Raw genomic sequence first — 70904 nt, forward strand, 5'->3', positions numbered from 1 at the left:
CAGGTCAGCTGTTTTAATGTGACAGACGAGAGGATTAAAAGGTGTAGTGTTTATACAAGTCAACTGTCCCCTTTGTTCTCAAACGTTCAGAAACTGACAAACAACTGGTGCATTCCTCTGGCGGACAAGGACATATTGTGTGGTAACTAAATGCATGGGTGTGTTGCCATATAGTGTTTAGTGGTGAGGATCTTGACGGGAATGTCCAAGGACCATAAAAAAGTCCTAGTAGCCATCGCTAATGCAAACTGTGTCAGACATTGGTGTGCAGGTAACAAATGTTCTCAGTAAATGTGCGACGTCTGTTCTCAGATCGATTTTACATTCCAGACACATACGAGGCAAGAGCTATATTTAAAGTATGCTCTCTAGGCTGCACCTTAATTTCACAAGAGAGTGGGGAGTATCCTGGCATCCACTCCCTTCCACGCTCTCTCAGATACTAAACCTTTCTGTGCCTGTGAGCACAAATCCATCGTAGCGTGCAGCGACCCTGGGAATGGGTGTGACGCTACAACTCTACAACCACTATAGCAACCTCGTGTTGCTTTTATTTGGCGGCTTTTAGTATTAACGCCTGACATTTACTCCTCTTACACGTACTTACAGGCTGCATTTCTAAATTATTCCTTTTTTGTTGCGTGATAGAGTTTTATTAATTGCTGATCACTATATTATAGAAATGTCTCTATAGCAAACGTGAAAAGTATACGTGACCTGGAAAAAATGGTCAGTGTGGTCACTTAACTTTTTCCATTCACACAGGAACACAATATGAGGCCTAGGGATCTTCCCCCCATGAGATTTACTACACACCATGGCATGGAGCTGGATGGTGCTGCTCAAGTGGCAGATCTGTTTTTTTTTTAATTTGTGTTATATGTACGTCATTTAGTGGCTGCTGGCCTTAAAGTTCCAGGGCCACTTTTCATCCCCAGTTCAGCTCTTGAGTTATAAAGGAATTTACCTGCATGCTGCTCCAGATTGGGAGTAAAATCGGTCCCAGGGGTTTAGCACACTGGCCCAGGAATTTTGTGACTGATCTTGCTGTGCCATTTTGCCCAAGTGTCCAAGTGCTTCACAGGCATGTTATGAACGGACATTCCCTGGACATTTGCATGGCTGTTCGATGACAGTGTAGTGTCTTTTTTGTATACAATTTAAGCTTTATTTATAGGAACAGGGGTGGTTTTCTACAGATACATTTTGTATGACTTATGTATCACTGCAACTGCCTTTAATGCATATAATAGCTGAATGATGCCTTCATCACATATTCATTTTCACAGGTTGAAAATGTATTTACATTGCACTTTAATATGCATTATTTGTTGATGAGGCGTCCCTTTATGAATATTTTTTTTTTTATACTTATGAAATTGATATTGTGAAAAAACAAACAGGCTAACGCCCATTCTCTACAATTTTCTGTGCTCGCTTTAGCTTCAAGGCTTGATAGCATTTTAGTTGTAAAATCAATCTTTTAACTTGGGTGTACCATATTATGTAATCGGCCACCGTTTGGACAGATATGTGAGCGTGCAGTGTTGCAATCTATGAAAACCTATAGCTTGTATTCACTTTTAAAGTGACCGTTGTACCTTATTGTAGCAGAGAAATGCATAAAAATGGATAAAAAGGTCAATATGGTCATCCTAGTCTTTTAATTCATACAAGAATTTACACTTACTTCCCAATGACACTGGGGGTTTCAGTTCCCTAAGGTGCCCGTTATCAGTGTAACTCGGGGACGCTGAGACCTGTGGCAAAACGCATCTGTAATTAACTGTCTCCAATTTTTCTATCTTCTCTTCACACCACTCTTACTAATGCTCAAAGCTGCTGCTGTTATAGTGAGACAATAAAAACAATGTTGATGGACTGCTGGGCCTGAACTTCGGAGTGGGCCAAAGTGTCGCAGTAGGAGCTTCAGGCCCCTGGCACACCCCCTTGGGCACACAAAGAAACATCCAGATAACTCTGAAATTGACAAATCTACACCTAAGCCTTATGCAAGCCAGTGGTTTCTGTGGCCTACCACCCAGTAGGTGGTGACCACATGCCCCAGATTGCCCGGGAACAGTTCCACAATGGGACCTTAAATCCCGCGTCCCAGGCAGCCTCAATCTGGGACAATCCATTTTCCTGGAATGAGAATGAAGGAGGTCTCTCAACTTCAGAAGCCTCTCCTGATGGGTCCTCCTTCACACTGAGCCTAGTGTAAGCTGCAGCACCAGGTATGTGTTATGTGACTGTGTTTGTCTGTGTAGTGTCTTGTAATAGAGGGGTTCATTCTATGAATCGGCTCATGTCTGGTAATTGAGGGTTTAATTATTTGAAATTACTCATGTCTGATAATGATTGTATGTATTTTATCATATAAATATCTTATTAAATCAACATAGTTCCCAAGGTTTCCTAATAATTCATATTGGCACTCACCAGTTGCCATGTCTCGATTACCTGGCTGTTCAATCATTGGCAGGCCTAGGTTGCTGCTAATTATTTTAAAATCCGTCAATATGCGGCCATTTATGGGACATAGGCTATATTGTTAGTGGGCTTAGTCTTAAGGGATATAGATAGGCCCTATTGGCATTAATTTTAGCAGCCTAACATGTACTGTTATTACTCCTTGCCCGAACCATTTAAAAGCTTCTACTCCCCTTTCTTTGTCTGGCTCCTCACTTTGCTCTTTTCCCCGCTCCTTCACTCCTTCACTGCACCCTTTCCTTTCCTCTCCTTCTTATACTCAACAAAAATGGTTATTTCAAATAGACATTCCATATGATTATGTGAAAACTGTATCATATTTTGAATAACAAAACAAAAAACAACGTTGATGCATAAGTACTGTAAAAGTTTCAATTTAAAAAAACAAATCCCACTTTATATAATACACAATGACAAACTTTTTCATTTGATAACTGAAATTACTTATTTTTTTAACTTTTTTTTACTTTTTTACTTATCACAGTGTTTTGCTAATTATTGCTAATAAGAGTAAACATCGAAAAGAACTGAACTAATTCTGCGGTTAGCAAACAAAATCAAAATTATCGTGCTTATCCAAGGAGAATGAAAATGGAAAAAAAAAAACAATATTAGATTGTAGTTGTAGGCGATCTAGTGGTTTCCCCTTGATGGACTTGTTCTTTTATTTTACCTGTAGCCAGATGAGCTGCTAGGCTTCTTAAAGATCTGGGACAAAATCCCATAACATACTTTAATTGAGTTTTTAAATTACATTTACAAATGGAGATTTATTTGGAGCACATTAGATGCGTATATGGAATTCATAATATTTATAAGAGGAACGTTCAGCACTCCACTACCTGGTATATCTGCACCAGGCTACAGCCCCTCCCTTGGCCTATGCATGGGATTCTGTGACCCACCTGAATGATAACATGACTTACATATCATTTGCAGATAGTACTCATGTGCTTAATTTCCAGCTCAGGACTAAGCCTGGATATGGAGGATGCTCTGGAAGTAGCACGGATAGTTTTCAGTTTGATGGATCTTGGAGAACATGCTAGTTTTCATAGCCATAAGTATACCAAAGAAACACTAAGCATAAAATACATATTTCTACATTTTTGTACTTGAGCTGAGGTCATGGGAATTGTAGTCCGCAAGAACTCAGTTGTCTATTTTTTTATTATTAAAAAAAACAAATAGTATAAAAAATTAGTATTTGTGTGTTATTATCGGAGAGGGGTCGTCGTGCTTTTTTCATGCATGTAAGCTGACAACCACAACTCTACAATACTCTTGCAGCCCTTTAAACTGCATGTTTCTATCGTGCAATCGTCAACATTGTTTCGGTCAAATATACTTATTATCTTTTCTTGAGTTTCAGATATATTTTAGCAGTTAATTAGCCTGACAAGCAAATGGGAAGAGCAATAAAAAAAACATAATGACTAACAAAAAATAATAGGGTTTCAAAGAAGCTTTGGATAATAGGGGAGGAACATTAATGGTATGGCTTTCTTGGTGACACATAGGGACCTTTATAATTAACCCCTATGTCATAGTTGTATGTAACATCCAGGGCTTGGCTTTTGAAAAATACATTTGTAATTGCAGTTGTCATTTAGTCTTAATTATTGTGCTGTGAGTACAAGTGAGTATAACTGGCTGGGCTCAGAATGTAAAACTCGTATGCAGACGCAAAATGGACGTAAACCTAATTAAACTCTTTGATTGGGCTGAGATGTTAATTTTATAGCAAGTGAGCTATTATTTTTTTAATAAGAGGAGGTTATTTCATTGGAATGTAAAATATTACATCGCGATCAATAACAATACTATTAATGGAACAGTCAGTTTAATTTAGACACTTTTTTTTAGAGAAAAGCTTGACCTCTTTCCTACATTCACTGTAGCAAAGCATTTTTTTACATTTTGTATACGGTGACCAGATATTTTCAGGGAACTGTCACCCAATAGAGACTTCTGTCCCCAGTAAATGACATTTCAAGTAGAACCTGGTATTTTTCTTTAAATTCTCAAATTTACCCACCATAGTCAATGCAAATTTTATATACATTTTTCTATCAATACAATATATAAGTATTAGCATTAGCATTCTATGGTTAGTAACTGTTGCAATTTGGTTCCGTAATGTGCAGAACACATTGTTGTAACACATTTACATATCCACATTCTGTCCTGACATTATAAAAGCATAACAAATTACCGGTTTTATGTAAAAAGGCTTCAGTGTGCACAGTGAAGTTACAACCCCGGTATAGTCAATGTGTTCTTGATTGTCATCTCACGGATTTAATCATGCACTATGTACGGCCTGGTCTGCCATTCTTGTAAGAGAAATTCCCTGGGGTTGGCGTTTCCTAATGTATTATGGAATTGTGGATCCAAAAAAATCTCCATGTCTCCCTGCAAACACCAAATGAGTGACTAGATCCCTCAAGTATTTAAATTGCCTCATGTCATTTTGTCATTATAATGTAACAGTTATTTTGTAAGAACAAAGCAAAGGGTTATGTGACATCAAAAGCTCATAGGTTATATTTCAATTAAAAGGGAAGGAAACCACAGTGAATTGGGATGGAATTGTTTAAGGAACAATATAATTAAGTTTATTATTTCTCAAGGAGACCAATCCATGAAAAGGCTTATTTTACCAACAAAAAAAGCAGGAAGACATTTTAATATGAGCAATAAATGCTAACTCGTTAAGGCTTGCTTTTTATAGCCTTTTTAATAGAGTTCCTGCAGCATTTCTCATACATATTAAAAACCATCATGTTTTTTTTATCAGCAAAAATGTTACAAATAAGGCAAAACTCCCATACAGGCCACTAGGTGCAGTCTCAGACTGCTTATACTGCACCTAAATCAAGGATGGATAATATATATATATATAAACAGGCCATCAAGTTGAAGCCCAAGTACCCATATCCAATTGATTGAGATAAAAAAATAATATTATACTTTGTATTCAAATTGTCCTATGCAGGTAAACAATTTCCTAAGCTAAAATGACCCCCTGTTTTTGCTGTGTCTATATACTGTATTTAATCATACACCCCATATTCATCTTCACTCCAAAGACAAGCACAGTTTGAAAAGTATGTTTATTTCAGTTTGTAGAACTATCTCCAGTTTCATGATATCTTCTTTATGAATTGATTCCGAATACTGTATATTGAAGGCAGGCCCAGAACGGCCATCTGGCACACTGGGAAAGTGGCTGGATATGCCCTTCCGCACACTATATCAGAATAGAAACCACCAGGGATGTAAAGTGCCAGGGCTGCCAAGTCATTACCAGTCTGGCCCAGATTGAATGTGTGTCTTATCGATGATAAGAGGCAATATTTCATTCTCAATTTATACACCAATTCCCCCTTTAATTGTTTGGCATTGTACATTGCTGTCTAGTCAACAGATTACCTCCCCAGTGCAACCCTGTTGACTGTACTAGTGAAAAATCCATCCCTATGTGGTCCTTGGTGGTACATAGTAGAAGAAGGTTGTACTCAAGGGTGCAGTAAGATTCATGCCACGGGTGCTCAGGTAACCATGGAACCCGCTGGGCACCACGAACACGTGTTACTTGACCCTGCAGGAGCAGGGTGAAAGCAGCGAGGTTGCTGACACAGAAAGTATGAGCTGAAGAAATATACAGTGCTAGAATGAGTGATTATGTGCATTAGTTAATGGAGCTGGGGAGCCTGTGTATGGTGTTAGAACGAGTGTGCGTGTTACTCTATGGCAGTAGATACTACTTTGTGTTAGTGTACATTGTAATTATGTGTGTGTGTGATATAAGCATAAGTGAGTGTTGCTGTATGGTGTTAGTGTATAATATTTGCATGTTTGAGTATATGCTATTCAAATATCTTTGAGTGTTACTGTAGGATGTTCAGTGTGAGTGTGTGTTTTATTATATAGTATTAAAAAAGAGTGTGTGTTAGTGTTTGCTGTGGGCATGGGTACGTTGGTTTTTGTGTATGGTGTTATCTTTAGGGATTCTTTCAGTTCAGGCATAGTTCCGTCAGATTGGCGCAAGGCAGATGTTGTGCCCACATTTAAAAAGGGATCAAAATCTCAACCGGGCAATTACAGGCCAGTAAGCTTAACATTGGTAGTGGGAAAATCATTTGAAGGGTTGCTAAAGGTATACATTCAAGAACTTATCTTGATCCAGAATCCAATTAGTAGAAGTCAACACGGTAGAGACTCCTCGATCAAAAACAACCTACACAAATCCGTATATATGACTACAAATAGATTTTGTGATACAAGACAGCCAGAGGGTCGAATCTGTTCTTATAAATTACAGAGCATTAAGATTGATATCTAAAGTAGAACTTTCTAGCATCAACTTTTTTCTTCACAACCACATTCTTTACAATTACACACTGTAACAATAAACCAAAGCCCACTGATTCCAAAATACTTACAATATAATTTTTGAATTTCTAAATACTGTATTTCTCTTTTTATTTATATGACGCTAATCACACTGTTTTGTTCTCATGCTAAATTGTAGACTGATGTGTATCTTAAGTGATGAAAAGCTAAGAGTCTGTAGACTATCTCAACATGCATCTACCTGCTGTGCTCAGCACTAATCTTTAGATGCTGAATTTCCAAAGCCTTATATTTTCATGAAGCTTAAAGGCTAAAAATCAGATTTAGGATGAAGAGGTCTTCTTAAGGAGCATTTCCTTAAGGAACAGTCTTTTTTTTACTGAAAATCGACACACAGAATAACAATTTTCACATTCAGAGGATCTGGCAAAGAGAGTGTTGCTTTTAAAGTGTTCTTCAACATGAGGCTACTTTTGTTGTGTATACATGGATTAAGCAAACTATAGAGTAGAGGTGCATAATTTTGCCATAATAGCATGACCATGCAGTCTTATTTTTCTTTCTTTCCTTTGAAAAGCTTAAGATGTACCAAAAATATTTTGTCTCCTTGTGTCCCATTGAGTACATTGTACTACAGACTTCTTGCGGGAGGGGTCATGTCATTGGATTGGTGGTAAATAGGACCTATGATAGAATATGGATATATTGTGAACCAGGGAAATCTAGGACAAGGTTGGAGAAAGTAGAAGAAAAAGAGATAGTGAAGGAAGGCTAGAAGGGGAAGAACATACACTTAGGGAAAAAGTCATGACAGGAGAAAATTTACAGCAAGGAAGTCATCAGTGAGCTTAATCCTACCTGTGCTAGAACCATCCATCATGGTTTTTATTTTAAAAGAGGCATCTAACATCTGCATAAATGCTTCCAGGGCCAGCTCTACCAGTAGGCATGGTAGGCAGAGGCTTAGAGATCAGATCTACTGGGGCCACACAGCAAAGCTTAATGAGGTTTTTCCCAAGGTGGCAATAAATCCTTGCACCTGCCCTGAATGCTACCTAAAAATCTGAAATTATATTTTGTTTGGCACTGCCTATAAAATGTTTGCACAAAGCTCTATGTACTTATTTCAAAGAGCCAGCATGGTTTGCCTTTAACAGTTAAGAAAACAATTAAGCAAATTTATGATATATAAAAAGGTATATAAAATGGTTTGCTAAATGCGCATTCTCTCTCAGTAAATGTGCAAACAGTGTCCAGAACTCGCTGAGGGATCCTCACTGTCATTTTCTTATGTGATAAAAAAAGTTAACTGGATCTTAGGAGCGTTTGATGATGTTGGGTCACAACTTATTTAACAGATAATTTTAGGATCCAATATGATATCACTGGGACTACATATCAAAAGCTAAAGTGTGTGCTTTTGTAAAATCACCATTATTTTCGCATTACTTACATTAAAATTAGAACAAGTTAAGTAAATACTACGACATGCATGTGCTCGGTTATATGAATTCCATGAGAATAATTTTTTTTTAATTCCCCATGATCTGCATGATAAGTTAGCCTCTGTTACTGATTGTTGTTGGTTCAGATGTCCCGATTGTAAAGATTAAAAGAAAGTACATCTCACAAAAATTATGACATTGTTGGCCATAGATCTTGCTTTTCACAAAGTAAAATATCCCCTTATTTTATATAATAAATATCTAAAAAATAATAAAAAAAATAGGCATAACAACCAGTCTATGAGCAATTTTGATTAAAGAATTTAGTTATGCTCAAGGCTAGGAAGGCAACAGTTCCCCTTTGTTTACATATTTAGTGGCAAGAGCCTTATATTCCTTACTGACCTTTTAAGAGAAAAAAAATGTGAACAAGTTAAGCTTTTAAGTAAATTTGATCACAAAAACTTTATTTGGTCTTTACAAATATTGTGTAATTTATATTTGTATGTAATTTTTTTTTAATTTTTTTTATAAGAAATACCAATAAAATATTTAAAAACAAAACAAAAAAAAACCCAAGTTAAGCTGAAAGATTAACTCATCAGGCCAATAATATTGGGTAGACTGATAATATTTACAAGCAAGAAGGATAACACAGTTAAGGATTACTATATAATTACATGAAATGAAAATTATACATCTCAGGACAGTAAATGAAGTTTTTATTATTCCATTTAAATTATGTGTTTCAAAACACAAATTGGGCAAGAATTAAAAAAAAAAAAGAAACTATTAGCAAAATTGTACACCTGTTGTCTGGCGTTCATGGTGCATAGGACTTTGCAAATAAGCCTATCACCATTCAAGCTAGACACCTGCCCCCCCAGTTATGCACATCTGCCCCCGATATGCCTTCCACCCCTATATGCCACTCTGCCTGTCTGATATTCCACTCTGCCATCCTGATATGCCACTCTCTCCCCCATCAAATGCCTTATACCCCTATATGCCACTCTCTGATGCTACCTGGGACTTCCGCCAGCGGAAGTGTTGGGTAGCAGCGGAGGTTGTCTGCACACATCGAGCAGACATTCACTGGCTGCCAGAGGGGAGGATTCAGGTCTCCTGCTGTGCTGAGGGAGATCCTCCTCTCTGGCAGCCAGTGAACGTCTGCTCAATGCGCGTAGACAACCTCAGCTACTTCCGCCAGGGCTACTATGGTGGAGCACCTGACGGTCATGTGACGCCATTGCTCTGTCATAGAAGCCCCGGCAGAAATGACAGCAGCAGCAGAGGTTGTCTGCGCACATCACAGAGGAGGATCCAGGTCCCCTGGAGCACTGCGTGGGATCTGGATCTTAGTCTTGTAGTCAGACCTCTATTTGAGGTCTGATTATAAGATGACCTTGAATATAAGACGAGGGGTATTTTTCAGAGCGTTTGCTCTGAAAAAGACTTTGTTTTATAATCGGGCAAATACCATAATTCCAAACTACCATTAGTAACATGATAACATCCGGAGACTTTGCATGGACATGCAAAGTGTCTAGATAACCTAGAACATTACATGTCTTTTATTTGGGCAGGGTCATTTGAAGAAGGATTTTAATTGGGTGAGGTGCCAATCAGTATTTAATAGGTGAATATACAGTCCATGTTTATATGTTAGGTGTTACCACTCATGTGATGCATGGTTATTAAATAAATCGGCTTATTAAAGTCAACAACCATATAATATATCAAAAGATCCACATCCAGGACAAGATTTTTTTTTATATTCTAACTTGAGTGCCTGCAGCTCAATGGAAAATGAGAAAATGGCTCTTGTTCAGCCAAGGATACACAGAATTCCTTGTCTCTGTACATCCTTTGATGCCTGGAATTCACCATTTGTGATATTATAAATATAACTCCCAGTCCTTTTACATGTTTTATTATACTGTGTATACGCTTCTCCAGTCTTCTGTTCTTTGATGTATTTTCTGGTTTTGCTATGTTCTCAATGTCATTTCTTATTTTAGCTGAGAACAACTATGAACTGGTAGACAGTCTACTTGTTCATGTGCCACTTTCTTCCTCAATGTTATGTGATTAAAAAGTATATGTTTCCATTTAAAGAAGGGATTTCTGAGGTCCCTAAAGTGTATTGAGCAATAAAAGGTATAGCCTTATTGAGCTTATATGACTATTTTCCTTTTTCTTGTACAAAGAACCAGAAATTGTTTTTTTAATTATGAAGTGTCCAATGAATATCTCAAAGCAGGAACACTTGCAACACATGAGTTATGTTTTAAACAAAACTTCAGCGCTTTACTATGTATCCTAGCAAAAATAAACCCAATAACAACTCACTGCTGGCACAACAGGGACTCCAATCTCTGATTAAAGTAGTTTTAGTTAGTATTTACACCATGGTGCTGTATGTGTAATATATATTCAAGTGAATTTAATTCTATTTGCCTTTGTGGATATGCTCCTCCAATGCCTCAAAGCCCATCCAAGTAAATTGTTTTAATTCAGCACTTGTGACCTTGACCCAACCACGAGAGCGTCTTTGATGACCAACTTTATACAAGAAGAACTTTTTTTTTCCATTTTCTTTTTGGCTTAAGGCAGTAAAAACTACTCTTGGACCAAGGGAGTTTTCTAATGTTTTTTTTTCATAATTGATGGAAACATTTTATTTATTTATGACGATTTTACTTTCAGTTTCATTATATCACATTATATAATTTTAATGTTTAGGTACAACTACATGTAATAGTTGCAGATTGAACATAAAAGATTCAGATTGATTTTGTAACCTCTCTATTTATCTAGTTAATATGTGTACTTTGGGCGTGTATATACTATAACTGTCAAGAGTCCTTCTTGTTCGATATTATGTATGAAACCACAATGTAAACCCCTTGATTTAGCCTCCAGGGACAGCCTTTGCTCCTCTACGCCCCACTCATCGGTGCCTGATTGGGGTATAGTTGCAAATACCCTGTGTAGGCTCTCCTATCCCAAAAATCTGGGAGACGGTTTATTTCTGTGTACACTAGCATACTAAGCATATGTTAAAAAAATATGATATATTATATATATTATAGACACATGCACAGGCAATTGCCACCCAACAGGAGGGAGCAAAACAGGAAAATCTCACTTGGTCGAACAGGAGTTAATGAGCCAGCAAGACTTCGGCTCTATATTCTGGGCCACTTCAGTGAGACCAATACAGGTGAATAAACCAGAAACTGAAGGGACAAGCTTAATATTAAATGAATTGATATGAATGACTTGGCCGGTAGCCAAAAATGGGGTGGTTGGTTGCAAAATGGGGTAAACAGAAGGTTTAAGAGAGTAATATATCCCCATACCTATATATATAGAGGAACCGACAGTGAAAGAAAAGTTTGTATTGTTAATATGTTTAAGAGGCAGACCAAGGGATGAGCGGGTATTTATACTATTTATTTATTTATTTATTATGGAGCTCATGAAGAACTTGGCTGCTTGCTAATATAATTGTAGGAATGTTCAAATGAGTGTTGTCTTGTTGCTATCTATGTTCTATGAGATATAATAAAAGAAATAAAGCAAAACAACCACGTACGCAAAAGCAGACAATATTTTGCATTCCCTTCAGCATTTTATTTTAAAGGTGTGCTTAGAAGTGTGGCTAGATAGTAGGGTGTTACCAACGCTTTTTATGTGGCAAATAGAAAAGAAGCCACATCAACTTTAATTTAACTTTATACTGTGGGCAATGTATTTTTTTTCAAATAAATCTGGTAGTAAAAGAAAAAAATTATAGACTTCAACTCATTAAACATAAGTTTATTGCATTATTTTATTTTATGGCTGCTAAAGTACTGGCAGGGCATTCAAGTCAAATTTTATTCTACATTTTTAATATTTAATTTATTTATTTAAGAGCTATCTTATTTATTAGAGAGGAAATATTTTACTTTTACAAATATATCTAATGAACAACGTGGCCATTAAAACAACAAAAAAGGTAGGCTGGTATGCTCTACCAGTTATATATACTTTAATGCATATGATGGCTGAGTGATCCCTTTACATTTTTCTGTGTGGCCGCCTGTGCAAATGCATTGAGGGATTCTGTAGAATCCTTCCTATTCATTTACCTCTAATTTTTGTAATAAGAACCCACTTGTGCATCATCATTATGATTTGTCTTATCTTTTATTTATATAGCGCCAACAATTTATGCAGCTCTTACGATACATACAGTACATTCAAGGGGTATGACATATCTCGAATTGACAGACTAAGACAAATCGATGCATTAGGGTTGGAGAGGGCGGAACCACAAAAGGGTGGAGCCACAAAGAGGGTGGGGCCATCCAATGCTGCTCCTCGGTACAGGTAACAGTGCCTGGAGCTCAGGTAAAGCACTGTGGATACACATTTGCATATTCACTATACCATGGTAGGCCAAACTTCAGATCTTCGAGAGCCGCAAGACACCCACATTTTTTTACAGCCATTATATATAAATATTAAGTATAAATAATACGTGTATGTAATATTATTTATTTATATGTAGTTTATAAAGTTTATAACGCGCATATATAAATACATAATATAAACTGATAATATTTATTAGTTTCAATAATCACAAATATCAAATCTTTCACAGTTTCACTCATTCTCTTATACTATCTCATACTCTCACTCACTCTTACACTCTCATTCACTCACACCCCCCTCATGCTCTCTCTCTCTCTCTTTCTGTCTACCTACTATCTCTGCCAAACAACTTCTGTGTCCCTCTCCTGCAGCTCTGCTTCTTTTTTTGCCTCTTCTTCTTCTGTGTCCTTTCTTTGTCCTCTTCTCTCGGTATCCAAAGCGCTTCCTCAAGTGGCCAGAGCCTCTGTGCATACCGTTTCCCCCATACTGTGGATAACACACAGCAAAGAAAGAGTTACAGACTGCAAAATACTGTTGAGAAGAGAAATCTTGAGAAAAATTATACCCCCCAGATCTCTCTGTTATGGAGCCATAGTCTTACTGCCTTTCTATTTTTCCAACCTAATGTCCCTCTCCTAGGAGCTCAGAATAAGAAGAACAATACAGATGTTAGGCAAATAAAGTCATATGGGTTTGCTCTAAACCACCAACTCCGTAAATATCAACCAATAAAAATAAAAAGGTCTCTTCACCTGGAAACCAATGCCCATGACAATGCTTGAAGTGATGAAGACATAAAATGCCTGGCCCAATATCTATTGCTAACATAAATTAAAGTAATCTAACAATCATCAGTCATGGTCCAACCCACTCCCTCTTTGTCCACTTTAAATGCCTGTTTCTAGAGAGAATTATTATTCCTGGTCTGAAAGCGCATCTCCCTGCTATCATGTAAGCTCACCATGCAAAATGATATCATCATGGTAAAAGGCTTAGCTTACTTTAGAACTTTCCATTGGAGCACTTGTGAAATCACTCATGGCTCTGCCCATATTAAGTGACTTGTCTGAAACCACGTCACACCAAGTATTGGGTGTCTTTGTGACGGCATAATCCTATGGTCACCTTATGCCTGCCCACCTTTTTATTTACAACTTCCTGCAGGCACTGTGTATGCGAAGTTCGCTTACCCTTTGCGTACCTTGTAGAAAAATATATAGCTTCCATACATACATGTCACAGTTTATGACATTAGCAATACCATTAATATGGATTATTTTACACCCCACCACCAAAAGTCATCCCAAAACATTTACTAAAATCGTATTAAATATTTGATGCCTGTGTGAAAATCTCATAATATTTTGGCTCCGGCCCAACTGAAACTAGTCTATGATGCTTTTTTTTTGCATTCATCTCAGCAGAAACATGAAAAAAAATGTGTAATATTCTCCTCTAAGCACTTTTACTGAAAGTTCTCAGAGGATTTATTTGTAAGTTTTTGCAATACCACCTGTATTTTAATTAATGCTAATTATATCCAGCAAAAGAAAGTAATAATTCTTTATTAAGCTGGTTTATCTGCTAACAGCCGACTTTGATACTTTTCCAGCATTGTTTAGAATTCAAACTGGATGTGGGCCAAAACAAATATATCTATGAACCTTTGGCATGACTCTACTAAAGAAATCAGTGTTTCCCAATAAACCTACTGTATATCTCCAAAACTCCGAAAACCTCATTTTTTTTGTTTGGATGGGGATGTCCTGGCAAATTCTGGTCTGTTGCCAGTTATTCCATAAGCTTCGTACAGCTCCACTAGGAAAGTGCCCGGTGACAAGCCAGGCCATCATCTGTCATTTGCATATTTCTTGTAGTCAAATGACTCATACTTATTTTTGTACTTCAAAGGCAGTTATTAGTCTTGATTCAGCTCTGCTTGACCCGCATGTGCAAAACGATGGACCTCTATAATGCAACCATGGATATGCATTATTCAAACAAAATGTCCAGGTAGAAATGAATCATCATCATCATAATATGCCAATTATAGTTAATAAAATGTTACAATTAAACCTAAAATATGTGGGCATTTTCCTATATTTTTTACAAAAAGAATAATAATCCATCCAACTACAAAATATCAATTCATTTCTGGCTAGAAATTTCCAAATAGATTAAAAAATGCACAATGATTGCAGCTGTGTTTGGTGTTTGTACGACTACCTAAATTGCTGTATGTTATATAAGCAGCATAGCAATTGCAATTCACATTTTGATGTTTAGTCCAATAATAACCATCCATGTGGCTGCAGTTTCCATGAGGCTCTGCATACAGTTTGGCTATAATAAGATGGCGTTCTTGAAACTGCCTATGCCTACTCCTATATTATCTTTTGTATTTAATCACCATTGAGTTCCTTTTTTCGTAGCAAACTGCAACACAATAGCTCGTAACTGTTTTTATCAATATTGGATACGCGAAAAAAGGAATATTCATTTACAATCATAAACAAAGCGCAAAAGCTAACAACAAATTATATAAACACAATAACTTTGAGTAATACCAGTCTTTTAATGTTCTGTATGCTTTAAAAGAAAGAAGAACATTTTGGTAAATTTTGTGATTATTTTTGATATTCCAGCATAATCCTAAAATCATCTCATTAAAATTACATTTACATTTTTTTTCCCCTTACATAAGATAAAGTACAGGTATATTAAGTAAGTTAGGATTTAAGTTTATTAAGTTTTGTGATGTAGAAAAAACTATACCTGAAATCCATACTCCGTAACAGTCTTCAACGGACAGTGAAGATCATGGGCTTCTTAGGCAGATCAAAGGAGAAGAGGAACAGCCTAGTGAGGTTTCTGGGTAGCATAACAATTAATACTGTTCCCCTATATTATGGTCAACATTTATGTTTAGAAAAAATTGGATTTTCAACGACCTGTATAGGATGTGTTACGAATTTGTGGTACAAGTCAATTCATGCAAATCAGAAATATATGTATTACTTAATTTCCAAATATTACATAGATTGCTTGCCAATTCCCTGCTTATCAGCAATTCTATGAAGCATATGCTTAGGTTATTTATTAACATAATCATTATGTATACCTGTAAGTAAAAGAATGAACATTAAATAATAGTTTACCCTAATGACCGTGAGAAAGTTTAGTAAAAGAAATGCCTCCAGGACTTTATGAAATAATGTAGCGCATTGGAAACAAACAATAGGATATTTAATTTATAGACAATATTCTGTTAATGTCTTCACATCTAGATTCAATGAGTAGTGCAAGCAAAGCAATATTTCCCATAGGTGTGATCATTATCATATATTGATGGGTGGCTGCCAGTTTTGCCAAACCCACTATTGCAGCAAACTGGTCTTCTGGTCCCATGCAACCAAGCCCATCTCTTAAAGGATAAAAAGGGTGTCTTGTCTTCCTCCCTGTTCACAGGGCCACAGACTCCTTCGACTTTTCTGTTCCTGTGGAAATTTTCCCTATTTCTTTTCATACTCTGTTTTAACATACCATCATGTCTTACAGAAGAGGTGGTGGTGGTGGTGGAGGTAAAGGTGGAGGCAAAGGCTTCAGTACGTGCTCAGTTGGTGGATTTGGTGCAGGAAGAATGAGTGGCTTCTCTAGATCTGGAGGCAGCTTTGGATCACGAAGTCTAACCCACCTTGGTGGAAGTAAAAGAATTTCCATTAGCGCATCCAGCGTCCGTGCTGGGGGAGGCTATAGTGGTGGTGGAGGAGGAGGAGGAGGGGGAGGATTTGGTGGTGGTATAGGAGGAGGATATCATGGTGGTATAGGAGGAGGAGGATTTGGTGGTGGTATAGGAGGAGGAGGATTTGGTGGTGGTATAGGAGGAGGAGGATTTGGTGGTGGTATAGGAGGAGGAATTCTTGGTGGTGGTATAGGAGGAGGAGGATTTGGTGGTGGTATAGGAGGAGGATTTGGTGGTGGTGGCGGAGGGGCAATTGGTGTTGGGGGAGGTGGATTTGGTGGGCAAGGAGGTGACCCAGGCTTCCCTGTTTGCCCACCTGGTGGAATCCAAGAGGTCACCATCAACCAAAGCCTTTTGCAGCCATTGAATGTTGATATAGACCCAAATATCTCAAAAATAAAAACTGAAGAAAGAGAACAGATCAAATCACTTAACAACAAATTTGCTTCCTTCATTGACAAGGTAAGAGTGTAATGTATGAATGATAATGTATTTGGCTACTTTAGAGATGATAAAACATTTTATGTATATTTTGTATAGGAACATTAGAAATGACAATCTCTCAGTTAATCTAATCTTTTAACATTCTATAGGATTGTTATTGTACAATATAAGCATGGTAATGTTCACTGGGTCTGTTACACTTCTGGCTTTTACAAGTGTTCTTTTTGTAAGCGTTTGAGCCATTTGTTAATTTGTTCTTTTAGGTTAGATTCCTAGAGCAGCAGAACCAAGTCCTAGAAACAAAATGGCGCCTTTTGCAAGAACAGGGTCAAAAGAGTGTCACAAAAACACCAGGCCTAGATCAACTTTTTGAAGCCTTCATAAGTAGTCTGAGGAGACGACTGGATAATTTAACAAGTGAGAGGGGCCGTCTGGATGGCGAACTGACCACTATGCAAGAGCTTGTTGAAGACTACAAGAAAAAGTATGTCTTTGGTTTTCTCTGAATATATGACCTTATGAAAAAAGCATGAATGTGGAAACATAGAAAATGCGTAGGGTCGTAAAGATAGTACTCCATCAGTTTGTGACCGGAATGTAACTGTCTAACTGTACTTTTCTGCATAGATATGAAGATGAAATTAACAAGCGGACTGAAGCAGAAAATGATTTTGTGGTTCTTAAGAAGGTGAGATGATTTTCTTTAATTAATTAATGCTAAAGGAAATGTTGCAGTGCAAATGTTGTGAGCATACTTATTGTTCCCATCAAGTGGTACAGTAACCTTGCTGATGAATGAATATTCCATTGGTGCTATAGGATGTGGATGGTGCCTACATGAAAAAGGTGGAGCTGGACGCTAAGGTGGATGCTTTGATGGAGGAAATCAACTTCCTAAGACTTCTCTATGAACAGGTTAGAATTATTCCTCCCTATTGCACTATGGTGAAAGAGAATATTTGTGAAATTGTAAGCATGAATAATTTTTAAAAGAACAAGGATCAACACTCACTTGAGCAGGTTCTGATAAATGTACCTTAACTTTTTGGACTGTTTGCAGGAACTCTCGCAGACACAACAACAAGTTTCTGACACTTCAGTGATTCTGTCTATGGACAATAACCGTGATTTCAACATTAAGGATATCATTGATGAAATTAAAAACCAGTACGAGCAAATAGCAGCCAGAAGTAAGGCAGAAGCAGAGGCAGTGTATGATGACAAGGTAAGACTAGTTATTACCCCTGTTATCGTAACAAAAGTCCAAACAGGCCACACCTTTCAGCTTAATTATAGTTGTAAGTATACATTGCTAATCATGTTGAAACAAAAGCCCTTATGCAATATTCAATAAAAGTTATAGATAGGGTCATTACGAGGACCTTGCTTTTTACATGAGGTTCATTTTTTGTGATAAGACCGAATTAAGTTTCCTTAATTTCTTGAAATTAAATTTTTTTAAGGAGTCATAATGTGAAACACTGTAGAGGGTCGTTAAGTCTCCCTTCTTTAATGTCAATGCTAAGCTGTTTATGAATTCTGAATGCAGCCACATGGGACCACATCCTGTGCAGAACTATATTCATTGTTCACTTTCATTTTTCTTTACTAGTACAAACAACTGCAGACGGTGGCTGGACAGCATGGTGAAAATCTAAAGAGCACCAAAAGCGTGATTGCTGATTTGAATCGCAGGATCCAGAGGTTTAAGGCTGAAATTGAGAATGTCAAGAAACAGGTAAGCAAATATGCAAGCACAGTCCACAGATTCTTCCGTGTCAAGTTAATTTGAAAATAAACAAACAAAAAATACTTTTTAAATGTAAAATAATATAAAAGAACAGTTTTGAGCAATGTTGATTATAAATTCATTTATAAGTAAGTAATCATATTCTTCTCAATGCAAGATTACAAGTCTTCAAGCAGCCATTGCTGAGGCAGAAGAACGCGGAGAGCTTGCATTGAAAGATGCCCGGGAGAAATTGACTGAGCTAGAAGAAGCTCTAAAGAAGGCCAAGGAAGACCTGGCCCGCCAGTTAAAGGAATACCAGGACCTACTGAATCTTAAATTGGCTTTGGATATTGAAATTGCCACCTACAGAACTCTACTGGAAGGAGAAGAAGACAGGTTAGTGCTGCAAAAATACAATCCTTTTTAAAGCATTATTTTGAGATAATTCTCTTACTGGTATTACATTTTATAAAAATGGTGATTAAAAAAAGAGACAGACCACCTAACCCCCTATGCATTAGCAATGTTCCAAGATACACCAAATTATATATTTTTTAATTATATGAAACTGCTGTACCACCATAGATCTGTGTGCTAAGTGAGTTAATTCAAGGAAGGAAACAAAAACAGTCCTCTCACTGCATTAACTATGCTATTATAGTAGCCCTAGCTTGGTTTAGGTCTTGAATATCTAAAACCTGCTGCAGAATGAGGTCTGGACAAGATGCAATGTGGTTAGTCACATGTGGCAATATCATTTCCCTTTTAGTTTTACTAATGCCTCTTTCTTTTATCCTGCTTGCATTGACGCCATTCACATTATGTGATTTAGCATAATAGTTATATATAATGTTTACTACTCTGCTTTATTACAGAATATCTGGACAAATTGTCAACAATGTCAGCATCTGTAAGTTCACAAATATACAATTACTGCAAACTGTTACTGTAGATTATGTTGCAAAAGCTAACAATCTTTGTTTTTCATTTTAGCTGTGGTCAGTGGTGGTTCTTCAAGTGTAGGATATGCCTCTGGTGGTGGTGGAGGAGGAGGAGGAGGAGGAGGAGGCTATGGCTCTGGAGGAGGAGGTGGAGGATACAGCTCCGGAGGCGGAGGGTATTCAACCGGAGGAGGATATAGTTCCGGAGGAGGTGGAGGAGGAGGATATAGCTCTGGAGGAGGTGGAGGAGGAGGATATAGCTCTGGAGGAGGAGGATATAGCTCTGGAGGAGGAGGATATAGCTCTGGAGGAGGAGGATATAGCTCTGGCGGAGGTGGAGGAGGATATAGTTCTGGAGGAGGTGGAGGAGGATATAGCTCTGGAGGTTCACAGGTTGGCTATGGAGGTCGAAGCTCAGTGGCAGTTGCACAAACAGTATCCAAAACAAAAAAATCCTACTAAAACCAGCATTAGCCTTCACAGGCAAACTTCACTATGCCCCTGCCATTCAGCCCATTACTGAAGCTTGTCTAGTACATTTAATATCATACTGGTTCATTCTCTATCCTTAGATCACGGGGATACCCTTGATTAGAATTATGTACTGCCATGCTTCACAGGAAGACCTTGTCACTGAATTTCCCTAGCTACATCTGGGAAACACGATACATATTCAGCAATAACACAGTGAAATATAAAAAGCAAAGTCAAATTATAGATCAAATGTATTGATAGAACATCTATTTTAAACTCTTCATTGTACCTATGAATGAAACTAGATATCCATGCACTATGTATGAATGAAACTAGCTACAAATGTGGGGAATATGGACTACGTGGTCATACATCAGGGACTTGAAGTTATGTCTTGTAGACAAAAACAACAAATGCTAGCTGGAGTTTCCCTAATTATGACTGCTTAGTGTGTGTCTCTCTGTGTCTATGTAGCACTCAAGACTTCTAAGATGGGTTAATGTCATCATTCCTATTATTTTTGCTTGTCTTTTTTTCTGAATGTATTGGAGGGAATGGATCCTGGGTGTTTTGTATATAAAATTCTCTTAATGCATTGCTGGGTCTTCCAACTCCAGGCTAAAACTTCTTGACTTTTCTGTGAATCTTCAATAAACAGCATGTGGATCTCAATTGGTGTTAAGAAATTAATTTTAGAATAACATTTTGATATTTGTGTTTAATGTCACGTTAGTACAAATTTGACAATTTTAAGTTCTCAAAATTGGTATTAAAACCATGCTATCTTTATTTTTTTGTTTTACATCTGACCTTTAAACGGGTACCCTGCTAGTAGGAGTTATTCTTGTATAAAACTGACCACATTTTATGTGTGATGAATATCTACCGCAAAATAATAGTTCAAAACAGTAAAACTCATATTAGAAAAAGAAAAACATACAAACAAAAGTATTCTAGATTTGAGGGTTAATAAATTCATTCTGTGGGACGATGAAGTGTAATATGGACCCATGAAAGACAAATGGCTGCTGGGATTATAGGACTTGCTATATCGGACTATATACCCAAAAGTACACCCCTCCTAATTATTAAATTCACATGTTTAAACCACATGGATTGCTAACAGGTATAAAAAAATCAAGCACACAGGCAGCTATATCCATAAACACTGTCATTAGAATGGGTCATACTGAAGATCTTAGTGACTTGAAATGTGACACTGTCATAGGATGCCACCTTTGACACAAGTCAGTTCATGAAATTTCTGCCCTGCTACATTTGCCCATGTCCACTGTTACTGCTGTTATTGTGAAGTGGAAGCTTCCAGGAGTAAGAACAGCTCAGCCATTAGGTGATAGACCATGCACACTCACAGAGTGGGGCTGCTGAGTGGTGAAATGCGTGGCACAACACAATGGAAACATGCTTTGTGGAGTGACCGAATATCAGTTTGGTGGATGCCAGGAGAACGCTACCTAGCATAATGCGTAGTGCCCACGGTAATGTTTGATGGAGAAGGGATAATGGTCTGGTGCTGGTTTTCAGGTTTTTGACCCCTTAGTTCCAGTTAAGGGTAATCTATCAGTCTATCCATCTATCTATCCTTATGATAAAACAATATTTACACAATATAACTAATTTCAGATTTTGAAATGTGTACTAATCCCATCTGTATCCACATATGTGAGGAATATAGAAGCTGTTGGCCTCCTCTGTCATATATAAATTAAATACATGTGACACATAGAAAGAAAAAAGCCCCATTTACTTCAGTCAGTTTTTTTATTTAAAAGAAAATTACCAACAAAATACAAAATTGGTCTATGAATAAACCAATGTAAACAATGGCCTTGTACATTTGTATAAGTTAAACCTACAGTTATATACATAAATCTACAATTTTTAAACAAACAGCAACCGCACACCCATGGATCCGCCCAGGGAATGGGTGCTGAAGACCCACAGCATCTTCACAAAACACCTTTAACTCAAACAAATAAAATAAATATTGAGCATTGTTGTGATTTCTAATCATTGGGGTTAATATACTGTACGTCACCATGACTGGATTAAGGTCATCATTGGCCTAGTGCTGAGGATTTTCGTGGACCTTTTTATAGAAATAAGTATAATAGAATAAAAAGAATCTTAACTCCTCGGCATCCACGTGTACTGGATAAAGATGACATCAGTTCCAGGCAGTAGTACATCAGTACACTAAAATAAAAGTCAGCATACATGGGACCCTGAAGCAACTTTTTAGTGTAATTAATCCTTTTTAATAAGGTATGCAGACTGTGGCCCATGGAACAGCATAGCTAAGTGAAAGGGGCCTTGACTGGGTGAGGAGGTGGGCTTAGGATAATGGGCATACCTGGGAACTTCTCGGCTCCGGCTACTCGGAGCCTTCCCTTACAGGACTCGGCCAGGACTGCACACTGACGTCTGGGAAAAAGGAAAAAATGGGGGGGGGGGAGCAGGACAGGTCAAGACCCCGCTCCCGTGACCTGGAGGATTCGGGTATTGACCTGTAGAACCAGAGGAGCAGCGCTCACCCGGCAATCTCCGGGTCAAACCCGGAGAGTTCCCAGGTATGATAATGGGGTTAAGGGACATTAGGTAGGGGACTTTGGGAGGTCCTGTATAAATAGTAAGGCAGTTGTTCTTACCTGAATCTTCCCTCCCTGTCAGGGGGATGATTGGAAAACAATGGGGAATACATGAACTGTATTACTTTTGGTGGCAATTCTGGAAATGACTTTGTTGTGTTAATAATTTGTGGTGGTTTTTGTCACGACCACGAACACCAAGGCACTCACCGCACACCAAGGGAGACCCTTAGTGACAGGGAGTGGAGACTGGGATGATTCCAACAGTGAGGAGGCCAGATGCAGGTGGATAAATTAAGGGCCGAGTTGGAGTGCAAGCTGCAGGAGCCCCGACAGCAGGAACCAGAAGGCAAATGAAGCAGAGCCGGGTTAACTCAAGCAACGTACTCAGGATAGCCGGGTCGGTAACAGAGCGGGTAATCAGACGAGCCAAGTCGGTAAAAGAGCGGGTAATCAGACTAGCCAAGTCGGTAACAGAGCGGGTAATCAGACGAGCCAATTCGGAAAAAGAGCGGGTAGTCAGACAAGCCAAAAAACTGGAAACCAGGATAGGCAGGAGAAGGTACAGAATCGCTAGGCAAAGAATCGTCAGGCAGGCAGAGGTCAAAAACTATAGTAACGAGCAGACGCAATAACTCTGGATACATAGACCACAACAGGGTACAGATTAAAGCATTTCCCGGGTTTTTAAATCTGGCGCCCTTACAAGCTCCACCCCCTGGACTGCATCATCGCAGTTCTGGGCAGTCTCCCAGAACTCCGCCTCTGGACCCGTCCAGCCATGCCCCCATCAATACAGACAGGAGGAACGCCGCTGGACCGGGAGCACGTAAGTACAGAATACTGGGGATCAATGCTCCGTCGGGCATCATGATGCCGGATGGCAGCAATGTCTCCCGACACCGCCTTGAAACCACAATGATCGGGGACCCGACCTCCCGCATCGAGGGAGACACCCGTCACCCCCGGTACCGGCCGCTCGCGAGCGGTCCTCTGCCCGTGAGCATCCGGCACCGAGGGAGAGACCGCGACAAAATTGGATTTTCAACGACCTGTATAGGATGTGTTACGAATTTGTGGTACAAGTCAATTCATGCAAATCAGAAATATATTTATTACTTAATTTCCAAATATTACATAGATTGCTTGCCAATTCCCTGCTTATCAGCAATTCTATGAAGCATATGCTTAGGTTATTTATTAACATAATCATTATGTATACCTGTAAGTAAAAGAATGAACATTAAATAATAGTTTACCCTAATGACCGTGAGAAAGTTTAGTAAAAGAAATGCCTCCAGAACTTATAACTTACATTATGAAATAATGTAGCGCATTGGAAACAAACAATGGGATATTTAATTTATAGACAATATTCTGTTAATGTCTTCACATCTAGATTCAATGAGTAGTGCAAGCAAAGCAATATTTCCCATAGGTGTGATCATTATCATATATTGATGGGTGGCTGCCAGTTTTGCCAAACCCACTATTGCAGCAAACACCCATGCAACCAAGCCCATCTCTTAAAGGATAAAAAGGGTGTCTTGTCTTCCTCCCTGTTCACAGGGCCACAGACTCCTTCGACTTTTCTGTTCCTGTGGAAATTTTCCCTATTTCCTTTCATACTCTGTTTTAACATACCATCATGTCTTACAGAAGAGGTGGTGGTGGAGGTAAAGGTGGAGGCAAAGGCTTCAGTACGTGCTCAGTTGGTGGATTTGGTGCAGGAAGAATGAGTGGCTTCTCTAGATCTGGAGGCAGCTTTGGATCACGAAGTCTAACCCACCTTGGTGGAAGTAAAAGAATTTCCATTAGCGCATCAAGCGTCCGTGCTGGGGGAGGCTATAGTGGTGGTGGAGGAGGAGGGGGAGGATTTGGTGGTGGTATAGGAGGAGGAGGATTTGGTGGTGGTATAGGAGGAGGAGGAGGATTTGGTGGTGGTATAGGAGGAGGAGGATTTGGTGGTGGTATAGGAGGAGGAGGATTTGGTGGTGGTATAGGAGGAGGAGGATTTGGTGGTGGTATAGGAGGAGGAGGATTTGGTGGTGGTGGCGGAGGGGGAATTGGTGTTGGGGGAGGTGGATTTGGTGGGCAAGGAGGTGACCCTGGCTTCCCTGTTTGCCCACCTGGTGGAATCCAAGAGGTCACCATCAACCAAAGCCTTTTGCAGCCATTGAATGTTGATATAGACCCAAATATCTCAAAAATAAAAATTGAAGAAAGAGAACAGATCAAATCGCTTAACAACAAATTTGCTTCCTTCATTGACAAGGTAAGAGTGTAATGTATGAATGATAATGTATTTGGCTACTTTAGATATGATGAAACATTTTTCATTTAGAGAATGTATATTTTGTATAGGAACATTAGAAATGACAATCTCTTAGTTAATCTAATCCTTTAACATTCTATAGGATTGTTATTGTACAATATAAGCATGGTAATGTTCACTGGGTCTGTTACACTTCTGGCTTTTACAAGTGTTCTTTTTGTAAGCGTTTAAGTCATTTGTTAATTTGTTCCTTTAGGTTAGATTCCTAGAGCAGCAGAACCAAGTCCTAGAAACAAAATGGCGCCTTTTGCAAGAACAGGGTCAAAAGGGTGTCACAAAGAGACCAGGCCTAGAACAACTTTTTGAAGCCTTCATAAGTAGTCTGAGGAGACGACTGGATAATTTAACAAGTGAGAGGGGCCGTCTGGATGGCGAACTGACCACTATGCAAGAGCTTGTTGAAGACTACAAGAAAAAGTATGTCTTTGGTTTTCTCTGAATATATGACCTTATGAAAAAAGCATGAATGTGGAAACATAGAAAATGCATAGGGTCATAAAGATAGTACTCCATCAGTTTGTGACCGGAATGTAACTGTATAACGGTACTTTTCTGCATAGATATGAAGATGAAATTAACAAGCGGACTGAAGCAGAAAATGATTTTGTGGTTCTTAAGAAGGTGAGATGATTTTCTTTAATTAATTAATGCTAAAGGAAATGTTGCAGTGCAAATGTTGTGAGCATACTTATTGTTCCCATCAAGTGGTACAGTAACCTTGCTGATGAATGAATATTCCATTGGTGCTATAGGATGTGGATGGTGCCTACATGAAAAAGGTGGAGCTGGACGCTAAGGTGGATGCTTTGATGGAGGAAATCAACTTCCTAAGACTTCTCTATGAACAGGTTAGAATTATTCCTCCCTATTGCACTATGGTGAAAGAGAATATTTGTGAAATTGTAAGCATGAATAATTTTTAAAAGAACAAGGATCAACACTCACTTGAGCAGGTTCTGATAAATGTACCTTAACTTTTTGGAAAAAATATCTATTCATTTTGTGATATTGTGGACTGTTTGCAGGAACTCTCGCAGACGCAACAACAAGTTTCTGACACTTCAGTGATTCTGTCTATGGACAATAACCGTGATTTCAACATTAAGGATATCATTGATGAAATTAAAAATCAGTATGAGCAAATAGCAGCCAGAAGTAAGGCAGAAGCAGAGGCAGTGTATGATGACAAGGTAAGACTAGTTATTACCCCTGTTATCGTAACAAAAGTCCAAACAGGCCACACCTTTCAGCTTAATTATAGTTGTAAGTATACATTGCTAATCATGTTGAAACAAAAGCCCTTATGCAATATTCAATAAAAGTTATAGATAGGGTCATTACGAGGACCTTGCTTTTTACATGAGGTTCATTTTTTGTGATAAGACCGAATTAAGTTTCCCTTTCTTGAAATTAAAAATTTTTAAGGAGTCATAATGTGAAACACTGTAGAGGGTCGTTAAGTCTCCCTTCTTTAATGTCAATGCTAAGCTGTTTATGAATTCTGAATGCAGCCACATGGGACCACATCCTGTGCAGAACTATATTTATTATTCACTTTCATTTTTCTTTACTAGTACAAACAACTGCAGACGGTGGCTGGACAGCATGGTGAAAATCTAAAGAGCACCAAAAGCGTGATTGCTGATTTGAATCGCAGGATCCAGAGGTTTAAGGCTGAAATTGAGAATGTCAAGAAACAGGTAAGCAAATATGCAAGCACAGTCCACAGATTCTTCCGTGTCAAGTTAATTTGAAAATAAACAAACAAAAAAATGACTGTTAAATGTAATATGATATAAAAGAACAGTCTTGAGCAATGTTGATTATAAATTCATTTATAAGTAAGTAATCATATTCTTCTCAATGCAAGATTGCAAGTCTTCAAGCAGCCATTGCTGAGGCAGAAAAACGCGGAGAGCTTGCATTGAAAGATGCCCGGGAGAAATTGACTGAGCTAGAAGAAGCTCTAAAGAAGGCCAAGGAAGACCTGGCCCGCCAGTTAAAGGAATACCAGGACCTACTGAATCTTAAATTGGCTTTGGATATTGAAATTGCCACCTACAGAACTCTACTGGAAGGAGAAGAAGACAGGTTAGTGCTGCAAAAATACAATCCTTTTTAAAGCATTATTTTGAGATAATTCTGTTACTGGTATTCCATTTTATAAAAATGGTGATTAAAAAAAGAGACAGACCACCTAACCCCCTATGCATTAGCAATGTTCCAAGATACACCAAATTATATATTTTTTAATTATATGAAACTGCTGTACCACCATAGATCTGTGTGCTAAGTGAGTTAATTCAAGGAAGGAAACAAAAACAGTCCTCTCACTGCATTAACTATGCTATTATAGTAGCCCTAGCTTGGTTTAGGTCTTGAATATCTAAAACCCGCTGCAGAATGAGGTCTGGACAAGATGCAATGTGGTTAGTCACATGTGGCATTATCATTTCCCTTTTAGTTTTACTAATGCCTCTTTCTTTTATCCTGCTTGCATTGACGCCATTCACATTATGTGATTTAGCATAATAGTTATATATAATGTTTACTACTCTGCTTTATTACAGAATATCTGGACAAATTGTCAACAATGTCAGCATCTGTAAGTTCACAAATATACAATTACTGCAAACTGTTACTGTAGATTATGTTGCAAAAGCTAACAATCTTTGTTTTTCATTTTAGCTGTGGTCAGTGGTGGTTCTTCAAGTGTAGGATATGCCTCTGGTGGTGGTGGAGGAGGAGGAGGAGGAGGAGGAGGAGGAGGAGGCTATGGCTCTGGAGGAGGAGGTGGAGGATACAGCTCCGGAGGCGGAGGGTATTCAACCGGAGGAGGATATAGTTCCGGAGGAGGATATAGTTCCGGAGGAGGTGGAGGAGGAGGATATAGCTCTGGAGGAGGTGGAGGAGGAGGATATAGCTCTGGAGGAGGAGGATATAGCTCTGGAGGAGGAGGATATAGCTCTGGCGGAGGTGGAGGAGGATATAGTTCTGGAGGAGGTGGAGGAGGATATAGCTCTGGAGGTTCACAGGTTGGCTATGGAGGTCGAAGCTCAGTGGCAGTTTCACAAACAGTATCCAAAACAAAAAAATCCTACTAAAACCAGCATTAGCCTTCACAGGCAAACCTCACTATGCTCCTGCCATTCAGCCCATTACTGAAGCTTGTCTAGTACATTTAATATCATACTGGTTCATTCTCTATCCTTAGATCACGGGGATACCCTTGATTAGAATTATGTACTGCCATGCTTCACAGGAAGACCTTGTCACTGAATTTCCCTAGCTACATCTGGGAAACACGATACATATTCAGCAATAACACAGTGAAATATAAAAAGCAAAGACAAATTATAGATCAAATGTATTGATAGAACATCTATTTTAAACTCTTCATTGTACCTATGAATGAAACTAGATATCCATGCACTATGTATGAATGAAACTAGCTACAAATGTGGGGAATATGGACTACGTGGTCATACATCAGGGACTTGAAGTTATGTCTTGTAGACAAAAACAACAAATGCTAGCTGGAGTTTCCCTAATTATGACTGCTTAGTGTGTGTCTCTCTGTGTCTATGTAGCACTCAAGACTTCTAAGATGGGTTAATGTCATCATTCCTATTATTTTTGCTTGTCTTTTTTTCTGAATGTATTGGAGGGGATGGATCCTGGGTGTTTTGTATATAAAATTCTCTTAATGCATTGCTGGGTCTTCCAACTCCAGGCTAAAACTTCTTGACTTTTCTGTGAATCTTCAATAAACAGCATGTGGATCTCAATTGGTGTTAAGAAATTAATTTTAGAATAACATTTTGATATTTGTGTTTAATGTCATGTTAGTACAAATTTGACAATTTTAAATTCTCAAAATTGGTATTAAAACCATGCTATCTTTATTTTTTTGTTTTACATCTGACCTTTAAACGGGTACCCTGCTAGTAGGAGTTATTCTTGTATAAAACTGACCACATTTTATGTGTGATGAATATCTACCGCAAAATAATAGTTCAAAACAGTAAAACTCATATTAGAAAAAGAAAAACATACAAACAAAAGTATTCTAGATTTGAGGGTTAATAAATTCATTCTGTGGGACAATGAAGTGTAATATGGACCCATGAAAGACAAATGGCTGCTGGGATTATAGGACTTGCTATATCGGACTATATACCCAAAAGAACACCCCTCCTAATTATTAAATTCACATGTTTAAACCACATGGATTGCTAACAGGTATAAAAAAATCAAGCACACAGGCAGCTATATCCATAAACACTGTCATTAGAATGGGTCATACTGAAGATCTTAGTGACTTGAAATGTGACACTGTCATAGGATGCCACCTTTGACACAAGTCAGTTTATTTCTGCCCTGCTACATTTGCCCATGTCCACTGTTACTGCTGTTATTGTGAAGTGGAAGCTTCCAGGAGTAAGAACAGCTCAGCCATTAGGTGATAGACCATGCACACTCACAGAGTGGGGCTGCTGAGTGGTGAAATGCGTGGCACAACACAATGGAAACATGCTTTGTGGAGTGACCGAATATCAGTTTGGTGGATGCCAGGAGAACGCTACCTAGCAGAATGCTTAGTGCCTATGGTAATGTTTGATGGAGAAGGGATAATGGTCTGGTTCTGGTTTCAGGTTTTTGACCCCTTAGTTCCAGTTAAGGGTAATCTATCAGTCTATCCATCTATCTATCCTTATGATAAAACAATATTTACACAATATAACTAATTTCAGATTTTGAAATGTGTACTAATCCCATCTGTATCCACATATGTGAGGAATATCGAAGCTGTTGGCCTCCTCTGTCATATATAAATTAAATACATGTGACACATAGAAAGAAAAAAGCCCCATTTACTTCAGTCAGTTTTTTTATTTAAAAGAAAATTACCAACAAAATACAAAATTGGTCTATGAATAAACCAATGTAAACAATGGCCTTGTACATTTGTATAAGTTAAACCTACAGTTATATACATAAATCTACAATTTTTAAACAAACAGCAACCGCACACCCATGGATCCGCCCAGGGAATGGGTGCTGAAGACCCACAGCATCTTCACAAAACACCTTTAACTCAAACAAATAAAATAAATATTGAGCATTGGGGTTAATATACTGTTCGTCCAGCCATGCCCCCATCAATACAGACAGGAGGAACGCCGCTGGACCGGGAGCACGTAAGTACAGAATACTGGGGATCAATGCTCCGTCGGGCATCATGATGCCGGACGGCAGCAATGTCTCCAGACACCGCCTTGAAACCACAATGCCGCGATCGGGCATATATACCGTATTTGCTCGATTATAAGACGAGGTTTTTTTCAGACCAAATGCTCTGAAAAATACCCCTCGTCTTCTAATCGGGGTCGTCTTATAATCAGACCTCAAATAGAGGTCTGACTATGAGACTAAGATCCAGATCCCCAGCACCGCTGCAGGGGACCTGGATCCTTCTGTCTCCCTCCCAGTTAACACTCCCCCACCCCACACACACTTACCGGTGCTTCTAATTTCCTGCTGTATACCGGGGCATCGGGTTGACGTCCACACGATCCGCGTAGACAACTTACGCTGCAGCCGGAAGGAGTTGTGGCTAGCAGCAGGGGTTGTCTGCGTCCATCGCGCAGACCTTCACCGGCTGTCAGAGATCAGAGTTCCCCGCACCGGTCCGGCACCTTTTAACCCCCTTAACGCCACTCTGCCTCCTGAAATCCTTTATACCTCTCTATATGTCACTCTGCCCCATAATATGCCTTTTAACCCCCTAAATGCCAGAGTGGCATATAGGGGTATAAGGCATTTCTGGAGGCAGAGTGGCACATAGGGGGTTAAAAGGCATATCATGGGGCACAGTGGCATATAGAGAGTTAAAAGGCATATCATGGGCCACAGTGCCATATTGGAGTGGCAAGCCTGGGGGCAGATGTGCGTAACTGGGGGGCAGGTTGGAAAATACAAGGAAATAAAAACAAAAAAATATTTTTCTCAATCATAGCTCTTATTAAAAAATGTAATAGTTTACATGAATTAACATTTACTGGTAAAACTTTTTTCCTATAGGGTCGTCTTATATTCAGGCTTTTTCATTTTTTTCCTAAATTAATATTCAGATTTTGGGGGGTCGTCTTATAAGCAAGCAAATATGGTATATATAAATATATATATATATATATATATATATGTATTTATATATATATATATATATATATATATATATATATTAAAGGTCATTTAGCATTATTTTGTAATAAAGGTCACGTTACAAGCAGAATTATTACATTGTTTTAATAATTCTGTTTTGTAAGATTTCTTTATTACAAAAGAAAGCTTTAGGATGACTATGACTGTGAAACCACTTACAATTCAAATAGGGCCCTGACTGTCATGGTGATCTGGATCCATTAACAGTCTGGTTTAAAGAGCACTGATGACTGACGCCACCATACTCCTGGGCACCTCAAGCCCATGTTAGAGCTATCTTCCAATCATGGCACACAATCCCCGGAGGCGGATAATCTCTATGTTCAGGCAAGCCATGAGGGGTGAGGGAATGATGCCGGCAAAGGCAGGCAGTCCACTGATGCTAATGACTGGTATGGTGCCCGACATCTGCGGCTTCAAAGACTCAGGGCTAAAGCATACTTTAGCCCCAGAGTCTCCATTCGGGTCTATGGTGTTTAAATTCTGGGCTTTAGTCCCAATAGCCCTCCCAGTGATGCCACTGCCAAGTACCTTTAGACACAAAATACTACAGACACCGCATATGCTTCATTTGTGGGACATAAGCAAAATAGGAGAAGAATGTCAAGCCATGAGTGTTGGAGTAGAGATGGAGTAAGACTGAGACTTAAGGTGTAGGTATGTGTCTTGTCAGGTGTAAATTGCCATTTTGACCCTTAACCTCGATTATCACCTGGAGTAGTTATGAAAACAGCTCCTGGTTAACATGTATCTGAAGTGTTCTTTCAATTTCACTGCAATAATTGAAAAAAAAAAAAACACCCCACATGGGTAAAAATGGGGCCACTCCTAAATACTGGTAAAGGCAACTCTCATAACACTTTCATAGTACAGCAGAGAGTGGGCTAACCATTTTATTTCACGATAGATTGGCCATGGAGGAAGACCATACAAAAGAAGTTTCCCTAATGATATTCTTATTGATCAAAGGGAGGATACAAGGGATGGAGGTTGTCTTGTGTGATATTTATGCCCCGATGACAACCAAGCATTTCTTTCCTTGTCGGTAGCATCTAAGCTATTTAGATGGAAGCAGGTCAAGCTAATTCTCATAGGTAGAGCTTTCTTTATGAAGTCAGTCATTCGGTCCAAAAAATCCTGGTGGCTGGATGTGGAATTGCAATTAAAACAGATAAAAACACTTCATGTAGTAGCCTAAAAAGTTGCTGCCGTACCATTCTTACCAAAGCTCTCATGATTTTGTGAGTTTTTAAATTGAGGGGACACATGATTAAATACAGTCCTAGGTAGAGTATATTTCCAATGATAATTGGAGATCCAAACTATCGCGAAGTCAAAACTAGGAGAAGTGCGAGTCAATTGTTGCTCTATATTAATGAATCTAGAACACCCATTCCATCCTATCAATTTCTAGAAGGTGTGGAAATCAGTAGGACAATCCACAATATCCATCCCATTGATTTTCAAGAAGATTCATGCATAATAGTGGTCTAATTTAATGTATTATGCTAAAGGTAATACCTTTATTGGCAAACTGAAATATAATAGATTGAAAGCAGATAAAACAGGACTGAAAAAGAGACCTAGATAGTCTCTCATTTCATGGCTCATGTGGTATAATTCCATATGTATTAAATGTACTGATTTGAAGCTTTTTAATTTTGTATTTATTCACAAAAAAATCTAAAGCATGTACTCAGGTGTTTCCCTAGAAAATATATGTCCTAAATCACTATATTAATATGCTGGCACAACATCAGGTAGAGTTGTGAATGACATAAAGATTAAAAATATGCCTGGTTTGCACATTGATTATTAATGAGATTAAATACAATTTAGCCTGGGGATCTTTTTGTAATATCTACACCAACTTAACAGATAGAAAGATTTCATAACATTTCAAGTAAAGTCATATTTCATATCATATGTGAGGTGTGTCTCAATTTATCAATCCACTAAACAGATAAAACGCATGTGCTGCCAGGCATGCCAAAGTTGCCAAGCCCAATGATTACAGTAAATTGATCGTTTGATTCCTAAGGCAGCCAAACCCACTTACAAAAATTATATATAAGGTGCAGCAGCTGTTTCTTCTATCAGAGGGGCTTAAACTCATCCCTCTGGTTATTGCTTCTTTATGTTAGCCTATAAACTAGATTTGTTTCTCTTAACTTTGCAAAGATGAGTAGGAGTCAGCAGACATTTGCCACCAAGTCGGTGTCAGGAGGCAGGAGCTTCACCTCCTCCTCAGTTGCAGGTGGAGGTGCTGGTGGTGGAGGAGGAAGAGTCAGTTTTAGTTCAGCAAGTGTATCAAGGGGTGGTGGAGGCTATGGACGTTCTGTAGGTGGTGGCTTTGGCTCTAGAAGCCTCATTAACCTTGGAGGGACAAAAAGAATTTCAATTAGTACAGGCAGTGTTCGTGGAGGAGGTGGAGGTTTTGGTAGTGGCTATGGTGGAGGATTTGGTGGTGGAGTAGGAGGAGGTGGATTTGGTGGTGGAGTAGGAGGAGGTGGATTTGGTGGTGGAGGATTTGGTGGAGGTGGTGGATATGGTGGAGGAGCTGGAGGTGGTGGATTTGGTGGAGGAGCAGGAGGAGGTGGAGGTGGAAGAGGAGGAGGATTTGGTGGCATTGGATTTCCTGATATGCCTGGGTTTCCTGGACCAGGTGGCCCTGCGTTCCCTGTGTGCCCACCAGGTGGAATTCAACAAGTAACTATTAATCAAAGCCTTCTAGCACCACTAAACTTGGAAATTGATCCAACTATTCAAAAAGTGAGAACAGAAGAAAGAGAACAGATCAAGACACTCAACAATAAATTTGCTTCTTTTATTGACAAGGTGAATATACTAGCTTAACATTTTCAGTATATGTTTATAATATTACAAATAGATTTTTCTGTAGGTTCAATAGCATTATTGACTTTACTGTTATGTTATATGGCTTCTAGGTTAGATTTTTGGAGCAGCAAAATCAGGTTTTAAAGACAAAATGGAGCTTCTTGCAGGAGCAAGATCAAAAAGGTATCTCAAAGAAAAGCAACTTAGAACCTCTTTTTGAGGCTTATATTAGCAATCTAAGGAGGACCTTGGATGGACTTAACAATGACAAAGGCCGCTTGGATTCAGAGCTAAGGAACATGCAAGATCTAGTCGAGGATTTCAAAAACAAGTATGTTCAAATGACCATTATTCCCATTAGGAGACATATGCCCACATAATGAGCATCTTAGCTACTGTTTATAATTAACCTCGTTAAACCTTAAAAAAATCTATGGAAAAAGATGAAACATATATTATGTAGGTTGTGTGGACTCCTAGATAATGCTTATATGAATGAATGTATGAGAGATTAATAAACAGACTATGAATGTGGAGTAAGGGTAAAGCAATACACTGTGCAGTATTGTAGCATGTTGGTTGTAGTAGTCCAATACTACAGGAACTAGAAATGCTGAATGCATTTGTCCAATGCATTCCTCTTTCAGTTTTTGTCTCGGCAGCCATAGTTGACTCTTCTCTTCACAGTGCACCTGTGCAATCATTTATGGTGTTATTGAAGGAATTCACTAGTTTGATGTAACCGTTACATTTCATTTCCCACTAATAGGTACGAGGATGAGATTAACAAACGCACAACTGCAGAAAATGAATTTGTGGTACTTAAAAAGGTAAGTAGATTTAAAGGAACAGTGGATGTAAATATTGGTTGAGATCAGATGTCTGCACTTACAAATGAATATGTTGATTCTTGCTTCATAAGAGATCACCGTTAGCTTGCAATGCAAATACTCAGGAGCATTGTAGAACGCAGTTATATCTCCAGAGTTTCTGTCCTATGGAAGGATATGGTAGAATTATGTGGTATAATCATTTTAACTAATTTCTGATGTAGTCTGTATTGTTTATAATTGCAACAAAAGTTAGGTAAGATGTTGATGCAGATTTTTGCAACATATTTTTAATAAAATATTATTGCTTGATACTTGTATAACCAGTTATTAAATAGGGATGTTGGTCCTCCTGGATGTGTGGTTTCAACATCCAAACTTTACTAGGATAAAATAATCTAAGCTAAAAATAAGCATTTTAATATGGTACATATTTGGAAATTAATTTATGTCTTATATATGAAGCGTTTTCATGATCATGAAATATTTTGCCACTTTTTTTGAATACATTATAAAAAATACTTTGTTTCATTCAGTCTTTTAGTTAGGCCTTCTAGAATTATTAGCTAATTACCTTGAATCTAACCTTCCAAACATGGTCACATTCCATTAACACTGTTTGACTCTAGGATGTGGATGCTGCCTATATGATCAAAGTAGAGCTGGAGTGTAAAGTTGATAGCCTGAATGATGAAATCAGCTTTTTGAGGACACTCTTTGAAGCGGTAAGATTATCCTGCATAATTAATAGGTGGTGCTGGTTTTATGTTTAATATAAAGAAGGCAAAGAAAACACTGAAAACAGACATTTATATATTCCAAAACTATATGATTATAGTTTTTGAAAGATTTTTTTTAACCTGCAGCTCTTGCGGTTAAGGACCCACTCAGGCCTTGGGGGCTCCCAAGGCTTCTAGGTGCAAAAGTGGGTACACTGAAAGTGGCTCTCATCTGTTGTTAATGGCATCTCTAATATTATATTAGTGTTCATACAACAGGTGTTTGTTGGCATTCCAGAGGCTCATATTTTGAGAAAAATTTTGCTTACACTCTAAGATAAGTCCATATAAATGAGCAGTATTTGTATATGTTCAATGGAAGATACATTCAATTAAATAAAAAATTAGATACATACAGGAGTGGGGCTCAACACAGCTTGCAGCGGGGCCACAGGATTTTATGTTATGTCAGTGACAAAACAAAGAGAATAAAATGGAAGTCTAATATTTGATTAATAGCAATCTATTGAGTTATAATATAACATAAATACTTTATATCCTACCAGTTTAGGTAGTATCAAATGTCCTTAACCCTTTTAAGATTTTCATAAATGAATGTCTTCACCTTAACTCCACAAATAAAAATTATATGATTGTCAACTGTGACAACCTAATTGTGATTATTTTTATAGGAATTGAGTAATGTTCATGGACAGCTTTCCGATACTTCTGTTATTCTATCAATGGACAACAACAGGGCATTGGATCTTGATGGCCTCATAGCTGAGGTGAAAGCTCAATATGAAGAAATTGCAAACAGAAGCAGAGCAGAGGCAGAAGCTGCTTATGCAATAAAGGTAAATGTTCTAATGGGAGCTCTCTGACAAAATATCCTAATGAAGTTGTTAACAGAATTTATGGTAACCTTCAGTATGTAATTCAATTAACTCATTCAAAAGCCTCACAAAAATGTGATTAAAAAAGAGGTCCAATGGCCAAAAATCTCGTCAAACTTTAGCAGTATGTCGTACACAATTTCAAAGTCAACTATGTGCGGTATGTCAATTTGATTAGGTTACTGTGGCATTCCAGGTTTGTGTTTGACCTAATGCCATCATGGCAACGGCAGACATAATATCATTAGCAGACTAAAGCATGAACGTTCTTCAGCACCAACTCTCTTTGAATGAGATATTAAGTAACCCAATCCCAGTTCTTCCCGCCTGAAGTAATTGACGAAATATGAATGGCCCGGCAACTATTATGATAATGAGCTAAACTCATTATATAAAGAGTTTGTGGGTGAGGTTTAAGGGAGTTGTGATTTCCACAGAATTTACTATGCAATATGATGGGCTAACCCTGGCAATTTTCCACTGCAAGAAAAGATGAGTTGGCCTTGCGATAATGCATAAATAAATCTGTGAGATTTCCTTTAAGAAGTCTCACTGATTTAACTATTCATTAAGCAAGATCACTCAAATATTCTTACAGAAAACCTGACGATTTAATCCAATAGTCCAATGCCGCACCAAAATAAACAATAGATTAAGTGGGACAAAAATGTCCTTATGCAAAATCAATTTTTTTTCCCCTCCAAATTAAATACAATCAGTATAAATAATAATATTTTGAATTTATCATTTAGTACCAACAGTTACAAGCAACTGCAGGTCAACATGGTGACAGCCTAAAAACCAGCAAGAGTGAGATTGCTGAGCTAAACCGGAGGATCCAGCGGCTGAAGGCTGAAATTGAGAGTTTGAAGAAGCAGGTAATTACTTAAAAACTAGGCCCATATATCTATAATATATAGGAAAGGCATAGATACAAAACTGGTTGGGACAAAGGGATAAAATGGATGTGAAGTGGATGTGTGCCAGCAAAATGGAGTAAGCGTGGCTACTCATGGCATTTGGTAGTTGGCCTTGTGGGATAACCAGTCCTGCATCATTCATATTTATTCATAATTATAACTAGATAATGACTAGCTCCTGAGAGGATCCATGACATTGCATGTATATTAAAATGTCTCTTACCGCCTAACATAATTGCAAAAACTCCATGCACACTTATCTAATTAAATGAAAAGCGATTTCTTTATTAATCTATTTCACCCATTCCAGTGTTTCAAAAGATCTTTTGTTCAGGTATCAAAATATCACACAAAGGAGCAGGCCATATTCCTCTTTGAGGGGGGGCCTTCTTACCCTATGTTTCTGCCCACATTGTTATCTGAGACACTGCTTTTTACTGTTCTTTTTTTAATACAACTTATGATTACCAGATGTTCTGACTTAAATGCACACGTATCAAAACAAGGCATAAAAAGTGTAAAATCAATATAAATTATGACTTTTGGTTTTGTGTGTGATCAAATACTGCCATGGATGCTTTTATAATTATCCTTGAAATTTAATTTTATAGACATTTGTGTACTTGAAATAATATTTCACACTAAGCAACACCAAGCTCAACTTGGTTCTTTGAGAAAAAAACAGTAGGATCCCTAAAACTACCAGCACAGGATGGTAACATTTTGTTTTCCTTTTTCAAGTGCGCCAATCTTCAGGATTCGATCAAAGAAGCTGAGGACCGTGGAGAACTTGCTCTAAAAGATGCCCAGAAAAAGCTTGATGAATTAAACGCTGCCCTACAAAAGGCCAAAGAAGATATGGCACAGCAGCTGCGGGAATACCATGAGCTTATGAATGTGAAACTGGCCCTGGATGTTGAAATTGCAACATACAGAGCCCTGCTGGAAGGAGAAGAGTTCAGGTTGGTTCTGATCAAGGCAAAAGCATCTACATTTCAGTGGGCATGTACACACAGTATTCAGTTTATAGCACAAGTATTGGTCCCTCATACTCTTTTAATCTTTTAATGCTTCCTGATTTCCACTTCATATTTTCTATTACCTGGAGCCACACCAGAGTCATTCTCCAACAGTGAAGCCACTTATCTTAACACCCTTTTCATGTCTACTTTTTCCAACCTTTCATATTCTACTTCCTCATCTTTGCCATAAGCATGGCTAATTGGTAATAAAGTATTTTCTGACCATGTAACAGTACGTATTATATTGTCAGTTTTTATTGTATTTTTTTTTAACTTAATATTACATCTTGTTGTCTTTGATTACAGGATGTCAGGAGAGATCACAAACCCTGTTAGCATCTGTAAGTACATTGGCTAATTTATATTTTAATAGGGTGGGTAAATACACTAGTTCATTGACCTTTCGTTGAATTACTATACAACACATTTGTTAATTGCAGCGGTGGTCAGCGGTTCTACTTCATACACTTCTGGAGGAGGAGGAGGAGGAGGATTTGGAGCTGGAGGTGGTGGATTTGGAGCTGGAGGTGGTGGGTTTGGAGCTGGAGGTGGTGGATTTGGAGCTGGAGGAGGCGGATTTGGAGCTGGAGGAGGTGGATTTGGAGGAGGAGCTGGTTTTGGTGCAGGGGGAGGAGGAGGATATGGAGCAGGAGGTGGCAGTGGATATGGATCAGGTGGAGGAGGTTATTCCAGTGGAATTTCTAGTGGTGGGGGAGGTGGTTATTCCAGTGGAATTTCTGGTGGTGGAGGAGGTGGTTACAGTGTCGGAGGGGGTGGAGGCTTCAGTTCAGGAAGCAGGCAAGGTTTGACCATTGTCTCAAAAACATCATCTTCATCATCAAGCAAAAAGGCCTATTAAGACGTAAGGTTTTACATTGAGAAACCCCTTATATCTGCTAAGTCTAGGATAAAGTCACCACATCTTGCATAAAACCCTAAAAATCTAAATGGGGAGGACGCATAAATGGATGCATTGCTGTTTCAAAGTTATGTTGTGGCAGTATAAAACAAAACAAAAAAATCTCAATTGTCTTATTTACAGTTCCCATTGGTTCTAGAATAGTACTCTGGTTTGTGTAAAATCTAAGGCACCATGTATTTACAGGAACCATAGCATGTAACTGAATAGCTATCTCACAATACTTAGATGCATGTATACGCATGCACTTACATGTCTGTATAGGACCCTAGACATCTGTATCTGCTTCTTAGGAAATACAATCATAATCTAGAATTTTGTATATATTAAAAGCAAGATAAGCACAGAACACTGGATACTCAGTGTCTAGCCTGCCATGATTCCCTTACTCCACATCACATGTTCCTATAGTTCATCTACGGTTCTTTGTGGTCTGTTGCATGTATATGTACAGATTTCTACATCATTTGAGATAGGAAATAGATATTCTGCTAAAAGGGTTTACATTTCCATGCCGTTTTACACAAAATACAAAGGAAGACCAATTGTTATGTCTACTTCTCTTGCACGAGGAACTATACAGTTGTCAGGGCTGTAACTTCCATGGGGTAAGATGGGCTGCTGCCCCAGGCTCTACAAAATGAGGGGTGTGCTAAACCCACCTGGGTTCGCCCCTCCACTTCCTGCAGTGGGTATGACATAAGATCCTGAGCAATGGCTCTGTCACTTTTGTTCGGAATGTGTTTTTACTCCAATTTTCTCACAATACTTGCAGACTTTGTGCTGTTCAAATGATTTGAAATATTCCAAGTATTTTGTCTTGTTACTTAATTGTTTTGTGAAAGAATTTTAAGTATTAAGGTTTGCATGAGAACATATTTATGAGAGGCAAAAAAAAAATACACTTTGGTATGCATATAACGAATAGAAATTACTGTGTGCATTACAATTCTTCCAATTTCATTATATCTTATTTTGTGAGACTGATTTATCTGAATGAGTGAGTGAATATTTTAGGAAGTGGAACACATAGGAGCTGTAAAAAAGACCTATTGAGATTTTTCATGATTTATTCTTGGTTTATTTATGTGAGGTTAACACTGATACCAAATAAAAGAACACTAGAATAAGTTGAACAAAATCACAAGGAGACTCTAGTTGTAACGCCTTTGAAACAATAGATCTGCACATTTCTCCATTCATGTAGGGGGAAGAAAGCTATATTTTCATATATCATTCCCATTTGAACATTACAGCAAGGGGTTTCTTAATAAACAATGGCCTTCACTTTACGATTCACAATCTGCAACTGCAAATATGATTTCATATTGTATATTGAACAGTACAATGCTTCGCAATTTCTTTTATTCATTCAAAGCAAACTTAATTCTCTCTTTGTGATGTCAGTTTCTGTCTGTACTGTCTACCTAATAAACCGCATATAAAATAACCCATTTTGTTGTCATATCTCTTTCTAATGGGGAAGCTTATTTAGAGTAATTTAACCATTATAGTTTGCAGTGCTTTATTTTTTATACTGAACATCTTTATGTAGTTTAGTTTTCATTTTCACTAGGTTCTTTCTAAGAACATAATGAATTTGGTATCTTGTTCTTTTGTCTTTAACATTCAAATATTTATTATGATTAGGTATTAAACAACACTAGAAAACTCATGACTGAATTGTCCATTGTTTCCTGTTAAAAATGATTTTTTTTTAAATGATTGTATTCTTTATTACCATGTAAATACAGAATAATTCCAATGTATATGTCATAGGAAAAGTAGGTTGTCTCGTCTCTGATGTTAGTCCTCCACAGGGCCCTAGGCAAGGTACCAATCTGGGCACCAAAATACTGTACTACTGTACATTCTTGTTGTATCTGATTGTATCCTGTTGCTGCCCTACGAGAAGTTATCGGTTACCACAGCACAAAGTGGCCGCAGCTGGCAAAAAGCAGTACATATGCTTATATACTCTTCAACAAATGCGACATGGATGGGGCATGAATTTAATCCTTGAGCAAGTTTAAGGAGGGCTTCTAACATAAAGTTTTGGAGAAAGAGATTTTCAGCTTCACCATCTATTGAAAAGTGCTACTAAGCTTAACTTTTTCAGGAAGCCATACCTAACTCATAGATGATGTTGGGGGCACCTTAAAAGTCACCTCACTGATTTAATTAAGCCACAGCCTATCTGAAGGGCTGGACTGGCAATAATAGGATGCCCCCCTCACTTTTCGCCCAGCATGACAGATCAGGTGAGTGTACGGGACTGTCGACCAGTGGCCCAGAGGACATTTGCCAGTCCAGGTCTGCTAACTGTCCCTCAAGCCCAAAAGACAGATACGGACACTAACTCAGTCCAGACAGACTTAAGACGCTTAAAGACTTGTCTTCTAGTCAAGTCTCCATAGGGCAGGTGTAAAAAGCAGGAATAGCCACTTCTTCATGTAAGTGAACAACTGTATATATTGCAATGTCTCCTCTCTGCATTTCATCGTTGTAATGTTGATCTAGTCTCAGTCATTGAGATCTGATGAAGTGTGTTTTAGATTTGAGACACTAAAAATAAGTCATATTCTGGTTAGGAAACAACACAAAAATAAACAGTGCAGTTTGCTATTTCAAAGAAAACAAAGGCATATGTTTTTGGAACATAATAAATCTGAAAGCCCTCAAGCAAAATGCATTTTACCCCTTAAGTATGTATGTATACAGGTTTAACAGAACAAATTGCTTCAAGCTATGGCAGAAGCATGAATGTAAATTGATCTTCTACAAAAAGTAGCCAAGCCCAGTGTTCTGTAAAGATAAAAGCGTAACTGTAGTATCCAGAGTGCAGTGGTTTCTCCATTGAACTCTTCTTCAGCTCTTCTCTTTTTTTAAGAATCACCTGTTCCCAAAATGAGCCGAAGCCAATCAGTTTATGGGGTCTCTAGTGTTAGATCTGGCAAAGGGTTTAGTGCATCCTCCTTAGGACAAAGCAACAGGATCAGCAAAAGCTCAGCCTCTGTATCTCAGAGTCAATGGGGTGGTGCAGGTGCCAGTTTTGGGAGCAGAAGCCTCTTTCAGTTGGGTAATGCAGCTGGGGGTCAAAGGATATCATCTGCTAGTGGAAGCAGACTCAGACAGGGCTCATCCTTAGCATTTGGTGGGTCTGGTGGTGCTGGAAGCTTTTCTGGTTCCGGGGCTTCTTTTCCATCTGCAGGCATCATAAATGTGACCGTTAACCAAAACCTCCTGGCACCAGTGAAAAATCTGGAAATAGATCCAAACATTTCTGTCGTAAAAAAGGAAGAAAGAGAGAAAATCAAGACTCTGAACAACAAATTTGCATCTTTCATTGACAAGGTACATGACTACACAAAATCATATTATATAATCTGTTTAGTTATTTATCACTAATATAGTATTATATGGTTTTGTTTGTGCTAGGCATCTATTCAATTTCTTTATGTTCATAATGTTACTGGTTTCTTATACATTGTTAGGTTAGGTTCCTTGAGCAGCAAAATAAAGTGCTAGAGACCAAATGGAGCCTCTTGCAGCAACAAGGAGGTCAAGGAGCTCCTAAAAGTGACATTGATGGCATTTTTAATGCATATATAAATAGTCTGAGAAGCCAGTTGGACAACATAAACAATAACAAGGGTCGCCTCAATGGAGAACTGCAAAACATGCAGGACCGAGTGGAGGACTTAAAAAACAGGTATGTCTATTACAAATAACATTTGTTAGGATAGGGCGTGATGATCTATGACAATGAAGACTAGCAATTAAAGTTTATCTGGAAATAATTATCAATGTTTAGTTTTGTTAAGGTTTTCAGGGATTACTTATGTGAGCACTTGCATTTATTTCATTAGCTCACCCTGGATCTCATGTTAATTCTAATTCTGATACTAATTAACCTGTGCTGTTTGGAGATGAATGAAAACATTCATCAAGCAGATGAAAAACCTTGAAAATGAGCTCTGCTGCAGTTGTACATCTGACTTGCACACACAAAAAAAGAAAACATATGCACAGACTGTAGGTGTGTATCAGTCCAAAGGTAAGTACACACTGTATATGTTTGAAAACAGGTACTTCGTTTAATGTCATCCAGAATCAAGTGTGCTACATATGACATTACGTCTAGGTTAATAGCAGTGAGTGTCAATTGGGGACATCAGAGACAGGGCAAATACAAAGCTACAAAACAAACTACAAGAAAATATAGAAAAATATCTCCCTCCATTCTCTTAACTCAGTAACATACTCTGACACACACTCATACCAACACCTCTACCCACACACGCCAAAATCATATACGAACACACAGATTCACGTTAACACCATACACTAACATACACACACTCTAACACAATATGCTGACACATACAGTTGAACAGTTATTATAGTTTGTTTTATATAGCGCAATCATACTCCTCAGCACTACATAATGGGTAAACAGGATATAACAAGTAGTGCATTCCTCTTACCTAGCACAGAGCCCTGTCTTCAGTGCAGCTCACACTCTCTGTGTGAGATGCCATGCTGCTGCCACCCTACTACTATGTTACGTGGCTCCACCAGGCACCTTAGTTACCAGGGACCTGGGTGACATGCACATGCAACACCTATCTTAGTGCCCCTATTTCGCTATATCTCTAGCTGTGCAGGGGAGGACTCTTCAAGCCCCCTCTAACAATACAAGATAGAGGCGCATGTAAAACAACTTTGTTCTTGGATTATTTGTCTACGAGATTCCTCATGTTTGACTATATCACCTATGTCCTTACTATAAGTATGTAAGCATTTTTTTTGTCCGTAGTTAAGGATGCAAATGTGGTTTCAGCAATTTAAAATATGCTATTCATTTTGCATTTAAAAACTTTTGTTGACAGAAGGAAACTGTAAAAAATCATTTAACAAAGCTTTCTTGGAAATACATTTTTAGAAAACAATTTGAACCTTGTTTTGGGTTTTGAAGGTAGTTCAGATAATACCCTTCTTGGCCCAATGATGTTAGAACCTTCAGTTGAAAGTAATACCTGTTATTACAAAATTATATAGAGTCATAGACATAACAGCTTGCGGCGCCATATTACATCACATGAATCAGTCATTCTTGGGTCTATTCACCAAAGGGAGATTTGATAGGAGAGTTTTGCTTTCAATTCCCTCACTGCATTATACATTATGAAGGGCCAGCTCTAGTTAGCTTCTGCGGCAAGAAATGCTTAGCTGATCCTTTATTATCTATAGTTAAATTATTAAAATTGCCGTACCCATTATACTAGGGGTGTGCAATGTCCAGCTCGTGCGAGCTGTATAAGGCCCGCAACATCATTTGGTATGGTCCTGCCAAGGCAACCTTAGGCGGCCGCACGACCACCAGAGCTGCCTTTAATGAATGGCAAAAGAAGCAGCAATCGCAGTCCTGGGGGTTGCAACTGAGATCGTGTCCGCAGGGGCCTGCTGCTCACCTGTGAGTTGCTCACACACTATGCAAGCAATGTCTCTTGTACCACCATGGGGATGCGGATCCCCATGCTGGGTTCCTGCTTCCACTGGGCGGTAAAAGAAAAGTTGTGCGAGCAGGGAAGCACGGATAAATCTGCAGTTCAGGTAATGGGGTGGAGGTGGGTGTATGAATTACTATGTGTGATTGAGTGAATGAATGAGTATATGAATGAGGGGATATTTGTGAATGAGTATATGTGAATGAATATCTGTGGATGAGAGAATGAATGAGTATCTGCAAATAAATCAATTATTTGTGAATAAGTGAATGTGTGTGATAGCATGAATGTGTAAGTAGGGGAGAAGCATGGCACAGGGAGGCTGTTTGAGGCAAAGATGCCACATGGAGACTGTTTGAGGCAAAGATGAGTTCAGCATTTTAGTTAAGTATGCGTAAAACTGTGTTTTACAACCCCAACTTAGCATAATGTATATATAAATAGCAAGTGTGTTTATAAATTAAATTGTGTTAAAAAGATGTGCAAAATGGATGATGCTTCTTTTAAATGTCATACTGAGTTACAAAAATTGTTATTAATTGGTCAAAGTTCCAAAAGTCCCATGCCTCTAACCGCATCCTTTTATGCGTTTTTGAATATTAGGAGGTATGGAATATAGAAATCCTAAAGCAGACATGCAACCCACAAAAGCTTTACATGAATCAATATAGCATACATTATGTTGTGGCTTTCAGTCTGGCCACTGTCATAATAATTCGCCGTGGCCTTATGTTTGCACTCATGTAGCACTCCTTTAATTCCTGATTGAACCACTAAGTATAGGAAACAAAGGCAAAAAAAGTATCACTCATTAAGTTTGTGTAAGAAAACCCTTACATTTTTGTTTGAGAAGCATGTTTTAATTGACATCTAAAACCACCGTCATGTATGTCTAAGACCATGATAATATACTGGTTTTGTGAATATGTGCATAAAATGTTTCATGTTTTAACCTGGTATAACTTACTTGTGTCTAAAAAGGTATGAGGATGAAATCAACGCACGCGCAGGAGCGGAGAATGAGTTTGTTTTACTTAAAAAGGTAAAGCCCTTATATTGCAAAGTCAATAACAAAAATTATAACAAAAATAAAGAATAAGAATGAGAAAATACTGTTATTACATAACAGTATTTTCTCATTCTTATTCTTTATTTTTGTTATAATAAAGAATAAGAATGAGAAAATACTGTTATTACATAACAGTATTTTCTCATTCTTATTCTTTATTATAACAAAAATAAAGAATAAGAATGAGAAAATACTGTTATGTAATAAAACCAAAGTAAATAAACAAACTGTGAAAGATCACAGTCATTTATTATAGATATGTATGCTGGGAGTTCTCCTTTTCTTCTGGAGTAATATATAACCACATGGGCTAGAAATAAGATGTTAATATGTTTGTTATGGAACATTTCTTTAGGATGTGGATGCTGCTTATTTAGCCAAGGTGGAGCTAGAAGCAAAAATGAATGCGTTAATTGAGGAGATCAACTTCTTGAGAGCTCTCTACGAAACGGTAAACATTATTCTTCCTGGGTAATGTAAAGCAGGAACATTGAGAAACAATATCAAACCACATACAACAATGTACTTGCACACACTCCTGTAATAAAAAAAATGATCCATGTAATAATCGCTAAATGATATTTCAAGGGCATTTAAAGTAGTATGGATCAAATGTAAAGAATTAAATAATTATTTCCAGACACTATTAAGAGGTCATCAGGAAAAAAACAACAGATCAAGATGATTTCTTAACGCTTATAGTGGTTACTGATTCAGAGCTATCCCGTTAGTTAAAGTTGCAATGTTGTATTTTCAGGAACTTGGAGAGATTAAAGACCAGATATCAGACACATCAGTCATTCTCTCAATGGACAACAACAGATCTTTGGACCTTAATGACATTGTCGCTGAAGTTAAGGCACAGTATGAAGAACTTGCAAATAGGAGCAGAGCGGAGGCAGAAGAAGCATATCAAAACAAGGTACCAAAGCCATTTAGACCAGTTACACAAGGGCATGACATTGTTTATCCACCAATTTGTCTCTGATCCTAAAAATTGAGCCATTCCATATGAATATTAGGTCTGCCTAATGTTGACCAAGAATTTGCTCACCAGCAGCAATGGTTTTTGCTACAGAACGGTTAATATTTCTACTTATATTTATGAAAATCCTATTTAAGTTGTTAAATGTTAACATATTTAACACATTTGATCTGCTTTTTTACCAACAGTACAAGCAGTTGCAAGCCGCAGCAGGCCAACATGGAGATGACCTAAAAAACGTAAAAAATGAAGTTTCCCAGCTTAATCGATCTATTCAAAGACTAAAGGCTGAAATCGATAATGTGAAAAAACAGGTAAAGTTCTTAGACCATGGATTTCTGTAGCTGATCTTGCTGATATTAGAGGATTTTCCAATTTGTTTGTCAACGTATCTTATAGCATTCTTTAGCTTTTTAATTCTATATAGCTCATCTATCCGGTTATACATATGTATAGTTAGTTATAGTTACATAGGTAGGGGTTAGTGACCCAAAAATCATTATCTAGGATTTGGTAGCTTTTCCAGCCTCTAAACTACAGTTCCCATGATCCTCTGCTAACAATTTTATATATTAAATACTTTATTACAAATTACAATGGCAGAGTTAAAATACCGGTAAACGAATTACAAAAATGAAAGTAACATATGCCACCGTATTGTATCTGCATATTAAATAAAAATAAACAAAACATTGCCAAGAGAAGTCATAGAGGGGAGTCAAATAAATAAATAGAAAGTAGTCAACTTTGTAGTTGATTTGTACAAGGTATTTGTATTTTGTATTTGTATTTAGCTTATTTAGCCAATTATCCCAGGTACTATACTTCCTCCTTTGATTACCTTGTGATCAACCTTGATTTCTCCATTCTTATTTGAAATATATGTTGACCATAAGTTGTAGATCAACCACAGCTGAAAAGCTACATCTGGGCTTTCTGTTGGTAGCTAAGCTTGGAGGCACATGATATTAAGTTTTGTAATTATTTCATCAGATTGCTGCACTGCAGGCATCGATTGCTGAGGCTGAGCAGCGTGGGGAGTTTGCTTTAAAAGATGCTCATAATAAGCTAACAGAGCTGGAAGCTGCCCTACAGAAGGCCAAGCAGGACATGGCTCGCCAACTGAGAGAATACCAGGAGCTGATGAACGTGAAACTGGCTCTGGATATTGAGATCGCCACCTACAGGAAACTCCTGGAAGGAGAGGAGAGCAGGTATGTGGCTTGGCTTCACTTGAAAATTACAAAAGTAATGCATGGCAAACATTACGTATGAGTATGAATTAAATTAGCATTAATAATTGGTCTGTAGTTCTTATTTCTAAAGATTATATGTATACAACCAGATGAATTCAAGCCACCAGATTTATCTGTAGTTCAAATGTTTAAAAAGTTATAGTATTGACTTTTTTATTTCTGTACTTAGAATAAAGAAATAATAAATATTCCACACATTTTAATCAGGACTGGCCCTACCACATAGACAAACTAAGCAGTTTCTTAGGTTGCTGCGTTGTTAAGGGTCATTACCATGAGGTTCCCCCTATGTTACTATGTAAGCAAACATGTGCGTAGAGGAGGGGCTTCCAGAAACATATTTCGTTTTAGGAGCCAGAAACTAGAGAGGTAGTCCTAATTATAATATCTTTAAAACTTTTTTTGGGGTTCCTCTGGCCAAATCAGTGACTAAATATTATTTCATTGCACAGTTGTTATTGTAGAATGAATCTATGACTTCCAATGTATTAAACTACCTAGTTTAACATACAACAGAAATAAATCAATTTAATCAACATCTCTACGTGTGTTTTTGGATACAAAATAATTAGCCAAAATACTTGATTAGATCGTCTCTTGACAAATGTAATGAACTATTGTTTTATTTTTCTTAACAGAATAACTGGGGAGATTACAAATACTGTGAATGTTGGTAAGTATCCCAACGATGTGAACATGTTATGAAGTCGAAGAGTTTTAGTTATTCTAAAAACTGAGCTATGAAGTATACATATATATATAGACTTGTGGTTGTGGGAAGGAACCTTCTTGAACTGACACTACTGAAAAGGGATTCAGCACTCAACTCTATTTTCTGTTATGCTTTATAGATGTGGCAGTACTCAGTAAAAAAATGTATCATTTTGTTCTATATAATAGCAATTAAAAAATGCTTTGGGTGCTAAGTAGTAGAGAACTAAGAAATAACAGTGAATATTTCATCTACAGCTGTAAGTAGCAGTGCCTCTGGATCTGCATTTGGTGCTGGTGCAGGCTACACTTCTGGAGGCTACACTTCTGGAGGCTACACTTCTGGAGGCTACACTTCTGGAGGCAGCATCTCATCTACTAATGCTAGTTCTTCCAACGCTCAAAGAAAGCGGGCTGCCGTGAAAATAATCTCTACCACCGAAAGCCTACAAAGCTATCGGAACTAAATCCACAGTCCAAGAGCTGTAATGCCCCTTTCTACCAATTCCTCAAATAAAAAGGAATTTTATTGTTCCACACTGCTTCAACATTATTAGAGTGAATTTCTGGGTCGAATCACAATACTTGAGTTCTGATACTAACTAGTGATCGTCTACTATAGTTCTGAAATAACCACCCTTAACATATTTGAATACAACATAATTTTGCTATGAATTAAATAGATAGTTCACATTCTTCTGTGTGCTTTTTCTGTTTGTTAATGGTAACAAGTGAATGTGACTCTCGATGTTAATGGTAAAGCTGAATCATCCATTTCCAAATGCACACCTAGAGTTCTACCCAGAGCAGGCCCTAGGATTCAGGTTTTCCTAGTTCCTTGCATGAATTTTGTCTTTGTGTGACAGATTACATGGCTATAGTGGAGAAATAGTTCATTTCTAGTATCTTAATCACAGACTGAGAGAGGCACAACGTACACTTGGGACTAGTTAGCCAATAAAGTGTATGGCCAGGTGGTTAGTCAGAGAGATATTGTGTGGCGTAAAAGGAGGTTCGTGAACTGAGCAACAGAGAACAGGAATTCCAAATGGCTGACACTGGGTTGTATATCTTGCTTCTCAAGTGACTGGATTAGCTGGGTACCAATGAGTAGTTAAAAATATAGGTGGGCAAAGTGTATAGCCCAGCCAAGCATAGCTAGCTATACAATTATGAGATTGTTCTTTTCGCTTATTTTTGTATATTGTAAAACAGTCATGCCCTTGTCTAGAACCCTCAAAATACTTACCAGAGGCACAGAAACCTCATACACTAGTACACCCTTCTGCATGAATTTGCTATTAGAGAAACAACCTTATGGCACATTCCTAATTTGTGTATATGCTAGGTCCATCCTGCATTCTCCCTAAAATAGTGAGAACCGCATAATAACCCACTGTGGGCGCTATGAAACGCACCTTGCCTATACTCACCGTTAACCTGAAACATACAGTATCTCACAAAAGTGAGTACACCCCTCACATTTTTGTAAATCTTTTATGATGTTTTTTCATGTCACAACACTGAAGAAATGACACTCTGCTACAATGTAAAGTAGTGAGTGCACAGCTTGTATAACAGTGTAAATTTGCTGTTCCTACACACAGCCATTAATGCAACAAAAGTGAGTACAACCCTAAGTAGTGGCACCTCATGGCAAATGTGTCATGACAAGTGTGTCTTGCCTACAGTCAAGCATGGTGGTGGGAGTGTCATGGTCTGGGCCTGCATGATTGCTGCCGGCACTGGGGAGATACAGTTCATTGAGGGAACCATGAATGCCAACGTGTACTGTGATATACTGAAGCAGAGCATGATCCCCGCCCTTTGGAGACTGGGCCACAGGGCAGTATTCCAACATGATAACGACCCCAAACACACCTCCAAGACGACCACTGCCTTGCTAAAGAAGCTGAGGGTAAAGGTGATGCACTGGCCAAGCATTCCATTGAAGAGAGGGACATCAAGGTGAGAAAGAGGTACCAAGACATCTTAGTTCAAACGATGAATTGTCCCTCCTAAAGTGGGACATTTGGGAGATATGCTTCAAAGGATTCAGAGTGTTGTAGCGCTTACCTGTCTAAGTACTGTGACAAACCCTGTAGCACAAGGTCCATAAATGCCACAGTTAGGGGTCTTAAGCACAGTCCTCCATGGCAATCAGAGTTAGGAACACCAGCTTGTAGCAAAAACAGTACTTTACTTTTAACTGCTCAAACCCCAAAACCAAATCACAAAAAGAAAAACCTAGCTCCCGGTTCGAGCCCTCTCTAACTAAACTATGCTGGGCCAGACTGACCAGTCTAATCACCCACTAACTTGACCTCCCAGCCAGACCCAGCTAAGCCAGGCTCTGGAAAACCTACCCTAGACAGTACACAAAGGCTCCAGGTAGGTAATGCCTCACTTGGCTCAGGGATGGGCCTCTCCTTGCCCTGGTCCTCTTCCCCCAACAGTCTCTCTGATTATCAGGTTTTTTTTAATGCCCAGCACCTGTGCCTGATGCCGGCCCCATAGGAATCCCGGACCGGATCCTGCAGACTTCTAGCCTCCTGGAAAAGCCAGCATGGATTTTCCACAGAATGGGGGAACGGAGCATTGCCCCACCCTGCTCTTCAATTGCTCCACCTCAGGGACCCATATTTTTGATCTGGATAACACCTGTACCAAAATGTCAAACTAAGCATCTCCCTGGGGTTTACAGTGTCACAGTACATATGATCTGCCATCTGTGACATTATTTAACCCGTTAGGTCATGTCATGTTTGATCATGTAAAACATAGTCAAAGAGACACATCTGGAAAGTTTCAGTGCTTCTAGGTAATAAATGCAAATAACCAGCTTATTAGATGTATGCCCAACAGCTACGGGAAGACAATAGATACTGCCTAATTAGCTAAAAACAAAATGCATAAAGGACAAATAAAAATATAGAAACAATAGTTAAAAAACTTAAGTGAAGGTTCAAGAATACCCATACCTGGTTGACTGGAACTTTCTATATGGGTTTGCTCATAACCATCTCCCTGGGCAAACCAACATTTCGGTTGCCTTGCTTATGAAGAACGGAGAAGTATTAAGTAAAGTCAAGCTGGCTCAAACTCCTACTCCAATACAGTACTTTTGCCAGTATGAATCAGGTCTGTACATGTAATAAGGTCCAGGGCAAGGTACCCAGCAGGGCTCTCAACCCATAGCATCATATCACCACTCTCCAACAGCATTGGGGCACTGGACGCAAAGGAGGGAGTGTAATAAGAGGTCTATGCAAGCATGTGCTTAAACTTCTAGCAAGCTATGGTGTTTGTTGGAGCCCTAAGGTTAGTCTGGGCCACAAGAAACTGCCTTTTTTGCCTTATGTTTAGGACAACCTTGACATTGGTACAAGTAAGGACTTTTAAACAACGGATGGCTCATTCGCCTCTACCTTAAACTAAAGTATTAGAAATTGTAAGACCCTTTTCAATTTGATTTTCTTCAAACGTGTGAAAATTAAGAAGAAAAAGTAAAATAAAAAACAAAAACATGTAAGTGTTTTGATAACATAGCATCACTCATAACAACCAAAAACTAAAAAAAACATATTTTTTCTGATTGGTAGTAAGTAATAAATCAGTCTATGATTATATTATATATTTTACATCCCATGTTACAGATTATTTATGTATCTTGTTTAAATTGCTACGAACAAGCTGAACATTTACCTTACAGGCATGCCAAACGCATTAGAAATAAAAAAATGTTTCCAGGAAGCTTTAATTTGCATTAACAAAGGACATAGATCTATAATTATTATTGAGTAATCCCTGTAATGTATTATGTAATGAACAGTCCTGCCACGCTTATCATGATATTGCTTTGAAAACAAGAAACCATGTATTTTTCCTCATACCCGGGCCCCACAATGTAACCCTGTTTATTACAGTATTTTTAACCCAACCTGTTGAAGTAGGGGAACCTGTTGTAATAAGGCATGGAATGGCTAAACTAGAATTGGCCTACTTTTGGACCTCAGCATAAAAATACTGAGAGAAAACCATTTGAAATAAAGATCATTAACTATTTCCACACTAAGGGCACTGAATTAAACACAGACATAGGATTCCTGGCACCTTCCCAGAACGTCATATGCCATTTCTTTGATTGTATTCTCTTATGCAGTTATGCATTCTCTTCGTTTAACAGGCATCACTTTATTTATTTGTCTAAAGATAGATGTATGAGTTTTTTGTTTTTAACAATACCATTATCATTGTCACTACCCCTCCAAATTCTTTTCACACTGGCTAAACTAATTTTTGTTACACGTTCACTTATTAACGCTTATGAGCACTTTTGCTTAACATTTATACTACTGGATTAACACTGCTATCCCAAGCTACAGAATTTAAAAGCAAATATTTGGGAAATTCTTCATAATATGACTATACTGAATAAGTGCACCAAAAACTAAGCCAAAATATAGATTAGCAAAGCAATGGTTAATCTTTAGACAATCCACAGTATCCACAGGCAAGATGCTGAATACAAGATTTACTGTGAATTTGAAGCACAGTTAAAATTCCAAGTTAAGGAGAACAAGAAAGAACCTGTTACAAAACACCTATGGTGTCTATGGACAAAATAACTCTTGGAACACAACCTATGGGAGTACTTGGGAGCATACTTTGGAACTCTCCAGGTTTGACCCGGAGATCTCTGGGTGAAGCACTGCTTCACCAGGTCAACACACAAAATCTCCAGGTCGCGGGAGCGGGGTCTTGACACGCCCCACGCTCCCCGCCCATTTCCCCTTTAAATGGGGGTGTTTCCCATGATGTCAGCAGGAACGCCCACTGACATCAGCAGGACCGCCCACCAACATCAGCAGTACCTCCCGCTGATGTCAGTGGGCAGTCCTTGCCGCATACCGCAAGAAGTTCCCAGGTATGCTTGGGAGTTCTCCCTGGAAATGCACCCTAACTGAAAATAAAATGTTAGACAAATGGGCCAAAAATTATTCAGACACATATACAGTGTGTATAAAAAAATTGTTGCAGTATTTTTCAAATTGTTATAACCTTGAAAATATTTCAGTCTCTATAAAGTCATCTATCTTTATTCCTCCTTAGTGTGTTTTGTTAGCAAGTTTTTTCACAATAGTACTAGTGATACTGGTGCAAAGTATAAAAAGTGGTCTTATCACCATCACAGCCAACAGAGTGGTCCGACCTAGTTCTAGTTTACACAGTGCTTCAACTTTACACAGTGGTTAAATAATGTCTAATCAATAAGCTGTAAAGAAATATTTCTTTCTGCTATTAATGCTTTTTCTTGTATAGCATAGGATAATAATATTTCCAACTTTTTTGTGCACCTTAAAATATTCTGCAATAACATAAGGCCTTTTCTATTGCATATATAGGTACTTTAATATACATACTTTACATGTAAGAAAAACAAAAAGTGCACTTACCCAGAGCTGCACAGAACTACAGGCAACTTAAAAAAGGGCTGTACTATAATAAAATTAGCAAGACGTAAATTGACCTAGAACTCCCTTAAACTCTACATGACTTATAGATGTGTGATTGACAGAGCAATGAGATGATTTGACTGACAGGCATGCATGCTCATACGGCCAACTCTACCGAAAGACTGGATGAACACCACATCAGTATTAGAGCTTAACCTTATAGCAAGTTGATGGCAACTTGGCCGAATTTTACACATGTCCAACTTGACAGCACATGACTAATTTATGATGTGACTGACATCTTGGACTTTAGTGACTTGAACTGCTTATTGGCATTAACCATCATTAGCACACATCCATTTAGCTACCTTTAAGCCCAATCAAAACAATGAACAATTGTGTTACTTACTAACCACTAACAATGTATACATAATACTAAGCTAACCATAGTGAAAATGTATGTTTAAGGACGGTCCATTACTCACATTCAGTTCATATGCAAAGATTTATAGCCCTTGTTACTATGTCATTCTGGCATGAATGTGCCTTAGTTTTATGGTTCCCCTTTCTCCCTGTGCCCTGTAGAGCTGAAAACATTCTACAGGTAATACACCTCCTTTTATACACCTCCTTTTTTGACGTCCAAAAAATAATGGTCATGCATTAAGGGCACAATATTAAAATCTTGGGCATGGGGCAAAATGTCTTGTTAAATCTGAAACATGACATTATCACCGTCAACATCTGTCCATGTAGCCCTGAGAGTGTGAGACTGGTTTTCTTATATTTTTTTTTCCATCTACTGGCTTTCAAAAAGCTGTCTTTGCATCCTAAAAGCCTTGAAGCAATGTCATTCTTTGAATTTCAGTTTAGTGGGAGTTTAGGGGGAAAAAAAATATGTGGGCTTCCAGGCATGTCAGGTTAATGAATTATGTAAACTGATCTCCTCACACCAATGCAGACCAAGCACAGAGTATATAAAAGAGGGACGTTTAACTTGATCCTCAGAGGGGATCTGTCTCCTTCAGTCCACATTACTTTTCTTTCATTTTTTAACTTCAACGCAAAATGAGTCAGTTTAAACAATTTTCAAAGTCTGGAGGCTTTAGCTCATTCTCTGTATCAAGAGGCAGTGGTGGAGGTTCTGCAGGGTCTGTTGGAGGTGGCTTTGGTAGCAGAAGTCTTTATAACCTAGGTGGTAGGAAGACCATTTCTATCAGTACTTCAAATGCACAAAGTGGATTTGGAGGTGGAGATGGAGGTTTTGGCATAGGATTTGGTAGTGGTGGTGGTGGTGGTGGTGCAGGTGGTGGTTTTATTGGAGGTAGAGGAGCAGGTGGATATGGATCACTTGGAGGTCAAGGTTTTCCTGGAGGCCCTGGTATCCAAGAAGTACAAGTTAATGTTGGTCTTTTGACACCACTGAATTTGGAATTTGACAAAGATATTCAAAAAGTTAGAGTGGAGGAACGAGAACAGATCAAAACCCTAAACAATAAGTTTGCATCCTTCATTGATAAGGTAAGGTTCTTATTTATCACAATATAGAATGCTTGTTAAAATTAAACATCTTATATACATCTTACATACCCAGTGTTTACTGCTATAAAATTATGAACAATAGTAGAGTATGTTCTGTGTTAGGCATGATGGCTTTGAACATGGGTAAAACAATGTGTACAATATGAGCAACCATCCATGCTCAAATTATTCTTGTGTGCGTTTTAAAAAGCCATATGGAATTTTTCATTCATTAAACTTTTTTTGTGTTAGGTTCGTTTTCTTGAGCAACAAAACAAAGTATTGGAGACAAAATGGAATCTTTTGCAAGAACAAGGAGGACAACTGAAAGGGTCACGTAAAGGCAGCATCGAACCTCTCTTTGATGCCTATATCACTAGCCTAAAGAGGCAGTTGGATGCTTTGCACAATGACAAGTTTAGACTTGATGGGGAGCTAAGGAATATGCAAGACTTGGTTGATGATTTTAAGAACAAGTGAGTTTTTTTAGTTTTTTTTATTTGTGTTTATTTTTATTATAATGCACCATAGATTAGCTACAAACTATTAATGCCTTATTTATTCTTTATCTAGGTATGAAGATGAAATTAATAAGAGAACATCAGCAGAAAACGAATTTGTTGTTATCAAAAAGGTAAGACCTAGTCTTAAAATGTGATTATGTATTTGCCCCATTTTGAGTAATTCTGATGAAATACATAAAATCAGTTGAAAAATGTTGCCAGAGAAGGGCCACTTTTTTTCTATTAATTAAAATGATTTAAGTCTAGCAGCTGTGGTCCGATGACTTCTGTCCCTCGTGATTTAGTAAGGAAGCAGGGGGATCTGTGGCACCATACTCCTTCCTGGTAGCATGATTTGTGGAAGCTCAGACCTCTAGTTAAACAATAGCTGGGCCCTCAAGGTACACATGGAGCAGTGAAAGTAGATCAAGAGTGTCATCTAAATCACTCTGCTACCTAGCATCCCATTTAAGACACTTGAACAAAGACTTTCCCTTACAGCTAAACACTGAAGGAGAAATTAGTATGAACGTAAACTGGCTAGGATTCCCCAATTTTTTTGGATGAACTAATTTAGTCACCAATCTGGTTACTTGAAGAAAAACATAAATGTCTCAAACAAACTATATAAGAGTGAGGTAGCTTTGAGGATAATTGACTGCTTTAATATGGCTCTTGTTTCACTTAATGCAGTCGATGTTCTAACATGTATAATGTTTTTCTCACTTCATTGAGTGTGTTATTAAGAGAATACATTTTGGAGATGATGTAATTCCACAATTGCTTTAATATGCATTAGTGGGACTATTGCAGTAGTTTGTAGTGCTTTAATTATTGCAGTAGTTTGTAGTGCTTTAATTATTCAATATTAACCTCGATGGAGAAAATATCTCCATGCTTTCCATTTATTTATTTAAGTTAACTTAGATAGAGTGCACATTAAACAATAATATGTGGTGGGACATAAAATAAAAAGTACAAGGTGTTGTAGTGTACTAAACAATGGAGTGCTATGTCAGCAGTAGATATATGTCCATCCATGCCATGGTGCTGATAAATGTTTATGTTATTTAGGATGTTGATGCTGCCTACATGGGTAAAGTGGAACTGGAGGCCAAGGTTGATGCCTTAACTGATGAGATCAACTTCCTGAGGACCTTCTACGAAGCAGTAATGCATATATTATTTTGTTTGTTACTTAAACAGTGGAAACATTTATGCACTATAGATTAGTTAATAAGCTAAAATATATCTGGAAGACCCACAAACTGACCTGTTATATGTGTTTGTTAGGAGTTACAACAGTTACAAGCACAGATCTCTGATACCTCAGTCGTCCTTTCAATGGACAATAACCGAGCTCTAGACTTGGATGGCATCATTGCTGAAGTGAAGGCTCAGTATGAGGATATTGCTAAGAGGAGCCGGGCAGAGGCTGAAGCTGTTTACCAAGTCAAGGTAATCTATGTTAATAACATGGGAGTTATTTACTTACAATTATACACTATGTTAATGACATTAAGACAACTTAGTTAACAGTTTAAACTGGGTTAAGGACCTTGAGAGTTATGTAAGAAGACACGGTTTTTAGATTACTTATAAAGTTAAGGTTGACAATATTTGTGATTCTATGGCTTTTCACCTACTTAAAGGGTTTAAGACCAATAACAATGAAGCTTCCTACAAAGGTGAAGTTTGTTTATGATAATGATCATATAAAAGGCTATAAGCATAAAAAGACTTGATCATGTCTGTTCCTGATGTTAATGGCAAAGCTATGTCAGAGATGCCCAGGTTGTCTCCCAAAGTCAAGTAAGACTATGTCAAAAACACTAATCACGTTAAAGCATGTTAATAGAGCATACCAACTGAAGAATAAACTCACCAAGTCACGTGAAGGCTTGTTAATGATGCTAGGTCAGTAAAATGTAACAAATGAAAGTAAGTTATGACAAGATCTCTTGATGAGACTTTAATACAACTTACTACCCAAATCTGATTATTTGATAGCAAAATATTAACAGGATTGATAGACAAAAGAAAATTGAAAAGTGATATATCATTTAGTTAATGTGCTGTCTATATTAATAATGTGTTTTTCTACAGGTTAAGGAATTGCAAGCATCTGCAGGAGAACAAGGGGATGTTTTGCGTAACACCAAGAATGAGATATCCGAGCTGAACCGCAGACTCCAGAGACTGAGAGCTGAAATTGAAAATGTGAAAAAACAGGTAAGAATTATTGAAAAATTTTAATCAAGGTTCAGTGGTAGAATATTGCAAACAAGAACGTGAAAATATTATATAGCACAATTACATAAGTTTAATTTTATACATCTGAAAAATATGTAATTTATGAACCATACACTGTATATTATTTACTTGTAATAGAAAAACCCTTGACATTTTTCGGCTCATTATTTTATTCTTATCCTATGTTCTTCTCAGAATGCCAAATTGCAGACAGCTATTGCTGAAGCAGAAGACCGCGGGGATCTCGTCCTGAAGGATGCCCACACAAAGCTCTCTGAGCTGGAAGCTGCTCTGCAGAAGGCCAAGCAAGAAATGGCTCGCCAACTGAGAGAATACCAGGAGCTGATGAACGTGAAACTGGCTCTGGATGTTGAAATCGCCACCTACAGAAAACTGCTGGAAGGAGAAGAGACAAGGTACTTTACTCGTTTATATTTAAAAGCCATGCGGAATTCAATGTGGAAAAGAGACAAATTATAATAACATTGATGTTACAAAAGCTCTGTCTGTCCTACATTTTTTTCTCTAAATCATGTGTAAGTTGCCTTGCTAAAATGTTAAAGAAGAAATTCCTTATTTTGTTCTGTATTATTGTTTCAGGCTGGCCTCAGACAACAATGTCAGCATTTGTAAGTATTCCTCTTATACCGTAGTTTCCATCCATGTCGTCTATGTATTGGTCATCTGTACAGCACACTGCGAATAGCTTTTAAATATATAATGCACAGTGTTAAAATTAAGACCAGTGTAAATAGGCCTATCACAAAGACCATAGTGTATCTTAAAACAGAAATATTGTTTGAAACAGAAATATTCAGCAACATAAACGTAATACCAAGTGTAAGAGCCTAATATTGTACGTCCAGTGATAAGTAGAATATTTGATGGTAAATAGATAAATGGTATGAGCGCAACATTTTTTTCCCTACAGCTGTGATCAGTGGAAAATACTCTCAAGGAGCCGGTGGCAGCAGCGGTGGAGCCGGTTTTAGCATTGGTGGTGGATTTGCAAGTGGAGGAAGCGGAGGAAGTTCCAGTGCTATATTTACTTCAGCGAGTGGCGGTGGAGGATTCACCTCTGCTAGCCGCAGCGGTGGCAGCTCCGCTGTGAGGTTTTCATCCAGCCAGTCAAGCTATAGAAGTTAAATTTTAGTAGCAAGGCAGCACTGCTATCTGCAAAATATCTCAACGTGTATGGCGTAAAAATACAGAGCCTTGAAATTATGATATTCTTCTGACCCCATCCTTGCATTCTCTAAAACTCAGCCCTTATTTTGAATTTGCTGTATAACCCCTTAATGACAAAGCCCTTACATGTATGGGCTCAAAATGCATTGTTTTCAATGGGTTTAGGGGCCGCCCATTGTCCTTAAGGGGTTAATGAACATCTTAACAGGAACAGAACCTCAGAGCACTAAGGGATGCAAGTGATGGATTAAAATCGGTCAAAAGAACAGTTACATGAGATATCCAATTTTTGTCCTAATTGCCTCACTTACTGGTTTTCCAACTAAATAAAGAGTAACACCATGATAAATGAAATTTGTTTTATCTTGACTATACTATCTTGATGAATTAATTCATTCCATTTCTCGCTGTATGGTGCCTATATCATGGATTAAAAAGAACCACATTGTCTGCTCCATTATACATTTGATAATCTCTCTCTTCCCTTCATTAAAATCCTAATTCTTAATAGGTATTTGTTTTACTGCTGTCAGATAGAAGCTAGATCATATGTTTTGGAGGTGATATTATTATCAATTTTGCATAATGGTGTATGAAGAAGTGAGTTATAGATATTAACATCAGTGACGTTCATCACATCTTGGCCGAGATACTATTACCAGAAATACATGTAGCCCCAAAATAGAGTTCAGTTATTTGATTGCTATAGCATAGTGGAAATGCTCCACATTAGTCTTTATAGGAGCTGCCTAACTCCAGTCCTCGAGGGCCACAAAGAAGCCCAGAATTCTGTATATTCTTGCCCTAAACCAAGCAGTTTAATAGTTGTTAACTCAAATGGCTGTGCTCAAGCTAGGTTATCCAAAATGTTGGCCCGTTTTATTTCTTACGATTTTGATCTCTTGCTGGTAAAACATCTGCAGATTAATCTAGAATTAATGGCAGATAGAAACCATTCGGCACATCTAGTCTGCCCTTTTCTTCTGATTTAGGCACTCATTCAGTCATTGCTCTTGTCTTAGGTTCAGAATAGCCATATTGCCTCTTTGATGAATGTTCAAATCCCCTCTCCGTATTAGCCTCTACCACTTCTGTTGGGAGCCTGCTCTACTTATCTGTCACCCTCTAAGTAAAGTAATACTTCCTTGTGTTACTTTATATTTGCTCTGTATTAATTTTTCTCTCATTGTGAAATCTATATAAATGATTACAGAACTTAGTTGCTGGGTCCAAAAGTAACTGCATTAGCCCATCAAGTGACTCATAGCATGGTGCAATATTTGTCTGTACATTTCTCACATGGCCCTGAAGCCAAGTATTATAATAACATGGGATGCATATCTTTCTTATTATAAGTTATCCATTAATTGAACGAGTAGCATGTCATATCGGAGGTAAAAAATATAACTGGATCTAGCATTTGTAATTCTCGTTATATTTTAAAGTTATTTGTATGACCTAGATCATACCTGCATTAATTTAGCAGACTGATCTTCCAGTGGCTGTTTAACATATATCCATACCTGGGAACTTCTGGGGGAGACAAGATGCCACTTCCCTGCCCAGAGAAAGAAGAAACTGACATGGAGATAGGGTAAACAGAACTTTATCTGGGTCAAACTTGGAAGTTCCAACGTCTATATCTATCCACTTAGAACCACGGGTGGGCTGGACCGGGGGATGGGATGGGGCAATTGCCTTGGGGCTGGTCCAAAATTGTTCACAAATGGCCAGGGAGATAGGAATGTTATGTGACTGTGTGGTAAAAGGAATGGCTGCTCAAACAGAAAAAAACTGTGCTAGCGCGTATATGTTACTGAGGGAGGGGCTGATGGGGCCAGTTGGCTTTACCAGCCCTCCCCTGCCTAAAAAAGTAAAATTGATTATGTCCCAGTTTTTTTTTTTTTAAAAAAAGATGAAAATCACTGACAACAAACATATGCATCATTTAAACCAACAATCTCCCCCACTGTGAGATCAACACCACCATATTATACCATATTACAAGATGAACGACAGCATTGTTTACATTATCTCTATGCTTTGTTGGTTAAACACTGGTAACAGGTTCACTCTGCAGCTGGAAGTTTATGAATTCCTCAAGCATACTATCTCTTCTAGCTTGAACAAATATTATACTTAGCTGGGTGTGACTTTTTGAATGCTCTGTACTAATCCCTGTAGGCGCTATCACTGCATAAACTGGCTATTTCTCTTCACTGAGTATTTAATGGCACATAAGGGAGATCTGAGATCCAAATTCAAATTTCATTTTTTATTTATTTGTATTTTATGTAAAAATATCAAACCTCACAAACACTGTGAGTGTGGTTAATGGTATGGCTAGTATCGCGCCAGGAGTTAAAGGTTCGTAAGAGCGACTCTATGGGTCGCCGGCAGGGAGCTCATCTAGCATCAACCAATAAAGAGCAGCTGCCCTTCATTGGTTGATGCCAGAGGAGGTCCCTGCCTGCAACCAATAGACTCACTCTTATGGACCAATAACTCTTGGAGCCGGGAGACCAGGGTTCTTCCCAGGCCAAGGTTCGGCATCAGGAGTTAAAGGTCCACAAGAGAGACTCTATTGGTTGCTGGCAGGGAGTTCCTCTGGCATCAACCAATGAAGGGCAGTTGCTCAGAGCGGTTGTCTGAGTCTAAGCAACTTGGTCTCGGAGAAACAGGGATTTGAGTCCTCCTGGCAAAGGGCAAGGCAATGTGCACCTTGGAGCAAGTTGGCCTGGGGAGACCAATGGCTGGCATCAACCAACAGAGAGCAGCTGCCCTTCATTGGTTGATGCCAGAGGAGTCCCCTGCCAGTGGCCAATAGAGTCGCTCTTATGGACCTTTAACTCTGGGAGCTGGTAGATCAATGGTCTCCCCAGGCCAAGTTTCACTATCAGGAGTAAAAGGTCCATAAGAGTTACTCTATTGGTCGCTGCCAGGGGGCTCGTCTGGCATCAACCAATGAAGGGCCGCTGCCCAAAAAACAGATGAATATTTGTACAATACAAAGATTTTTTCCATGACGAACAGGAAGACTTGGCCGGCGCCAAGTTCTCTGCCAGCCACCTCTGTGTCCCTGTCTCCATGCCACACAGCTCTGCTTCTTCTCTTGTATCTACTTGTTCTTCTTTCTTCATCTGAAGTTCTTTGTGCCTTCTTTTTTCACCCGCTTTTTCATGGACATGGCCTCCCAGTGAACTTCCATAAAAGCAGAGCCTCTGGGAAACACCCTCTCCACTGTTCCTCTAATCAGGGGAGAGGGTGTGCCCTGAAGCTCCGCTATTCTGTGGAAGTCTACCGGGAGGCCAGAATAATGAAGACAGAATTTTGTACCTCTTTTTCTCTGCAAATATATCTGCATTACAGTATTCTGGTTTCTCTGTCCACATCTGCAAAAGGGCAGAGCCATGGGGACAGCTTCTCACCCCTTCCGCAAATCCGGGGAGAGGGTGTGCCCAGAGGCTGAAGTTCACTCGGAGGCCATGTCCACAGATAAGCGGACAAAGAAAGAAGACACAAAGAGCAGCTGTCAAAGAAAGAAGACAGAAGAAAGAAGACAGAAGCAGAGGAAGATACAAGAGAAGAAGTGGAGCTGCGTAGCAATGAAACAGAGACAGAGAAGATAGGGAGAGTGTGAGAGAACATGAATAAGAGAATGAGAAGCATAAGTGAGAGTGAAAGAACCAACGAAATTGAAACAAAATTCACTCCTCTTTTCTTTGTTTTCATTTGTTAAATTGGGGGTCCCTCCTTGTTTTTGAGGTTTGTACGAATCGGCAAATGCACAAGGCTACTGAAAAGCGACCTCACTGAGTGGCCTCTATTTGTTACGGTAGCCTGTACAGTGCTATGTAGCCAGTGGCTATGCTTTGAAAGATTATCCATCAGCTAAAGCTGGGGGCCCCTAGGTATATGCCTGCTGTGCCTAATTGATAATCTACCACATGCTTTTTCAACCAAGTAGTTTAGCTGAATATAATGTGTATTTTATCTGTTAACATAGATGAATGATGAATACAGAATATTTTTTTAAGCTATTTTTATTTAACTCAATCGAGGGAAGAAAACACCACCAATGTCGAAGCAATGCTTAGTCAGTTTCTGCATGGATTGCGTGATTTATTCTCAGATTAGCTGCCAGCATGACCACAAGAAGGTACACCATGTATCCTTAATCTAATTTTACAAAATAACATTACATTTAAAATGTCAAGTGATAATTAATAGCTACATAATTTTGTATTATGTATAAGATCAGGTAACCTCCTATACATATAGCAGGCATAAGTGAGGAATAAACAGTATTTCATTTCTAATAAAACCTGTCATAGTTTGGTTTGAACAAAACCTCAGAATGGCGGTCTGCCCAGTAATCAAAGTTATCAATGTAATAGACTTGCTTAGATTAAGCTGGTGACAATCTCTTTTTGAGAAGTATGTTTTTCTCTAGTGTCATCTTCCATATATTGAATACTGAGACCTAGCAAGTATGAGTGCAGAGGGGCAATCGTCTTCTGTAAGTATTGCTTTGTTGACTGTTGCCACCATTGAATGTTTCTGAATAGTCATCTCTCCTATTACTGTCCGGTGCATGTAATTGTATAGATGGTGTATAGATGTGTTTTGTCACTAATGTAAAATTGGATTGAATTATTTTCTAGAGCATTATTTTTTCTCTGGTAATGCCTAATTAATAAGAATGTGTGAACAAATATGCCTTTGGGTGATTCTTGGCCAAACCCATTGTTTGCTAATTGATACGTTGCCCAAAAATGGGAAAATACTTGTCAAAATACAGTTCATGACTAATATGTCTAAGAACAAAAATATGCAAAAACTGCAAAAATGAACTAGAAACCGTATACAGAAATATTTGTATATATATATAAAAAGTGTTTTTATCCAGTTACAATGCTTCTTTCGCAAACATAACTGAATAAAAAGACTACATTTCAACACTTACTTATTTTAACTCTCTAGGTACTACTGAAGGCATAGAAACACTTATTGTTTACATGTTAGCTGTGTATTTGATTTAGGTCTATACCCTACTTTTTATATTTGATTGTTTTAAGCCGGTTTTAGCCAAGGATTCATCTGCATTTCTGCACTCTATTTGAGTTTTAAAAACCGTTTTTAGGACTTGGTGATGGTGTGCCAGCATTCCGATGATTGCAGGGTGTTCTGATTGTATCTATGTTTGTGCTTTAGCCATATATTTCCTCTTGGATGAAAAGAAATAAAATCAATGAATATCCCAGTAATATATTTCACCTTACAATTCATGTACACTACTGTGCAAACGTTTTAGGAAGGTGTAATGCTGTAAACTGAGAAGGGTTTTTTATTTCTAAAATAGACATGTTTATAGTTTATGTTTATCATTTAACAAACTGCAAAGTGAGTGAGCTGAAGAAAAATCGAAATAAAATCAGGCCTTCTGGGGTCAAGGGCATTCCCGCTAACATCGTTGGAACCACCCCCTTTTAAAGGGAAAATGGGCAGGGAGTGGGGCTTGTCAAGACTCCACTCCCACGACCAAGAGCATTCAGGTTTTGACCTGAAGAACCGGATAAGCGGTGCTTCTACCTGTGTTTTCTGGATAAAAACCCAGAGAGTTCCCAGTATGGCCATCACTTCTGGAACTTCTTCTTTACGCTGAAGGTAGTTCTTATTTCTTTGGCTGTGTGTTTGGGGTCATTAACATTCTGCAGAATAAATCTGGAGCTAATCAGATGCCTCTCTGGTGGTATTGCATGATAGATAAGTATCTGCCTGTACTTCCTTTCATGCATAACGTTGTCCGTTATCATCTACATATATTTGATACATTTACCCAGGGCCAGCCCAAGACATAGTGCCACCTGGGGCGAAGTTTGAAATCCCCCCCCCCCGCCGATGCCACTGCTCATTATCTACCCTTCCTCTCCCTACCTTCTCATTATCTACCCTATCTCCCCCCCTTTGTACTTCACTTACCTTCCAGCAGTCCTGCGGTGAGAATCTCCCTGCTCTGCTCGCTGCTTCACTGCTGAGCGTCGGAAATTACGTCATATTCTGGCGATCAGCATTACAAGCTGGTACTGAGGCTGAGCTAGAGGGCTCGCAGAGGAGAGAGAGGGGCGCAGAGCAGGTACTGAAAACTTGATAAGTGAAAACCACTCGGCGCCCCTCTCTCTCCTCCGCTTTAAAAAAAAAAAAACAACGCTTGGGGCAGCAAAGTGCCGCCTCTTCAAAAGTACCGCCTGGGGCAATTGCCCCACTCTGCTCCATGGATGGGCCGACCCTGCATTTACCTAGAGGGATCGTGCTTTTAAGTAAAATATTATGTTTTGTAGCAAAACTACAAAAAATTGCCTGGTCTCTCGGGGGGGGGGGGATGTTCCTGACATCCTGGCACTCAAAAGGTAAAAAGTGACATTTTTCATAGAAACAATTAATAAGGTTGAGGTGATTTGAATTGGCAATGCTTCATAGTAACAAAAGATTGTTTGACGGGTTAAATACACACAAAGGATAGCATTTGGCTTTCGAGTATAACAGTACAATCATAGAGACCAGACTTAGCAACATTCCATACAGCTTCAAGAAAAAAATAACATCTTAACCACAATATAGGGAGGTGATGTTATGAGCCTTAGTCATGACACTACCTACAATTTCATACATGTATCTGCAGTGAAGTTTAACCTGACAAATGATGAACAAATGCACCCAACCCAGGGTGGGGGTCTAACTATTGTGAAAAAACATTCCCCAAAAAAACACAGAATTCGGCATGTTTTTTTTTTCTTATTCATATCAATATTAATTATCTATATATATTTTTTGTTTTAATAAACTAGATCAGCGTTAGTAGTACACACTTTATCCACTACTCAGAATGCATGTGCTTATTATGTGTAAATAGAAAGATATAGTTTAGATTCAATGTGTGAATTAGTAATTCTTTATATTGAAATGCTTTGATTACCTTAATAATTCTGTTTTACATGTAAAGATACAGATATCTTCATATATCTGTCTATTTTATTATTGTATCTACTGTTTATTTAAATTATATAACAAATAATATATAAAATAAAAAAGCAAAATGTGACTGTAAATGAAAAACAAGCCACTTTAAGAATAGCAACTTAATTTGTCAAACAGCAACTGAATGAGCCAAGGATTACAAAAGTCAGACAATAAAGAAGCAAAAAGTCTTAAGAAAGAACAGGCAGAAGGGTTTTTTTTTTTGCATAGAATGTGAGCACTTTCAGCGTGTTATACTTCAGACATTATAGGTGTGAGTTAATCAGATGAGCTCAATGTTTAGATTGCTGGCAGGCATGCCAAACCCATTATTGATGTAAGCTGATACATACACATGCCTGCGACCAAGCCCATACACGGAGAGAGATAAAAAGGAGACTTTCATCATTGAAAAATCCACTCTGCCTTTCTGTTACACATCCTCAGCATCAAATCTTTACACATTCTAGGGGATCATGTCGGTGTCTCGTCAAACAACATACTCCATTGGAACCAAAAAAGGTTTCAGTGCTGCCTCAGCTGTCCCATCAGGTGCTAACCGCTCGGGCTTTAGCACCCTCTCTGTCAGCCGCTCTGGTGGTGGAGCAGCAGGTGCTGGTCGTTCTAGCTATGGTGGCTTTGGAAGCAGAAGTCTCCAAAATCTAGGAGGAAGCAAAAGAATTTCCATCAGTTCTCAGTCTCGTCATGGATACGGTTCTGGGTATGGTGCTGGTAGTGGAGCTGGCTTTGGTGGAGGACTGGGTTCTGGATTTGGTGGTGGCCAAGGATTTGGCGGTGGCCTTGGGTTTCCAGTGTGCCCTCCTGGAGGAATCCAAGAAGTTACTATTAACCAGAGCCTTTTAGCTCCTCTGAATTTGGAAATTGACCCAAACATTCAAAGAGTTCGCACAGAAGAAAGGGAACAAATTAAGACCCTTAACAACAAATTCGCCTCCTTTATTGATAAGGTAAGATAATCAATTTTTATGTTAAATTATACATTTTGAGTGTTTTGTATATACATGTTTAAAGGTTCCCTTGCTTTGATGAGGAGATTTTAGCATTTAGATCTCACACAATACACCCTCTGCAGACCACTGTGTTCATGAACAAAATTAATTTTTCTTTTTGGTTGCCCCACAGGTCCGATTTTTAGAGCAACAGAACAAAGTACTTGAAACCAAATGGAGCCTCTTACAAGAGCAAGGTGTTAAGACAATTAAAAGTAACATTGAACCCCTCTTCGAAACCTATATTAATAACTTGAGAAGGCAACTAGACAGCTTGGGAAATGACAAAGCCCGTTTGGAAGCAGAACTAAGACAAATGCAGGATGTTGTTGAAGATTTCAAGGTCAAGTAAGTGAATTAGATGCCTAAGCATTATACAGTAAATGCATTTTATTACCGTTAAACTAAGAAGTAACAATAGTATAGAGCTCCCTCTGTGATAAATACAGAAAGAGAATTTATGCAATTTGTGTTTTTTTATTCCTTTTGCTTCGCAGGACAGACAGACAGAGAAAAAACTTTACATTTTGGAAATGATCCAAAATGTATTTTTTTTTTATTGAATGAGTATATGGTATCATTCCTTTACCATGATTTATAAAAATTATACCCCTTCTTTAATCAATTTCTGTTAACTATAAGCGTACAGCAATAATACATAGTAATGTTTGATAAATTGCACTTGCTTCAAACTTAAAAGTCAAGGGCATATTGGCTATTTCATTGCATTTTGTTGAAAGCTGTACATATAGGACATAGTTACTTGACTCTAGGAGCATAATAACTACAGTACATCTTAAGTTAACTGAAATAATTTACAGAAAAAGAAACACCATTCCTTCGCAATTCACCAACAGTTTAGGTTATTAATGGAACAAATCTACATCTTACCATTAAGAATTACGCCTTTTGTCATCACAATGTCATTATTAAATATTTATTGTATCCCCATCAATTTACATAGTATGCATAAGTGAAGGGCATTAGACTACTTAATAACTGATACAAGTGCTAAAATGTTTAATGTCAGTAACTACGAAATACAGATTACATATCTTTTTTTTTTGTTAATAATAGATATGAAGATGAAATTAACAAGCGCACAGCTGCAGAGAATGAATTTGTGGTGCTGAAGAAGGTGAGACACATTATCCATCAAACAAAACTCCTACCTTATAGGCTGCATGTAACGGTAATTTAATAAGACTCACACCCTTGTGCTTTTTATTTGCAGGATGTGGATGGTGCCTACATGAACAAGGTGGAGCTGGAGGGCAAGGTGGATGCTCTGACAGATGAAATCAACTTCCTAAGAGCTCTCTTTGAAGCGGTAATTACACAGTAACGTTTCTTTGCACAACTTTAACATGGCACCACACATTCTAATGGAATTCATAGGATTCTTAATGAGCATATTTGTCATGTATCATCTCTTCATCTCATGTGACATCATATACAACTGGGGGTATATCTGTTAACTTTTAAAACTCCATGTTGTTATCCCTCCACGTTGTTCTTTGCTAAATCCCAAGAGAGAGATGTATGCATGTTTCTTGGCATACATCAGAATTAAGCAGGGTATCTTGGGTTCAGCAATAAAGTGAGATGAAACCATCTCTGATACCTTAAAATCAATTGTTCCAGCAGCCTTGGTCAGTAGGTAGAGAAAATAGCAAAGATTAGGTCGGGATAGTCATAGGTATAAACATCAATAACCAAAAAGAAAGCCATTTATATACTAAATGTGCGTATGTTTTTATACTACTAATTCTAAGTCCAAGGCTCTATTTTGCATTCCGTTACACTAATTGAAGCGCTTGTGTTCTAGGCCATCTTAACTATAGAGGTAACATTCTTGATATGTTCTAAAGAATATTGTGATCTTATTATTTTTTAGGAGCTCAACCAGATGCAGGCACAGATCTCAGATACTTCAGTCGTTTTGTCCATGGACAACAACAGAGCTCTGGACCTGGACGGTATCATTGCCGAAGTTAAAGCTCAGTATGAAGAGATTGCCAACAGAAGCCGGGTAGAAGCAGAGTCCTGGTATCAATCAAAAGTGAGTACAGAGAACTCAAATTAATGAACATAAGATTATTTTCAAAAAACCCCTATATCCAACAGTGTTGCTGCCTTCTACAAATAATTCTTTGGTGTGAGAACGGTTTATAAAAAGTTTGGGAAAAATTACCCAACTCTGAAAACCAATAGACAGCTCATTATCACTTCTGGAAGAGTTACGATGGAAGAAGGCAAAAATACAGCTTTTCATAGTACCTCCAGTGGATGTAACTTTCAATATTTTCCCCAGCTCTAGTTATGATATGTAAAGAAAATATGTCTCTGATTTGGTGGGCACTGTCGCTAGGGTATCTTTGGTATCTTTCCTAGTGAATACAGGGAGTTATAGAAGTAGAATATGATGCTGGGGAAACAGTATGTGTATGTAAAATAAATATGCACACATGTATTCAAATTTCTAAATTTTAAGCCCTTTTTTGATGTTTGTGTTATAGTACGAGGAACTACAAGTTTCTGCTGGAAGACATGGTGATGATCTGAGGAACACAAAGACTGAAATCTCTGAGCTAAATCGCATGATTAACAGACTTCGCTCTGAAATCGACAATGTGAAAAAACAGGTGGGTCTACAGCTTAGACAAGCAGACACTTTAAACTATCAGACATAAATAGCCCAAGGCAAAATATAGCGTACAACGTTGCATTGTCTAAGAGTTCATTAATTTTCTTCCAATAACTGTGTATGAAGCAATTTAGTACTTGGAAAAGACATAAACTACAATAGAAACTTGTAGAGATAATCCAAAAACCCTTGAAAGGACTGATGCGTCTTTGTTAACCCATAATGGACATACACCAACCCATTTTTAAACTCATTCTTTATGTATCTAGTGTGCCAAGCTGCAGAGTGCAATTGCTGAGGCTGAGGAACGTGGAGAGCTTGCACTGAAGGATGCCAAAAACAAGTTGGCAGAGCTGGAGGAAGCTCTGCAGAAGGCCAAGCAGGACATGGCTCGCCAGCTGCGAGAATAC

General features: G+C 38.3%; 6 protein-coding genes across 8 annotated transcripts in view; all 6 read left to right on the forward strand.

Annotated features, from left to right (window-relative positions):
- The first annotated feature begins 16217 nt into the window (after window positions 1–16217).
- LOC128474001 (keratin, type II cytoskeletal 1-like) lies at window positions 16218–20727 on the forward strand. 2 transcript variants are annotated; one of them, XM_053456237.1, is made up of 10 exons: window positions 16218–16621; window positions 16658–16926; window positions 17172–17392; window positions 17536–17596; window positions 17728–17823; window positions 17969–18133; window positions 18521–18646; window positions 18816–19036; window positions 19516–19550; window positions 19634–20727. In XM_053456237.1, the coding sequence occupies exons 1-10, from the start codon at window positions 16270–16272 to the stop codon at window positions 20041–20043; spliced, it is 1956 nt and encodes a 651-aa protein (XP_053312212.1). In that variant the 5' UTR covers window positions 16218–16269; the 3' UTR covers window positions 20044–20727. The 2 variants fall into 2 exon arrangements, with proteins under 2 accessions (XP_053312212.1, XP_053312213.1); XM_053456238.1 differs by having other exon boundaries at window positions 16218–16543; window positions 16751–16926.
- Window positions 20728–23537: 2810 nt separating this feature from the next.
- LOC128473821 (keratin, type II cytoskeletal 1-like) lies at window positions 23538–28236 on the forward strand. Its single transcript, XM_053456051.1, has 12 exons — window positions 23538–23632; window positions 24324–24939; window positions 25196–25416; window positions 25560–25620; window positions 25752–25847; window positions 26025–26189; window positions 26574–26699; window positions 26870–27090; window positions 27570–27604; window positions 27688–27735; window positions 27814–27873; window positions 28214–28236. The coding sequence occupies exons 1-12, from the start codon at window positions 23538–23540 to the stop codon at window positions 28234–28236; spliced, it is 1767 nt and encodes a 588-aa protein (XP_053312026.1).
- A 5099-nt stretch (window positions 28237–33335) lies between these two features.
- LOC128474000 (keratin, type II cytoskeletal 5-like) lies at window positions 33336–40820 on the forward strand. The gene is made up of 9 exons (XM_053456236.1): window positions 33336–34062; window positions 34173–34393; window positions 34832–34892; window positions 35522–35617; window positions 36304–36468; window positions 37260–37385; window positions 38169–38389; window positions 38756–38790; window positions 38890–40820. Exons 1-9 carry the CDS (start codon window positions 33406–33408, stop codon window positions 39306–39308), a joined length of 2001 nt encoding a protein of 666 aa, XP_053312211.1. The 5' UTR covers window positions 33336–33405; the 3' UTR covers window positions 39309–40820.
- A 1368-nt stretch (window positions 40821–42188) lies between these two features.
- Window positions 42189–49595, forward strand: LOC128474002 (keratin, type II cytoskeletal cochleal-like). Of its 2 annotated transcripts, XM_053456240.1 has the most exons (10): window positions 42190–42722; window positions 42863–43080; window positions 45860–45920; window positions 46303–46398; window positions 46705–46869; window positions 47121–47246; window positions 47926–48146; window positions 48827–48861; window positions 49158–49244; window positions 49278–49595. In XM_053456240.1, exons 1-10 carry the CDS (start codon window positions 42276–42278, stop codon window positions 49364–49366), a joined length of 1545 nt encoding a protein of 514 aa, XP_053312215.1. In that variant the 5' UTR covers window positions 42190–42275; the 3' UTR covers window positions 49367–49595. The 2 variants fall into 2 exon arrangements, with proteins under 2 accessions (XP_053312214.1, XP_053312215.1); XM_053456239.1 differs by having other exon boundaries at window positions 42189–42722; window positions 49158–49595.
- A 5752-nt stretch (window positions 49596–55347) lies between these two features.
- LOC128474004 (keratin, type II cytoskeletal 5-like) lies at window positions 55348–60192 on the forward strand. Its single transcript, XM_053456241.1, has 9 exons — window positions 55348–55876; window positions 56129–56352; window positions 56450–56510; window positions 57454–57549; window positions 57673–57837; window positions 58486–58611; window positions 58828–59048; window positions 59233–59261; window positions 59564–60192. The coding sequence occupies exons 1-9, from the start codon at window positions 55424–55426 to the stop codon at window positions 59776–59778; spliced, it is 1590 nt and encodes a 529-aa protein (XP_053312216.1). The 5' UTR covers window positions 55348–55423; the 3' UTR covers window positions 59779–60192.
- A 7056-nt stretch (window positions 60193–67248) lies between these two features.
- The window catches only part of LOC128474005 (keratin, type II cytoskeletal 5), a 4793-nt gene continuing 1137 nt past the window's right edge, over window positions 67249–70904 (forward strand). The window contains exons 1-7 of the mRNA XM_053456242.1: window positions 67249–67805; window positions 67981–68195; window positions 68925–68985; window positions 69082–69177; window positions 69745–69909; window positions 70367–70492; window positions 70764–70904. The exon at window positions 70764–70904 is cut by the window's right edge and continues 80 nt beyond it. Coding sequence (XP_053312217.1) covers window positions 67314–67805; window positions 67981–68195; window positions 68925–68985; window positions 69082–69177; window positions 69745–69909; window positions 70367–70492; window positions 70764–70904 — 1296 coding nt within the window. The 5' untranslated portion in view covers window positions 67249–67313. The remainder of the gene's footprint in view (window positions 67806–67980; window positions 68196–68924; window positions 68986–69081; window positions 69178–69744; window positions 69910–70366; window positions 70493–70763) is intronic.

The sequence above is a fragment of the Spea bombifrons genome, chromosome 2 (genome assembly GCF_027358695.1).
Source record: "Spea bombifrons isolate aSpeBom1 chromosome 2, aSpeBom1.2.pri, whole genome shotgun sequence".
NCBI lineage: Eukaryota > Metazoa > Chordata > Amphibia > Anura > Pelobatidae > Spea > Spea bombifrons.

Coding starts and splice junctions, on each gene's coding strand:
- LOC128474001 (XM_053456237.1), top strand. CDS start 16,270: ATGTCTTACAGAAGAGGTGGTGGTGGTGGTGGAGGTAAAGGTGGAGGC. Junction 16,927..17,171: donor TTGCTTCCTTCATTGACAAG/GTAAGAGTGTAA, acceptor TTGTTCTTTTAG/GTTAGATTCCTAGAGCAGCA. Junction 17,824..17,968: donor TAAGACTTCTCTATGAACAG/GTTAGAATTATT, acceptor GACTGTTTGCAG/GAACTCTCGCAGACACAACA.
- LOC128473821 (XM_053456051.1), top strand. CDS start 23,538: ATGCCGGATGGCAGCAATGTCTCCCGACACCGCCTTGAAACCACAATG. Junction 27,605..27,687: donor TGTCAACAATGTCAGCATCT/GTAAGTTCACAA, acceptor TTTTCATTTTAG/CTGTGGTCAGTGGTGGTTCT. Junction 27,874..28,213: donor AGGATATAGTTCCGGAGGAG/GTGGAGGAGGAG, acceptor CTCTATCCTTAG/ATCACGGGGATACCCTTGAT.
- LOC128474000 (XM_053456236.1), top strand. CDS start 33,406: ATGAGTAGGAGTCAGCAGACATTTGCCACCAAGTCGGTGTCAGGAGGC. Junction 34,063..34,172: donor TTGCTTCTTTTATTGACAAG/GTGAATATACTA, acceptor TATGGCTTCTAG/GTTAGATTTTTGGAGCAGCA. Junction 36,469..37,259: donor AAGCTGCTTATGCAATAAAG/GTAAATGTTCTA, acceptor TTTATCATTTAG/TACCAACAGTTACAAGCAAC.
- LOC128474002 (XM_053456239.1), top strand. CDS start 42,276: ATGAGCCGAAGCCAATCAGTTTATGGGGTCTCTAGTGTTAGATCTGGC. Junction 46,399..46,704: donor TGAGAGCTCTCTACGAAACG/GTAAACATTATT, acceptor TTGTATTTTCAG/GAACTTGGAGAGATTAAAGA. Junction 48,862..49,157: donor TACAAATACTGTGAATGTTG/GTAAGTATCCCA, acceptor TTTCATCTACAG/CTGTAAGTAGCAGTGCCTCT.
- LOC128474004 (XM_053456241.1), top strand. CDS start 55,424: ATGAGTCAGTTTAAACAATTTTCAAAGTCTGGAGGCTTTAGCTCATTC. Junction 57,838..58,485: donor AAGCTGTTTACCAAGTCAAG/GTAATCTATGTT, acceptor GTTTTTCTACAG/GTTAAGGAATTGCAAGCATC. Junction 59,049..59,232: donor CTGGAAGGAGAAGAGACAAG/GTACTTTACTCG, acceptor TTATTGTTTCAG/GCTGGCCTCAGACAACAATG.